Below are 70,255 nucleotides of genomic sequence, written 5' to 3' on the forward strand. Positions count from 1 at the left end.
AAGGCCAGCGTCTTGGCCAGAACATCCAAGGCCTCCCGGCAGGTGCGATGGGGCGTACACAGCTGGACAGGCCGGTGCTGCCTGCACAGGCAGCGGCTGCGGGCTGGGGCCACAGAGGGCCGGTCCCTGACGCTGGGGCTCAGAAGTGTATACAGAATGGTCGGGCGGCCTGCAGCACCCTGGCACGGGCAGGGCCCTGGCTGGCTGGAGCTCATGGTCGAGGATCTGGTCCACCTTCCTGCTGGCTCTCCCACCCTCGGCTTGGTGCCGTGGGTGCTATTTATATCCCCAAATGGGGGAGGGAGGGGGGAACCGCCCAACAACCTTGACTCCAGAAGTCATGTTCATTGAAAAAAAAAAGAAACTCACGCTGACCCTGGCAGAACCCAGGGGGAAGTGGTGGGGGAGGGAGCCTTGGGAGCTCCACGTGGCCCCGATATCACTTCAGTCAATGAAGCAGCGGGTGCAGGGCACAGGGCCGCCTGCCCGCTGGCCCCGCTGCCCTTTATCAGATGATTCAAGTGGATAAACAGGGTCATTAACCCAGGCTGTACCAGGGCACCAAGGCCTCAGGTGCACAATCAGCAGGTGGCCATGGCAGGTGTCCCTATTGGTGCTTGCAGGGCTCGCGCTCAGCAGGGGAGCCAGCCCCAGAGCCGGACGAGCCTTGAACGCAAGGCCCAACCTGGAAGCGCCTTATCACTTGCTTGTTTGCCTAACCTTGAGGCCCTGCTCCTGTTGTCAGTAAGGAACAGGCTGCAGGGAAGAGAGCCAGGATCCTGGGGGGCTGGGAGGACTTTGCCTGGCTGTGCAGTCTAGAAGGAGGCCCCCTTCCTCTGACCCCAAGTTCTGGGTGGCAGAGAGGCCTGCAAAAATAAGGTCCTTAAGAACTCTTTCTCCCCAGCCTGGATTCTTGAAGGGCCCCTGTCTGCTGAGAAGCCTGGCAGAATAATGATGAAATACTGCTGTTTATTGAGCACCTACTGTGTGCCAGGCACTTTCCACTCTAACATTCAGAGCTTCCTTCTGAGGCAAGATTCTTACTTTTTGAGACTCAAAGAGGTAATGTGACTTGCCCAAGTTCTCATCACTAAAAAGAGACAGAGCCTAGATCAGTCTGACTCCAAAATCCTTGCTTGTTCCCCTGGACCCACTGGCCCAGTTGTGGAGCCAGAGCTGGTGATGACCTGGGCCCCCACCTCACTGTTGCAGATGTTGCCCACTTATGATCTGGGCAGAAATGTTGCTCTGCCTCCAGCTGCATGGCTCCTCTGTCCCCAGGCAGCTGTCTCGGATGCTGGGGCCTGGGTGGTGAATGCTGGTGGCAAGGTCCTTGGCTGTGTCAGGTCTATGGACCTTGGCAAGCCCAGCCTGCAAGCCTTCTGCTGATACACGCTGGGCAACCATCACCACCCCCGGCATCCTCTCTCTCTTCCCAGTTCTGTGACTGTGGGCTGAACCCCAAATCTCTGTGGGCCTCAGAAGCTTCACTCAGGGCAGTGCCTACTTGCAGGGCTGCTGTGAGGACAAAGTGAGGCCCTAGGTGTCAAATTCCAAGCAGTTTCTGGCATCCTGGAGGAGGACTTTGCTCCCCCCTTCCCCTGACTAAGGAACTAAGGCAAACAGGCCCCACAGACAGGCATGCGTCTCTCATGCAATTAAAATCACATAAGAATCTTTTTTAAAAGAGCACAAGTAGATTTTGATAAATTATAATTAGGTTGATCACCTAGGTTTAATGTGAAACTAAGGACATCAATTTTATGGCCACATATACATATTAAAAAAGCCACTCTAAGATGCTGGGCGAAGCCCTAGCAATGTGTTCACATGGTCATACAATTACATAAAATTTGTGACCGTGGACCTTTTCGGAAATCACATAATAATCTTAATTCTTGCACTTATAAAGTTCATTTAATGACCTTATATCTTCCTATGTCTTCACAGCATCCCCTGGAAGGAGAGTCTAGAGTTAGACGGGCTAGTTCTAAACCTTGCTCCAGCACTTGGCTGAGTGACCTGGGCACGTCACTTCATGCTTCTGTGCCTCGGCTTCCTTACCTTTAAAAGGGCAGTAAGAAAAGCCACTCGTGAATATCGGTTTTATGGGGACTGAAACTCATACAATTTTGTAGGGCCTTCTTTAAGAGTAGAAAAATCAGTTGTGCAAGTGAACATTGAATAAATGAAAAAACAAGTTAGTACAATTTATAAACTAAAATAAGCTGACCAAAAATACAAACATCACAAACCCAGGAGAACAACAAAGTACATTTACTGATGAAGTGCCTGGCAATAATTGCCAACATATTTTACGTGCACACTCTTTACTCATCTCTTCACATATTAGTGATATTTATTTTGAAGCCAATGCAAACAGAAAAGTTGTTGGGACTTGCCTGGTGGTCCAATGGTTAAGACTCTGCTTCCGCTGCACGGGGCATGAGTTTGATCCCTGCCAAGGAACTAAGATCCTTCCTGACACAAAAAGATCACAAGTACAGTACAGGGAACTTTTCTTACCTTGAATAATTTGAAAGTAAGTTGCCAACCTGAGCCCCAGCACCCCCAAATACTTTAGTGTGCAATTCCTACAAACAAGGACATTTTCCTATAGTACATAACAATCAACATAAGGAAAGAGACATTGAATAAAGCCAGGAAATTAACATCTAATTCCATTGAATAACATCAGGAAATTAATACCTAATCTCTAGTTTTTACCTTTTAAGTTTCATCAAATACTCCAGTGAAATCATTGTAGTAAAAGGGCTCAGTCTAGAATTGCACATTGCAATTCTTCACCATGACACTTCAGCCTCTTGTTGTTCAGTTGCTCAGTTGTGTCTGATTCTTTGCAACTCCATGGACTGTAGCCTGCCAGGCTCCTCTGTCCATTAGATTTCCAGGCAAGAATACTGGAATGGGTTGCCATGACCTTCTGCAGGGGATCTTCCCAACGCAGGGATCGAAACTGCATCTCCTGCATTGCAGGTGGATTCTTTACCGCTGAGCCACCGAGGAAGCCCCACTTCAGCCTCTATTGGTCAGGAAAACTTCTCCTCAGTCTGTCCTCCCCTTTCACAATCTTGACACTTTTGAAGAGTTGTTATTTTGTCGCATGGTTTTCAATTGGGTTTTGTCTGTGGCTTTTTTGTGATTAGACTCAGGTTAGTATCCTACGAGGACTGTCCCTGGAAGTGATGCTGTGTTCTCGATACACCCTGATATAGCAGGGAGGACCCATTTCCATTTGTCCCAGGGTTCACTGATTACTTGATTAAGGGGATTTCTGCTAAACTTTGCCATATATCAGTTACTCTTTTCCTCTTTGTAATGAATCAGTATTTCTTGGGGAAGTACTTTGAAACTAGGTTGATCAGAACTTTCCTTCCAAGGAGTAAGTGTCTTTTAATTTCATGGCTGCAATCAGCATCTGCAGTGATTTTGGAGCCCAGAAAAATAAAGTCAGCTACTCTTTCTACTGTTTCCCCATCTATTTTCCAAGAAGTGATGGGACCAGATGCCATGATCTTAGTTTTCTGAATGTTGAGCTTTAAGCCAACTTTTTCACTCTCCTCTTTCACTTTCATCAAGAGGCTCTTTAGTTCTTCTTCACTTTCTGCCTTAAGGGTGGTGTCATCTGCGTATCTGAGGTTATTGATCTTTCTCCTGGCAATCTTGATTCCAGCTTGTGCTTCCTCCAGCCCAGTGTTTCTCATGATATACTCTGCATACATGTTAAATAAGTAGGGTGACAATATACAGTCTTGATGTACTCCTTTTTCTATTTGGGACCAGTCTGTTGTTCCATGTCCAGTTCTAACTTTTGCTTCCTGACCTGCATACAGATTTCTCAAGAGGCGTGTCAGGTGGTCTGGTATTCCCATCTGTTTAAGAATTTTCCACAATTTATTGTGATTTGGCGTGCTGTGATTCATGGGGTCGCAAAGAGTCAGACACGACTGAGTGACTGAACTGAACTGAACTGAACACAGTCAAAGGCTTTGGCATAGTCAATAAAGCAGAAATAGATGTTTTTTTTTCTGGAATTCTCTTGCTTTTTTGATGATCCAGCCGATGTTGGCAATTTGATCTCCGGTTCCTCTGCCTTTTCTAAAATCAGCTTGAACATCTGGAAGTTTACGGTTCACATATTGCTGAAGCTTGGCTTGGAGAATTTTAAGCATTACTTTATTAGCATGTGAGATGAGTGCAATTGTGCAGGAGTTTGAGCATTCTTTGGCATTGCCTTTCTTTGGGATTGGAATGAAAACTGACATTTTCCAGTCCCGTGGCCACTGCTGAGTTTTCCAAATTTGCTGGCATATTGACTGCAGCACTTTCACAGCATCATCTTTCAGGATATAGCTCAACTGGAATTCCATCACCTCCATTAGCTTTGTTTGTAGTGATGCTTTCTAAGGCCCAATTGACTTCACGTTCCAAGATGTTTGGCTCTAGGTGACTGATCACACCACCGTGATTATCTGGGTCATGAAGATCTTTTTTTTAAAAAAAAAGCATATTAAAAAGCAGAGACATTACTTTGCTAACAAAGGTCCATCTAGTCAAGGCTATGTTTTTTCCAGTGGTCATGTATGGATGTGAGAGTTGGACTATAAAGAAAGCTGAACACAGAAGAATTGATGCTTTTGAACTATGGTGTTGGAGAAGACTCTTTAGAGTCCCTTGGACTGCAAGGAGATCCAACCAGTCCATCCTAAAGGAGATCTGTCCTGGGTGTTCATTGGAAAGACTGATGTTGAAGCTGAAACTCCAATACTTTGGCCGCCTCATGTGAAGAGTTGACTCATTGGAAAAGACCCTGATGCTGGGGAAGATTGAGGGCAGGAGGAGAAGGGGACGACAGAGGATGAGATGGTTGGATGGTATCACCGACTCAATGGACATGGGTTTGGGTGGACTCCGGGAGTTGGTGATGGACAGGGAGGCCTGGCATGCTGCGGTTCATGGGGTCACAAAGAGTTGGACATGACTGAGCAACTGAACTGAACTGAACTTTGAAACTATGTAAACATTTCTCCTCATACATTGAATATGTATGTTTGTGTATATTTAAGTATGAATTCATGGTCTCCTATTTTATTCAATGGCTTGTAATCTGTTACATTCATTATTTATTATGATGCTCAGATTGTCACAGACTTGTCAATGGCATCCCGTCCAGCTGGGATCTATGTCCTTTTGACATGCCTGGGACTTCCCTTGTAGCTCAGTTGGTAAAGAATTTGCTGCAATGCAGGAGACCTGGGTTCTATCCCTGGGTCAGGAAGATCCCCTGGAGAAGGAAATGGCAACCCACGCTAGTACTCTTGCCTGAAGAATCCCATGGACAGCAGAGCCTGGCAGGCTACAGTCCATGGGGTCACAAGAGTCAGACATGACTTAGCAACTAAACCACTACCAACCACCATTACTCTATAAACATCTTTTGTTTTCTGGTATATGAAGATATCATTTTTCCAGTCCCTGGAGTCAACCAGTACTAAAGAAGCTCTGATTTACTGTTTTAGTGGGGAATAGAATGCAATGCCACCCCACTCCAGTACTCTTGCCTGGAAAATCCCATGGATGGAGGAGCCTGGTGGGCTGCAGTCCATGGGGTCGCTAAGAGTTGGACACGACTAAGCGACTTCACTTTCACTTTTCGCTTTCATGCATTGGAGAAAGAAATGGCAACCCATTCCAGTGTTCTTGCCTGGAGAATCCCAGGGATGGGGGAGCCTGGTGGGCTGCCGTCTATGGGGTTGCACAGAGTCGGACACGACCGAAATGACTTAGCAGCAGCAGGAGCAGTATTTAAAAACCATGATCTGGGTGCCAGAATCATATTTGGAAACCAAGATCTGGAGACTTTCCTGTTGGTCCAGTGGCTAGGATGCTGCACTCTCTATGCAGGGGGCCTGTGTTTGGTCCCTGGTCAGGGAACTGGATCCCACATGCCATAGCCCTAGGATCCCACACCTGCAATAAAGATAAAGATCCTGAGTGCCACAACTAAGACCCAGCACAGCCAAAAAAATTAATTAAATAAAACAATTAATAATTTAGAAACCAAGATCTGCTAATTGCTATTAGATTTCCTCTGCTCTCAGGCCCTCCTAGAGCTAGGGAATACTTGAGTGTGCATGCATCCACACACAGAGTTATATTTATATTTACTTATACACACTGAACAACATGTGAAAGTGAAAGGCGCTCAGTTGTGTCTGACTCTTTGTGACCCCATGGACTATACAGTCCATGAAATTCTCCAGGCCAGAATACTGGAGTGGGTAGCCTTTCCCTTCTCCAGGGGATCTTCCCAACCTAAGGATTGAACCCAGGTCTCCCACATTGCAGACGGATTCTTTACCAGCTGAGCCACAAGGGAAGCCCAAGAATACTGGAGTGGGTAGCCTATCCCTTCTCCAGAGGATCTTCCCAACCCAGGAATTGAACTGAGGTCTCCTGCATTGCAGGCGGATTCTTTACCAACTGAGCTCATGAGTGCATACTATTACCTGTAATTTTAATCCACTGTAATGGGATTCAATCTACTTTTCGCCCTTTCTATTAAATATATTATACCTCCCTTCTTGACACAGGTGCTTCCCTGGTGGCTCAGATGGTAAAGAATTCACCTGCAATGCGGGAGACCCAGGTTTGATCCCTGGGACAGGAAGACTCCCTGGAGAAGGGAATGGCTACCCACTCCAGTATTCTTGCCTGAAAGAATTCCATGGACAGAGGAACCTGGCGGGCTATAGTCCATGGGGTCACGAAGACTCAGACACGACTGAGCGAATCACACTTTCTCTGACATTGAGAAATCTGGTTTCCATTATTCTTAATTTATTTACTCATTGAATCAAGCCTCTATTTGTAACTGATCTCCCTTCTCCGCCAGCACCATCTCTGCTGTGAGATGCCTTCCTTTTCCCACCTGGGTGCTGATACCCTGGGTCAGGTTGCCTCCACCCATTCAGGGTCACCTTCACCCTGCTGGACTGTCCCTCTGTGCCAGGTTGACTGTCCCTCTGTGCCAGGTTGCTGCTCTGTGCGGACACCCTCCTGTCCCTGTTGAGGCCAACGTGGTGCCCTTCCTCCTCTGGTGGCTGCTTTTACCTTGTTCCCCTCTATCCAGTAGTTTTAGGATGGACATTTTCAGGAAGGGAAAGGAAGGGAAGGAGGTAGAGCTGTCAGTGATGTTTGGAAATACATTTTCTACAGTGAGAATAGGGGGATGGGTCTGTCTTTCTTCTTGCAAGGTTAATTAAAAAAAAAATTCTATTGATTTTATTTTTGGATGTGCTGGGTCTTCGCTGCTGTGTGTGGGCTTTCCCTGGCTGTGGCGAGCGGGGGCTGCTCTTCCTTGTGATAAGAGGGCTCCTCGTTGCAGTGGCTTCTCTTGCTGTGGAGCACCCGCTCTAGGCGCGGAGTTCGGTAGTTGTCTTGCACGGGCTTAGTTGTTTCGGGGTATGTGGAATCTTCCTGGAACAAGGATCGAAGCCATTTCCCCCTGCATTGCCAGGTGGACTCAATCACTGGACCACTGGGGAAGTCTGCAAGGTTAATTTTTTTTAATTAATTTATTTTTTATTGAAGGGTAATAGCTTTACAGAATTTTGCTGTTTTCTGTCAAACCTCAACATGAATCAGCCATAGGTATACACATATCCCCTCCCTTTTGAACCTCCCTCCCATCTCCCTCCCCATCCCACCCCTCTAGGTTGATACAGAGCCCTGTTTGAGTTTTCTGAGCCATACAGCAAATTCCCGTTCGTTATCTATTTTACATGTGGTAATGTAAGTTTCAGGTTAATTTTCAGTTTTATTCTTGACAGTAAGGAGATATAAAACATGCCCCTTCACACATAGATGTATTCACGACCTGTAGTACTGCCTGTAGGTTTGTAGTCAGAATTATGATAAATTCTACTTTGTGTAATTCCTATTGAAAAAGAAAAGCATTTATAATTGCATATGTTGCCTATTCCTTATAGGAGGAAGCTTCCTTTTTGAGTTAGTGTCAAAGATGAAATGACAATTTAGTGATGAGTAAGAGAATCATGCATAGATTTGCTTCTTGCTCCACACAAATCCTTGTTTCTCCTCCATGCACATACTTCCAGATGTCTTGGGAATAATCCATATTAGGAAAAGATTTAGAGTGAGAAGAAACAGTGTTGTTTAAATTTTTTAGTTTTCAAAAGCTAAAAAGGATTAAAAAAAAATCTATGTATTTGGCCGTAAGAAGACACTGGGGCCTCTCCTGGTGCTGCCTTGGAAGGGCCCATGCAAATGCAAGGCCCTGGAATTCGAGCCTCATTAGTTTCACAGCAAATCTGCTTCTAAGAATGCCTTTTCTAGGTGTTATGAGGACATGAAGTGCCTGGCACAATAAGTGCTCTGTAAAGGAGGGCGGTTGTCACTGTCATTGGTGGTGGTCTCATCTTCACTGCCTGGAGGAGGAGGTTCCGGAGGGGGAGACCCAGAGGAGGGAGGAGACCCCTCACTGGGGGTCATGGTAAAACTGAGCTGGAGGCTGGCTCCCTGAGTTTTAAGTCTTGCACTTTTTTGCACTGTGAGGAGCTGTGTTTTCTGAGCCCTGTGTATGACCTGAAGGCCAGAGTGTCAGCCCTGGAGGCTCTGGAGGTGAGGTGAGACCTCAACGGGGATCTCCAGAGCCTGGAGCCTGACTGGAATCATTTACTCGGAGGGATGGGAGGTCTCTTGGGCCAAGATGTCCCCTCAGCAGCTCTCTATCTGAAGGGAGAGACACAAGTCAACCCTCAGGAGTCCCTAGTCCCAAGAGGGAGACACAGCTGCACCATTAGGAACCCCAGATATAATTGGGAGGTGACACAGTCCAGGTCTCAGAGATGTAGTCTGATAGAGGGGATCAGCCTGGGTTCGGGGAGCCTTCAGTGTAACAGGGAAACACAGGCCAGCCTGGAGGAGCCCCTATTCTATTTTGGATTGTGCTGCGTGGCATTTGGAATATTAGTTCCCTGATCAGGGATCAAACCCAGGCCCCCTACAGTGGAGGCATGGAGTCTTAACCACTGGACCACCAGGGAAGTCCCAGGAGCCCCTATGGTGAGGAGAGAGAGACAGCCCCACTCCCAGTAGCTCTAAGCGGGGAGCCAGGATGCCTGCATAGGTGGGGGGGTGGGGGTGGGAGCGCTACCGTGGAGCAGTGGGGCCGAAGAGCTTGAAACTGGAAGGCTTTCGGGAGGAAAAGTTCATGACAGCACTCTCCCATCTCTACAGCACTGTCTGGTTTACAGGGTGCCTTCACAGCAGTTATCTCAGTTAATCCTCACGTGACAACGGGACGAAGATGTTACTATCCAAGCAGGGACAAAACTCATCATCATCCTTACCAGTGACACTGAGCACCCAGTGCCCAGTTCAGGCACTGGGCTGGGCATCATTTGGAAATTAAGGAGTACCCTGTGAGACCACGTACTTTGCAGTCCTATGACCAGGGTGCATATGTTTGCTCTCGTTCTGTACAGAAGCCTCAGACTCCTTGACGGCACAGCTGGGAGACCCGGGGCAGCAGAGGGCCTGGGTTAAGGGCTGGAACTGTGAAGCAGAGAGTGAGGACTAGGTGCCTTTGCATGCTCTGAATGTGTCATGCAAGTTTGTGCCTCCAAGCTGTTCCCCGTGCCTGGGGTGTGTTTCCATTATCCTGTCTCCTTGGTAAGCTCCTGGGTCACCCTTTACAGTCTAGCACAGGCTTCATGGGTTTTCCCTCTCTGCCTCTTTGGAAGAATAAATTGCTTCCTCCCTTAGTTCCCCGGGGTCATTTAGTCCTAACGGAGAGCTTAGTGGGAGAGGTAATCACCCACTTACCTGCAGCTGGTGGTATTCAAATGTAGATGGGGTCAGAGACCAATAGGGGAGGTTGACTTATCACCAAGAGACTTTCCTGGGCAACATTTATTATTTCAGTGAATCACCAGGATCCAAGATCAGGCCTTGGTCTCCCAGGACATAGTTTCATCAAATAAGTAACTGGGTCTGAATTCTAAAATCAGAACGCCAATCCAGGGAGGCAGAACTCTAAGATAAAGGATGGGTGAGTGCTCTGGAGTCAGGCTCCGTGGGCATGAAGCTTGGCTCTTCGCTTTCAGCTGGGTGGCCCTGGGCCCACAGCTTCACATCTCTGTCCCTGTTTTCTCTCCGCTAAATGGAGCACTGAAGTGAAGTGAAGCGGATGTCGCTCGGTCATGTCCAACTCTTCGCGGCCCCATGGACTATACAGTTCATGGAATTCTCCAGGCCAGAATACTGGAGTGGGTATAGCCTTTCTCTTCTCCAGGGGATCTTCCCAATCCAGGGATTGAACCCAGGTCTCCTGCATTGTAGGCGGATTCTTTACCAACTGAGCTATCAGGGAAGCCCTATAGAGAGCATTATGTTAAATCAAATAATGTTGATAAAGCATTTGGCATAGTACTGGGTGCTCAATAAATTTTAACAATAAATTTTACCAATTTGTAAAATAAACTTTACCAATATTTATTGATAAGTTTTATAATGAAAGTCAACAGTATCAGGCAAAGACCATTTATTCATTCCTCAAATATTTATTGAGGTTCTACCATGTTTGAGGCTCTGTGCTGAATGCTCAGATAAATCAGACAGGTTCTATCTTTCATGAAGTTTATATTCATGAACTTCACGAGAGGGAATGGATATAGAACCAAAAGTTCTTAATTGTGTATTTCAACAGTGGCAAGTAATTACAGAGGATCAGTGAAAATCATGGAGATGGAGACAATCTGTCTATCAGGGTCACTTTCCTGGTAGCTCAGATGGTAAAGAATCTGCCTGCAATGCAGGAGACCTGGGTTCGATCCCTGGGTTGGGAAGATCCCTGGAGAAGGGCATGGCAACCCACTCTAGTATTCTTGCCTGGAGTATCCCCAGTGGACAGAGGAGCCTGGCAGACTACAGTCCATGGGGTCTCAAAGAGTCAGACATGATTGAGCAACTAAGCACAAATTTTCACAGAGGAAGTGGCATTTGGGTTGAGACCTGATAGGTAAAAAGGAGTTGCTGGCAAAGGCCTTGGAATTAGGACAGGGCATTTGAGGAAGTGAAAGCAGCCAGTGAACAGAGATTCTGGTGTGTGAAGGGGAGTGTGAGACAAGATGAGGCTGGAGAGGTAGGCAGGGCCCTGCTGCTGCTGCTTCTCAGAGGCCATGGTTGGGAGCTTGGAATTAATCCTGAATACAGTGGCGATCCATGAAGGGCTACTTTTAAGCAAGGGAGTAACAAGACCTGGCTTATCCTTAAGAGCAATTGCTCTGGCTGCTCAGTGGAGGATGGATTACGTTTCAGTTCAGTTGCTCAGTCATGTCCGACTGCAGCATGCCAGGCTTCCCTGTCCATCACCAACTCCCGGAGCTTGCTCAAACTCACATCCATCAAGTCGGTGATGCCATCCAACCATCTTATCCTCTGTCGTCCCCTTCTCCTCCTGTCTTCAATCTTTCCCAGCATCTGGGTCTTTTCAAATGAGTCAACCCTTCGCATCAGGTGGCCAAAATATTGGAGTTCCAGGTTCAGCATCAGTCCTTCCAATGAATATTCAGGACTGATTTCCTTTGGGATGGACTGGTTGGATCTCCTTGCAGTCCAAGGGACTCTCAAGAGCCTCTAACACCACAGTTCAAAAGCATCAGTTCTTCAGCACTCAGTTTTCTCAGCTTTCTTTATGGTCCAACTCTCACATCCATACATGACTACTGGAAAAACCATAGCTTTGACTAGATGGACCTTTGTCGGCAAAGTAATGTCTCTGTTTTTTAATATGCTGTCTAGGTTGGTCATAGCTTTCCTTCCAAGGAGCAAGCGTCTTTTAATTTCATGGCTGCAATCACCATCTGCAGTGATTTTGGAGCCCCCCAAAATAAAGTTTCTCACTGTTTCCATCATTTCCCCATCTATTTGCCATGAATTGATGAGACTGGATGCCATGATGTTAGTTTTCTGAATGTTGAGCTTTAAGCCAACTCTTGAGGGAGGATAAGGGGAGGAGGGAGGTGGGGGGGGTTCAGGAAGGGGAACTCATGTACACCCAGGGCGGATTCATGTCAATGTATGGCAAAACCAACCAATATAATATTGTAAAATAATTAGCCTCCAATAAAAAAAAAGAAAGAAAAAGCCAACTCTTTCACTCTCCTTTATCACTTTCATCAAGAGGCTCTTTAGTTCTTCTCTTTCTGCCATAAGGGTGGTGTCATCTGTGTATCAAGTTATTCACATTTCTCATGCAATCTTGATTCCAGCTTGTGCTTCCTCCAGCCTGGCATTTCGCATGATGTACTCTGAATATAAGTTAAATAAGCAGGTGGCAATATACAGCCTTGATGTACTCCTTTCCTGATTTGGAACCAGTCTGTTGTTCCATGTCTGGTTCTAACTGTTGCTTCTTGATTGCTTCTTGACCTGCCTACAGATTTCTCAGGAGACAGGTAAGGTGGTCTGTTATTCCCATCTCTTTAAGAATTTTCCAGTTTGTTGTGATCCACACAGTCAAAGGCTTTGGTGTAGTTAATGCAGCAGAAGTAGATGTTTTTCTGGATCTCTCTTGCTTTTTCAATGATCCAGCAGATGTTGGTGATTTGATTTCTGGTTCCTCTGGCTTTTCTAAATCCAGCTTGAACATCTGGAAGTTCTTGGTTCATGTTCTGTTGAAGTCTGGGTTGGAGAATTTGGAGCATTACCTTGCTAGTGTGTGAGATGAGTGCAATTGTGCAGTAGTTTGAACATTCTTTGGCATTTCACTTCTTTGGGATTGGAATGAAAACTCACCTTTTCCAGTCCTGTGGCCACTGCTGAGGTTTCCAAATTTGTTGGCATATTGAGTGTAGCACTTTCACAGCATCATCTTTTAGGATTTGAAATAGTTCCAAACTGGTTCCGAACCGGGATGGACTACAAAGCGACAAAAAAGGAAGTAAGGAGAGAGGAAGTTGGATATAGTAGATGTCAAGCAAGAGAGGGTGCTGGTTTAGACTCGTAATAGCATTTTGCTTCACACAGCAGGGTGAGAAAGAGAATTAGGATGTATTTTGGAGGGAGAGCTAACAGGACTTACTAATGGATTAGATGAGGCCAGATTTTGACTGGTCCAAATCAGTGGATGAGTAAGTTTGGACTTTTGCAAATCGGTGCTTGAAGGAGCCATTTAGCTTAATGGGGAAGACTTTGGCAAGAATTAATTTGTGTGTGTTTGGGAGCATCAATACTGGCCATGTTGGTTTTTAAAAATAATAATTCTTGAAAAGAATAATAGAGTATCTATTAAGAGTTCAGATTTCAAATTGCCTCATAAAGTTATAAAATTTCTTACTTGTTAAAATACACATAAGATTACATTTGCCATTTTAGCCATTTTTAAGTGTACAGTTCAGTGGCATTAAGTACATTTACAGTGTTATGCAACCATCACCAGCATCTATCACCAGCCATGTGAGTTTTGAGATATCTGCTAATCAACCCACGGAGAAGGCAATGGCACCCCACTCCAGTACTCTTGCCTAGAAAATCCCATGGATGGAGGAGCCTGGTAGGCTGCAATCCATGGGGTCGCTAAGGGTCAGACATGCTGAACGACTTTACTTTCCCTTTTCACTTTCATGCATTGGAGAAGGAAATGGCAACCCACTCCAGGGTTCTTGCCTGGAGAATCCCAGGGATGGGGGAGCCTGGTGGGCTTCTGTCTATGGGGTCACACAGAGTCGGACACGACTGAAGTGACTTAGCAGCAGCAGCAGCAGCTAATCAACCCAAGTGCAATGCAGGAGACTTGGGTTCAGTCCCTGGGTCAGGAAGATCCCCTGGAGAAGGAAATTGCAACCCACTCCAGTATTCTTGCCTGGGAAATCCCATGGAGGGAGGAGCCTGGCGGTCTACAGCCCATGGGGCTGCAAGAGTCCCGATTTAGCAACTGAACAACAACAATAAGAGAAAAAAACTGTAAAACCCAAGTGGGGTTGTCCAGGAGCTCAGGATTGATATGGGCCAGAGGCATCATGAGATCACTTACAGAGAAAGTGTAGAGAGAGAAGAAAAGAAGGTAAGTACAGAGCCCCCAACATTTATAAATGTGGGTAGGTCAGGACACTGAGAACGAGTGTTAGTAAGGTGGGAAGAAAAAGCAGATATGTGTGGTATATGGAAGCCCTATTAGTTTTCTACGTCTGCTATAATAAGCTATTACAGATTGAGTGATTTAAACAACAGAAATTTATTTTCTTATAATTCTGAAGGGTAGAAGTCCAAGATCAAGGTGTTGGCAGGTTTGCTTTCTCCTGAAGTTTCTCTCTTTGGCTTGCTGATAGCTGCCTCATACAGCTTTTCCTCGGCTTGCTTAGGAGTCTCTGTGGTGTCTTCCTCTTCCAGTAAGGACACTAGTCGTATTGGATTAGGGCCCCACCCTTATGAATTCCCTTAACCTTAATTACCTCTTTAAATAGCCCTATCTCTAAAAATAGTCACATTGTGAGTTAGAATGTCAACATAAAAACTGAGGGGGGGATAAAATTCTGTCCATAAGAGAAGCCTATGGAAAAAAATTGCTTCCAGAAGGTGGAAGGGGTCAACTGTGTCAAATGCAGCTGAGAAGTTGAGTAAGATAATAGTGGCCTACTGGCTTCAGCATTAAGTAGGTCATTGTAACCTTGGTCAGAGTATTAAGAAAAGACTAATTAGGGCTTCCCTGGTGGCTCAATGGTAAAGAATCCTCTTGCCAACGCAGAAGACAGGGATTCCATCCTTGGTCCCAGAAGCAACTAAGTTGCCATGGAGCAACTAAGTCTGGGTACCTTGACTATTGAGCCTGTGTGCTAGAACCTGGCAACTGCAACTCTAGAGTGGGGAAACTGCAACTACTGAGCCCACAGGCTACAACTACTGAAGCCCACACACCCTAGAGTCTGTGCTCTGCAAGGAGAAGCCCATGCACTACCACTAGAGAGTAGCCCCTGCTCTCCACAACTAGAGAAAAGCCCACTCAGCAGAGATCTGGCACAGCCAAAATTAAATAAAATTATACATAAAAAAGAAAAGACTAGAGTAAATCAAGAAGACATGGAAAGTGATCAAGTGGAGAAACACGTATAGCAATCTTTTCAAGTTTTGGTGAGAAAGAGAACTGAAAATTGGGGTAGTAGGAAGAGAAAGTCATACAATAGTACAAAAAGAAGTCGAGTTAAATGTAAATTGAAGTGGATAATCCAGAAGAAAGAAAATTGTGGTGCAGGAGATTTAGAAAAGAATGATAACAAGAGTAAAATCCCTAAACAGACTAAGAAGATGAAATTCAATGAAAAAGTAAAGTTGTTGGCCTTCGATGACTGGGACCTGTCCCGCATATTAACAGAAGTGAGGTTAAATACATCACTCATTACATAATTTGCGGGGACCAGTGCAAAACGACAGTGTAGGCTCTCTTGTTAAAAAATTTCAGACTGCAGCAGAAGAGCATTAATCCAAGCACAGAGTCCTCTAACTCCGGGGCCCCTGCGACTGCACAATTTACGTAGAGCATGTGATGATGACGGAGGTAGACTTCTCTCTGGGCGGGTCCGTTCTCCTTTTCGGGCCTCAATTGACCCGTGGGAAGGTTAGAGAAGATAACCAAGAACATTTCCCACTTCACCCCTCTACAAGCTGGGAGGTCACACCCAAGGCGTAGGAACAAAGTTTGTGCCTTTTTTTTCAATTCTAACCATGCCGGATTAGGGCTCAGGCCTTTCTGGAAGGCTCCAAAAAGCGTCTGGTGACCATAGCAACTTACACCGAACTCTGCGGCCTTCCGCTCCGCCCACCGCTTCACGAACGCGCTCTTTGATTGGCTCAGCAGGTTGACCAATGGCCGGCAAAGCGGGCTATCTGCCGCGCGGTCAATGGCCGTAGGTTCGAAGCGGGGCGGGACGTGAGAGTGAGCGGGAGGGCCTGGGCGGTGCAGCGCCTGCGTGTTTCCGGCGCCGCAGCGGAAGACGGGGGACTGGAGCCGTTGGACCGGACGCGATCCGAAGGGTTGGGAAGCTCGGGACGCGAGTGCGGAGCTCGGATTTCGGAGCGTGGCTCGCAGCTGGCACGATGGGCGGAGAGCAGGAGGAGGATCGGTTCGACGGCATGTTGCTGGCCATGGCGCAGCAGCACGAGGGCGGCGTGCAGGAGGTAACTGCCCGCGCGGCGTTGGCTGGGCCCGCCTACACGGGGGAAGGCCCCAGCCACGCTCTCTCCGTCCTTCTCTGCCTTCGAGAAGCCGAGATACACCCCTGGGCCTCGCGGGCTCTGGGATTCCCCTCCACATTCTTAGTGCACTCGAGCTTCCGGTCTGGCCTACTCGTACCAGGCCTCTCACTCGTACCAGGCCTGGTCCCCGCCACCTCCCGAGACCTCTCAGTAGTTTCTGCCTTTGCAGCTCCGGCGTCGCTGCACCCGCCCCCCCGGAAAAGCCCCAGAGTTTTGGGATTTACCCCCCCCCTCCCCACACTCTTTCGGCTCCGTTTCTCCGTTGGTGGCCGCCCCCGAAGAGCATCCCTTGGGATGAACCTTTCTAAACATTGCGACTTGCCTGTACGGAGACTTGGAGCGAACGAAAGAATGTGAGAGTGGGAGGCGATATTAACACGTGGTCTTGAATGGGGGAACAGGAGGCCGATGTTCACGATTGCTCTACACCGCACCTACCAACTTGGGACCCTTCTATGTCTCCCAGCCTCAGTTTCTTTATTTGAGATACAGCTACGAATCCTTATATTTCCTGAATTTGTAGGAGAGTAGTGTCTTGAAGAGAGGGACAGTGAGGAATTCTCAGTAACCAGGCTTGGACAGTCAGCACGTATTTGTTCGAGTGATTGACGTGTGCAGGAACATAATTCCTGCGTAGTGACCAGACCCAGTAACACAGAGTGGATGAAGGATAAGGAGCAACTTAGAAGAGGTTCTGGAATTGGTGTTTTGAACCATGAAAAAGTTCCAAAGGTAGAAAAGCCTGTCAAGATTAGTCTCCTTATTAAAGACACCGAAGGAACTTACCCAAGATCATCCAACAGGCTCCTGACCTGGAGGGGACCAGCATCTTTAGGCCAGTGTGTGCATTCCACAGACCATTTCAGGTTCTGTGTCTCTCTGGGGAAAAAAGTTTCGAGCTTTCCATTCCCGTTCTCTCATTCAGGTAGGTACCTGTGGTGACCAAGGACTCTTAAGCCCTTTGAGGTCGGAAGAGTGTTATTAATTTGAGGATGTGAAAGGCTCCCTCTCCCCACCCCACCCCCCCAAATTGTTGACACAACTGAATTTGGAGTGTATTCATTTTTGAGTGAACTGAAAAAAGTGTGTAGAAGCAGGAATTTAAACCATTGAGATTAAAATCTAGTATCGGATTTAGAACCACTCTCTTGGGCAAATAAAAGGGCTTAGTTATAGATGCTAACCTTAGGTCACCACTAGATCATTTCGTTCATCAGAATGTTTGTTGAGCGTGTACTCTGAGTCAGGTCTGGTGCTGGGCACTGAGGATGCTGACAGTCACGGTTCATGGTGCATGCTTATGTGGACTTCACTCTCCTGCAGAGGGTCTCTTGCTCTGGACCAGACACTGCTAGGGACCTCACCTCCTTTACTTCCTTTGGTTCTCACAAAGGATCCTCACGTATATCCCTGGAAATAGGTCCTGCTGATGTTTCTCTTTTTGGAGTTAAGAAACTTTCCTAAGGTCACAGAGCCCATGTATATCAGTCTTGATACCCAAACTGATGTTCTTAAACCACTTGGCTACCAAGCCAGAATTAGTTGGTCTGAACTTTCTTTCAAATGGCTTCGTTTGTTCCCTTCCTTCTAGCTCTGCCCTAGTAACTTATCCAGTGCCACTCTGGATGGGTTTTTTACTATGTGAAGAGGAAAGGTGGGCCCCAGATGTTTCAAGCCCTAGATGCCCGTATCCTCAGGCTGCCTCTGGCACCACAAAAAATGTGAAATATATATACACGTGCTCACAAGAAAATGAGAAATCTGGGACTTCCTGGTGGTCCAGTGGGTAAGAATCGGCCTGCCAGTGCAGAGGACACGGGTTTGATCCCTTGTCTGAGAAGGCACCACATGTCGTGGAGCAGCTATCGTGTCTAGGACTCAACTACTGAGTCCATGCCTAGAGTCCATGCTGTCCAAGAGAAGCCACTGCGGTGAGAAGCCTGTGTGCCACAGTGAAGAGCAGCGCGTGCTCACCACAACTAGGAGAAAGCCTGTGTGTCACAGTGAAGACCCTGTGCAGCCAAAAATAAATGAAAAAGAATTGAGACGTCTGCCTTTTGAGTGATCTGGGTAAAGTTAGTTTAGGCTTCCTGGCAGAAGTGACAAAGCCCGGGCCTGTGGGGAGGACGTGTCTCGGTTGAGAGGCTGGGGGTGAAACAGTCTAGTCCCAGGTTCCCTCCTAGGCTGAGAGAGTTCGCTTCTGTGCAGTTGAAGGGCTCCTGAGGTGGCATCTCTCCAGCTTCTGTCTTTGTATTCTTTCAGCTGGTGAACACTTTCTTCAGCTTCCTTCGACGCAAAACAGACTTCTTTGTTGGAGGAGAAGAAGGCATGGCAGAAAAGGTGAGTGTTGAGGGCCTGTGTCCTTTGAGCAGCTCTGTTTCTCCAGAAGAGCTGACCTGACCTTCTTGGTCATACTAATAACTGTTAGCAGAAGTAAAACGCCAAGGGCAAAGAGGCAGGGAAGGGAAACAAGCTGTTGTTTATTAAAGCCTCTCACCTCACCAACTGCATTACCTACCCTATTCCCCGTGGTCCTTTAACTGTTTGAGGGGCAGGCGTTACTGTCCCCATTTACAAAGGAGGAAATCAGTGTGAGTTATAGGAAAGCCAGGATTGTCCGGATTCTTGAGCTGAGTTATGGGAGAGCCAGGGTTGGAACCAGAGTCTCTTGTAAAACTGCTTTCTGCCCCTTACACAACGCTTCTTGGTTCCTTTTCTCCATTGAGGAAAGTGAAAGTGTTAGTCTGTCAGTTGTGTTCGATTCTTTGTGACCCCATGGACTGTAGCCCTCCAGGCTCTTCTGTCCATGAAATTATTCAGGCGAGCATACTGGAGTGGGTAGCCATTCCCTTCTCCAGGGGATCTTCCCAACCCAGGGATCGAACCCGGGTCTCCTGCATTGCAGGAGATTCTTCACTGTGTGAGCCACCAGGGAAGCCCAGGTTTTATCTAATTACCTCACTGGGAGATGAGAGTAGTCAAATGTTAGAAATTGAGCTTAGAAGACAGGTATAGGAAAACTCAAAACCAACCAATCCTAGTCTTCTTGGATTCTGTGACCCAAAGTTCAGGGATTTGAGAATAGTGGTGGTGGTTTTGTTTTTAATTGTCTATCTCATATATATATATATGTATGTATGTATGTATCTTTTCTAGGTTCTTTTCCATTATAGGTCATTATAAGAAATTGAATATGGTTCCCTGTGTTATACAGTAGGTCCTTTTGTGTGTGTGTGTATGTGTTTTGTATATAGTAGTGTGTATCTGTTAGTCCCAGATTACAAATTTACCCCCCCACCTTGGTAACCATAAGTTTATTTTCTATGTTTGTGAATCTAGTTCTGTTTTGTAAATAAGTTCACTTGTACCATTTTTTTTAAGATTCCACATATAAGTGATATCATACAATATCTGTCTTTCTCTGACTTAATTTACTTAGTGTGATCATCTCCAGGTCCATCCATGTTGTTGCAAATGGTGTTATTTCATTTTTTAAATGGCTGAGTAATATTCCTCTGTGTGTGTGTGTGTACACCACATCTTTATGCATTCATCTGTCATTGGACATTTAGATTGCTTTCATGTCTTAGCTATTGTAAGTAGTGCTGTTGTGAACATTGGAGTGCGTGTATCTTTTCAAATTAGAATTTTTGTCTTTTCTGGATATATGCCTAGGAGTGGGATGGCTGGATCATATGGTAGCTCTATTTTTAGTGTTTTAAGGAACCTCCATACTGTTCTCCACGGTGGCTGCACCAATTTACATTTGCACCAACAGTGTACAAGGGTTCCCTTTTCTCCTCATCCTCTCAAGCATTTATTATTTGTAGACTTTTTGATGATAGCCATTCTGACTGCTGTTAGGTGATTCCTGAGGATTGTGCTTTATGGTACAGGTTCTGAGAGTTTGAATGTCTTCTGTTTCCCCTAGGTTGTAATTATATTTTTGAAGATTTGTAAATAATGAAGAAGATGTCATTTCACTGAACTGTGAAAACTGACAGTTGTTTTCAGTTAAACAGGAGACATAATAACCAAAAGGAGACATTTTACAAACTGCTTTCTGAGACCTGAGTTCTAAGAAGCTGAAATGCTTGATAATATGCCCTCTGAGGCTACTCTGTAGTAAGGACATGGTCCTGGAGTAGGAGTCCTGGGTTCTTGGTCTAGCTGTGTGGCCTGGTTGATTTCCCACCAATTCTCTGGTCCTTTTAATCTTCAACCTGTCAAGCAGAAGAAGGTGGACTCACTGACCTTTAGGACCCTTTCTGGCTCAAATATGCTTTCTGTATTAGCACTGCTGCTGCTGCTAAGTCACTTCAGAGGTGTCCGACTCTGTGCGACCCCATAGATGGCAGCCCACAGGCTCCCCTGTCCCTGGGATTCTCCAGGCAAGAACACTGGAGTGGGTTGCCATTTCCTTCTCCAATGTGTGAAAGTGAAAAGTGAAATTGAAGTCGCTCAGTTGAGTCTGACTCTTAGCGACTCCATGGACTGCAGCCTACCAGGCTCCTCCATCCATGGTATTTTCCAGGCAAGAGTACTGGAGTGGGCTGCCATTGCCTTCTCCGGTATTAGCACTGGCACCTCCTATTTTTCTGTGAGCCAGACTTTGCCATAAAATATCAGCATTCATTCATTGATATGGGGAGAGGTGGGAGGGGGATTCAAGATGAGGAACACATGTACCCCCAGGGCAGATTCATGTCAATGAATTGCAAAACCAATACAATAATGTAAAGTAATTAGCCTCCAGTTAAATAAATAAAAAAGAAAAAAAATGCGCTGAACACTTAACACTTTGCCGGTGTTAGCTACTGTGACAGAACCATTGGGATAGCGGAGGTGAATACAGACACGGTCTTCGTTTTCATGGATCTCACAGTGTAGACTCCTTAGTAAAGCCTACGCCCCCCCCACCAAAAAAGACAGTGAGGAAGTGGTGGGTGTTTGGATAGAAGTCCTAGGAGCATAAAATGACGACTAACCTAGGTTGGGGGCTCAAGGACGATCTGAGGAAGAGGGCCTGAGGTATGAAGCTTGAGCGAAGTAGCAGGCAGAAGGGAGAGAGATGAACAGTATTGAGAAGTGGTGTCTCGGGCGTATCACAAGGATGACGGTAGCTGTTCTGTATTGGACGTCTGCTGGTTCCTCTGTTACGCTCCTTGCCTCTTTGTTCCCTTAGAGTCTCCTGGGAGGTTGGTTGGACTCTCAGGCAGAAACCTGTCCAGCCTTCCCAACTGGTCTCCAGTTGTAACACCAGTAAATCCTTTGTGCTGAGGACCTGCTGTGCGCCGGGCTACCAGATAAATCCTTTCCAAGTGTATTGGTTGAGAGCATGTTCTCCGGAGCTAGGCAGATGTGGCTGAATCCTGGTGGGCCCCTTTCCCTGCTTGACAACTGCTTTGGATGAATCACACTATGAGCCTCATTCCCCCCTCCTGCCCCCGGAAGAGGGGATAATCTTTCTCTCACGAGGCTGTTGTGAGGATAAAGAGTGTTGCTGGCACATGAGAGTACAAGATCACAGTCCCTTTTTTGAACCTCTTGGGGCCAGATGTATTTTGGGATTTAGAGTTCTTGGATTTTAGGGTTAAATATGCAATGTATTGCCTCCTAAAATCCAAAAGAATTCTAATCCCCAAACACATCTGGCCCCAATAGGTTCAAAAAAGGGAGTGTGAACTTGAATTCTTGGGCTTTGCTGGTGGCTCAGACGGTAAAGAATCTGCCTGCAATGCAGGAGACCCTGGGTTGGATCCCTGGTCTGGAAGATCCTGCAGAGAAGGGAATCGCTACCCACTACCTCCAGTATTCTTGCCTGGAGAATTCCATGGACAGAGGAACCTGGCGGGTTACAGTCCGTGAGGTTGCAAAGAGTCAGACACCACTGGGCGACTAACACTTTCACAGTGCATATACTGTATACAGTCCAGGGGTCAGGAGCAGCGTAATGTAATGAAACATTGATATTTATGCAGAGAAGGGTATATCCATATTTATGCCAAGATATGAAGACTAAGTACTTTCATGCTTCAAACTTAGAGAAACAGAAAAACACTAGTTTTTATAGCTTTTGAAGCTAGGCATTATGGATTTGCGTAAAGGCCATAACGATCAAATCAATGTTATTGACATAGGAATAACTAGCATGCTTGCTAAGTCACTTCAGTTGTGTCTGACTCTTTGCAACCCTGTGGACTGTAGCCTGCCAGGCTCCTCTGTCCATGGGATTCTCCAGGCACGAATACTGGAGTGTGTTGCCATGCCCTCCTCCAAGGGATCTTCCGGGCTCAGGGATAGAACCTGTGTGTCTTAGGTCTCCTGTATTGCCAACTAGGGCCACCTGGGAAGCCTGTTGTACTCGTATCTAGAAATAAATTGCAGATGAAAAAGAGCTTAGTAAGGAAAGCTAGGAGACTATGTATAACCTTGTGTGGAAGAGATCTTGCAAGGATAGAAACCTGGAAGCTGTAGAATAAAAGATAGCTGTGTGTTTCTTCAGATATAGAAACTGTGGCAGAAGAGACACAATGACATATATTCATTTGGAAAACAATAGATCTGGGGAAAATGTGCATTGCAGAGGACAGATAAAATTTAGGAGCCAATTTAATATGCAGGAGCTCTTATAAGTTGACAGGAAAAGGATAAATGGAAAAATGGGCCATTCCATGAGGAGCATATGAAAAGATGCTTACATTCAGAAGTAATCAAGGAAATGTAGGTGAAGTAAACCGTGAGATGCCCTTTTTTTCTTGTCAAACTGACAAAACTATATTTTTTTAATTGCTTACAGGGATGTGGGAAAAAAGGGCACTCTTCAGACATTGCTGGTAAAAGTGAATTATAGTTCTTTTTTTGTTATAAAAGATGCTCAATATCACTAGTCATTAGAGAAAGGCAGATAAAAACCAGTGAGATGTTGTCACCTCACACTCACTAGGATGGATTCTGTCAGAAACCCTCAGAAATACTGCTGGATAAGGTTGTGGAGAAATTGGGACTCTTGTGCACTGTCAGTGGGAATTTAAAATAGTGCAGCTGCTGTGGAGAACAGTATGGCAGTGCCTCAGAAAATTTAAAAATAGAGCTACCGTATGACCCAGCAATCCCATTTACCACCTGAAATTGGAAGCAGGGTCTTTTTTTTTTTTTTTAATTTTTGGCTGTGCTGGGTCTTAATTACTGTGTGGACTTTTCTCCAGTTTCGGCGAGTGGGGACTACTGTCTAGTTGTGCACAGGCTTCTTATGGCGATGGCTTTTCTTGTTGCAGAGCGTGGTCTCTAGGACAAGTGGGCTTCAGTATTTGCAGCACGTGGGTTCAGTAATTGCGGTTCCTGGGCTCTAGTGCCCAGCTCAGTGGTTGTGGTGCATGGGCTTAGTTGCTCTGCGGCATGTGGGATCTTGGATCAGGGATCGAACCTGTGTCTCCTGCATTGGCAGGTAGGTTCTTTACCACTGAGCCAGCAGGGAAGCCCTGGAAGCAGGATCTTGAAGAGAGATTTGCACACCCATAGCAGTACTGTTCATAAGAGCCCCAAACTGGAAGCAATCCAAGCATTCATTGATAGATAAGTCAACAAAATGTCATATATCCATGTAATATAATATCATTCGGGCTTCCCCGATGGCTCAGCAGGTAAAGAATCTGCCTGCAATGCAGGAGACACAGGAGATGCAGGTTCAGTCCCTGGGTCAGGAAGATCCTGGAGGAGGAAGTGGCAACCCACTCCAGTGTTCTTGCCTGGAAAATTCCATGGACAGAGGAGCCTGGCAGGCTACAGTCCATGGAGTTGAGGGTCGGGCTAGACTGAGCACACACATAGGTACATGTTATTCAGCCTTCTAAAGTAAGGCAGACAAGAGCACATACTGTTAGTCCATTTATATGAAGTTCTAGAACAGGAGTGTGTCTTCTCCCTCAGACGTGTCCCCGCACTCCACGGTCAGGTCCATGACCTCATGCCTTTGGGTTTAGCTTAGGCATCTCTCAGGAGGCTTCCTTGGCCAGTCCGGGGGGACCCTCTCTACTCTCCCGTCGCCCCAGCTGGGTCAGGGGAAGCTGTGCAGGTACGCCCAGCGGACCTCCGGGGGCCTAGAACTGGCCCCGCCCTCCTCACCGCTTCCTCACTCTGCTGGGCTCTGGTTCCCAAAGACACGTCCAGTGATAGAAGCTCGACTCTGACAGCCTGCCACTTGGCACCCTGAGTAGGCTATAGTCTCGCAGGGGTCTCTGCCTGGGCCTGGGCCCAGGTAAAGCTGGTGGGAGGAGACTGGGAGGAGGGATCAAGGCTACTGGCCTTGACTCTGCCTGGTGGTTCAGCTCTGCCCTCATCTGCCCTCCAGGAGCTGGGAAGGAACAGGACGAATGGGATGTGATTCACTGGAGCTGGGAGAGGGGACGGCCCCGTTCCTGCCTCCCCTTGGCCACTGGTTAGCAGATGGCCTGAGTTCAAGGTCTCCCCGATTAGGGTGGAACCGCCTCTGCTGGCGTAATTGGGCCATGACCATCCCCTTCTGTTGACAGCACAGTGGCCTTCAGGTGGCTCATTTCTTTCTTGCACCTCATTTTGTTAACCCATTTGGTTTCGGGGTGCTTTTGGTACCCTTAACCTCGGAGAGTGTGGAGGTAGTGTAATGTGGCGTGAAGTTGGAGGTTTGAGGGTAACAGGAAGAGTTGGCACCCAATGAATGATAAGCCACAGGGCATTTGGCAGAACCCTAGGCCTAGAAGCCCATGGCTGACTTCAGTGATCCTGAGCCTCACGTGGTTCCCCTCAACTCTTGCAGATCCATTTCCCTCTAGCTCTGGCTCAGAGATTCTTGAAAGATGGTTTGTTGACCACTGATCATGTGGTGGGGGTCCTGTGAAGCCTCCTCCAGGTGTGTGGGTTGACACAGAGTTGGGTTTCCTAAGTTGGGTAAATTCCTGAGTCTGCCAAAGGAGAAGAGGTGAAATTGAACAGACACTTGAGCTGGTCCTGGAGGATAAGAAGCTGTTTGCAAGGTGACCTGGGAGTAGAGGCAAGGATATTCTAGGCAAAGAACAGCTATGTAAGACTGCTTTTAGAAATAATATGGTAGAAGCACAGAGAGATGACCTCAGGGTCACACAGGTAGAAGGAGTAGGCCAGGATCTCAGATGTAGGTGTGACTCAAGTATGCATGAATTGGCCAGGAGGGCTTGTTAAAAGTACAAATTGCTGGGCCATACCCCTGGGATTTCTGATTCAGTAGGCCTGGAGTAGAGCCTGAGATTCAGCATTTCTAACAAATTCTGGGTGATGCTAACATATTCTATGGATCAGGGGAACTGCATTTCAGGAGCTTCTGATGTAAAACATGAGGTGTAACCATTCCTCCTATTGTTACCTTCATGGCAGAGAAGGTGCTTCTCCCAGTTGACCCTGGGTTAGCCTCAGCCAGGCAGGGGGTGTTGGGAAGCCAGCAGTTCATGTGTAGTTGGTTTGTGGCTAGGACTGTGCCAGTCTCTTGACAAGTGTCATATGCAGTCTTCACGACAGCTGATGAAACTGAGGCTTAGAAAGGTCAAAGTTGTTTCCTTGTCCAAGGCCACAGAGCCAGACCCTGTGGTAACAGTATTGGGGTCACTTTTGGGCCACAGGGGGAGGCAGCTAGCACGAAGCAGGTTAGAAGCATCCTAGGAAGGCGTCGTGGGAGAGGAGGGATTTGAAATGGTTAGCTTACAGGCCGAGGGGAGGAAGACGCTGGCCTTTTCCCTCCAGAAAGCTCTTTCTGTCCTGAGAGCTGAGGAAAAGCTTCTCAGAGGGGCTGAGGCTGGAGTTCTCCTGACAGCTTCACTCTGCTGTGAAGGACTTTCAAAGCACTTATCACTTCGTCTGCCCGACATTCCTGTGAGGTAGGGACTCATCTTCGATGATGAGGACTCTGAAGCTCCCCTGGGATCTTCCCGACCCAGGGATCGAACCTGTATCTCCTACAGTGGCAGGTGGATTGTTTAACCACTGAGCCACCAGGGAAGCCCATTAACACCATTAATAGGTTAAGTAATTAGCCTATTACAATAATACAAAAATACAATAGCTAGTGTGTGACATGGGGAAGGCGATGGCATCCCACTCCAGTACTCTTGCCTGGAAAATCCCATGGGAGGAGCCTGGTAGGCTGCAATCCATGGGGTCGTTTAGAGTCGGACACGACTGAGCGGCTTCACTTTCACTTTTCACTTTCATGCATTGGAGAAGGAAATGGCAACCCACTCCAGTGTTGCCTGGAGAATCCCAGGGATGGGGGAGCCTGGTGTGCTGCCATCTATGGGGTCACACAGAGTCGGACACAACTGAAGCGACTTAGCAGCAGCAGCAGCAGTATGTGACAAAGCTGTATGTGACAACTGCAGGTTGTCCAGTTTCAGTGTTGGGTCTTACCCCGTGGACTGCCTTTTTTTTTAAGTGGTTGCTATTTATTGAAGCAGATACTTTGCAGATATTCTCATTACAACTCAGTGAGATAGATGTGTATTAAATCCCATTTTAAAGATGTGGAAACTGAGGTTCTAAGTACAGTGCCTTGCCCAGGCATTCAGAGATGGGACTGGCTTCATGTCTTGGAACGTGTCTTCTCCCCTGATGCCTCTTAGCCTTCTCTTCCTTCCTCAGCTTATCATGCAGACCTTCAACCACCACAACCAGCTGGCACAGAAGGCCCGGCGGGAAAAGCGAGCTCGGCAGGAGACTGAGCGGCGGGAGAAGGCGGAGCGGGCAGCCAGGTTGGCCAAGGAGGCCAAGTCAGAGATCTCCGGGCCCCAGATCAAGGAACTGACTGATGAGGAGGCTGAGAGGCTACAGCTGGAAATTGACCAGGTAGGGGTGGGCTTCCCTCCCCTGCCCACTGACCCCTATGGACCCTAGAAGTGGGGCCCCTCTTGCCAGCTGTTTTCCCCTTTGCCACAGAAAAAGGATGCCGAGAATCAGGAGGCTCAGCTCAAGAACGGTAGTCTTGGCTCACCAGGGAAGCAGGTGAGATGGACTGCAGGGGTTTGGTAACTTCTGGGGCTCTTCACCCACTCCCTTTCTCTGGAAGGCCCACCACACCGTTCCCTTAGCTTTGGGAATCCTCCTTATACTCCAGGATCCCACATTGGACCAAAGTGGGTTAAAAAAAAACTCCAGAGCTCACTGGCTTAATTTAAGCCTTGGCAGAAAAGCCAGAGAGACAGAGCTGGGCAGTGCTGTATGGACACCATGCAGGGGGCTCGGGTCTGGGATGGGTTTCTCTGACACGCCTGGGGCATGTTCTCCTCAGGGCTGCTCCCGCTCCCACATAATCCTTGGGGCACTCCTTCAGCTCTTCAGAGGTTCTGGTCTGAGGCTGGGTCCCCACCCTCCAGACAGAGAAGAAGGAAACTGACCATTTGGCAGGCTGGTTTTCCTTTAGAACAACTCCACTGGCGGCCACCTCCTGACCTGCTCTGGGCTGGGCTTCCTTCCCAAGTCCCTTGGCTGGGTCCCTGGGGTCTGTCTCTGACTGCCACCACCCTAGCTGTCCCACGGTCTCCCCATCAGAGCCAACAGAGAGCCAAACAGGTTTTACCTCTGACTCATGATGGGCCATGGGCTGGGCAGGGACCAGGTCTTCTGTGTTTTCTGTGGCTGTATGTGCCATGCCAGCCAGTGGGGTTCAGTCTGGGTCTGTCAGGGAAGTAGCCGAGCACCCCAATTGTGAGCAGGAGGCGGAGGAGGAGGAGGAGGACGAGGACGAGAAGGACAAAGGGAAACTGAAGCCCAACCTCGGCAACGGGGCGGACCTGCCCAGTTACCGCTGGACCCAGACCCTGTCAGAGCTGGACGTGAGTACAGGGGTTGGGGCAGCAGGGAGGGGGCCGGCCTGGGGCGCCCCCTGACTGCTTCTGGCCCGTGCAGCTGGCCGTGCCCTTCCACGTGAACTTCCGGCTGAAGGGGAAGGACGTGGTGGTGGACATCCAGCGGAGGCATCTCCGTGTGGGGCTTAAGGGACAGCCAGCGATCGTGGATGGGGAGCTCTACAACGAGGTGAAGGTGGAGGAGAGCTCGTGGCTCATCGAGGACGGCAAGGTGGTGACGGTGCATCTGGAGAAGGTGCGAAAGGCTCCGCCTCCTGCCCTGTGTCCTGATTGGCTGTTCCTGAACTTGGGGGTCCTGCTGGAGGCCTGATGGGCTATCTTATTTCATCCCCACAGTAAGACTTTTATAGTAGGTCTGTCACATTTTAGAATCAGAAAAAGGGCAGCTCAGGAGATCCGCCCAGCTTTTGCCTCTAGGAGAGGGTGGAGTTAAGGGTCTGGATTGACTTGAGCACCAAGGCCTTTTCCTTTCTGTTAGGTTTTTGTTGTTGTTCTACCAGTTTATTGCTACTAACCCATCTCCCCCCACCCTCATGCATGCGTGCTCAGTCATGCAACCCCATGGACTGCAGCCCACCAGGCTCCTCTGTCCATGGACTTCTCCAGGCAAGAATACGGGAGTGGGTTGCCATTTCTTTCTCCAGGTCCATTAGGTTTTTTCCTAGTTTTTATTTTGGGTATGAATTTTTATTTTGGGTCTTAGTTGCCATGTGCGGGATCTTCCTTGTGGCATATGGGATCTTTAGTTGCAGCACATGGGATCTAGTTCCCTGACCAGGGATGGAACCTGGGCCCCGTGCCTTGGGAGCTCAGAGTCTTAACCACTGGACCTACCAGGGAGTCCCTCCATTAGGTTTGTATCGATACAAGCATTCAATTCAGCAAATACTTGAACACCTACTATGTGCCAGAGACTGTTCTAAGTGCTGGAGGGAGAACTGAACAAGACAAAACTATGCCCCCCGGGAAGCCCACCTTCTCCCCTTCTCAGAGAACTGGGATACAGACCCAGTAAATGAACGTGGTCTCTGGGAAGTGCCAGGGTCCAAGGAAAGTGTCCCATGGCACATCCTGCCTGGCCCAGCTCACCTGACCCGCTGTGGCTGCCTCTCACTCACTCACTCTGTGCCCTTGCGTTTCCTCCCACCTGGAATGTCCTTCCCTGCTTTTTTAATGTGGTTCATGCGTGTCACTTAAGGCCCAGCCCATGTGTGTCGTCCTAACCTCTCCCTCTACCCTGGACGAGTATCTCCCTCTGTACTTTATTCTTTCCCTTATCATGCTGACTGTCTCCGTGTCTGTCTCCCCCAGCCACCGGGGAGGGCAGAGGTCTTGCCCATCTGCCCCTAGGTCCCAGTTCAGGCCTCACAAGTCCCTGACGCAGGATGTGGCTGGGAGAGAGTTTGGTTCTGGAAGAGCTGGGGGTGGTCACCAGGGTCCAGAGTGAGCCACCACCCATCCCCGGGTGGCCCTCCTCTTCCTCTCAGATCAACAAGATGGAGTGGTGGAGCCGCTTGGTATCCAGTGACCCCGAGATCAATACTAAGAAGATCAACCCTGAGAACTCCAAGGTGAGCCCGGGCTGGTTGGAGGAGCTGCGACTGGGAGGTCTGGGGCCTCGGTGGCCCCAGGGCTCCACCCACCCTGTCACTGTCACCCCCAGCTGTCAGACCTGGACAGCGAGACCCGGAGCATGGTGGAGAAGATGATGTACGACCAGAGGCAGAAGTCCATGGGGCTGCCCACCTCGGATGAGCAGAAGAAACAGGAGATCCTGAAGAAGTGAGCGGCGCAGAGACGGGAGTTTGGGGGAGGTGTCTACGGGTGACAGTGGCGAGTGTTTACTGAGCAGAACACAGGAGCTGCCCCGCCCCTTCCAGGATAAGCCAGCCAAGTTTATGGCTTTGTAGCCTTGGCTTGCCTCCCCTAATCACTTACTGAGGTCATCTTGAGGGCAAGGCCACCGCGGGGTAGGAAAGGGTAACAGGCGGTCACCGTCACCAGCAGAAAGAGCAGTGCCAGTGTTGGCACCTCGGCATCCAGCCTTGGGGAGACCTTGGGGGCCCCACTCCTGCCTGGTGTGGCTCCAGGTTGCTGAGAGTTGTAAACAGATGAGACCTCATGTTGGAGGCTGAGAGAAAGGGACACATTTGGGGGAGACAGATGGCCTATCTCACCTTCCTGCTTTGTCTCTGCAGGTTCATGGATCAGCATCCAGAGATGGACTTTTCCAAGGCCAGATTCAACTAGCCCCTGTGTTTGCTCCCCTGAACTCTCCAGGCTGAACTCCCGGCTTCCCACTTTCCTCTCCCACCCTTCCTGGGACTGGTGGGCAGGGCCAGGGCAGGCACAGGGCTGGCTGGCACACACAGGTCCCAGGCCATCATGGGAGAAGGGCTTGGGCCTTGGGGGGTCTTGTCCTCCCCAGCTGGCCTGCTGTTACACATTAAAACCATTTACCCAATTCCACTTGTGTCCTCTCTTCCCTCTGGCCTTTATCTGGGGTTCAGGCCTCTTAGGACTGCTGCTGGGACCTGGGGGCTTGACTGCTCACCCAGGCTCTGTCGTGTGATCTAGGGCAAGTCCTTGCCCTTCCCTGGGCTCAGTACTCAAATACTTAAATAGAGGATTCAGACAAGGCTTTTAGTCTGTGTATGATTTTGAACAAAAGGGGTTGGTTACAGGCATTAAACATATGTCAGATTCTCCAAGGGGCCCATGACTCAGCAGCATTTAAGACTAGCCTGACTTGATTGCATTTTCATCTCTTGAGACAATTTCCCACTGCACTGGGTCTGTCCTCTAGTCCTGGAGCAAGTGTTTTTAAAACTACACACTACTTCCCAGAGGCAGAGAGCAAGCAGCAAAGGCTAGGGACACTGCCTAGGCCTCAGATAGGCTTTGTGTGTGGTGGGGATCTGGCTTGGAAGATACGGGGAAGCCCAGTGGAACCTGTTGTGTGTCTTTGACCTGGACCCTTTCAGATTTTAGGGCTTCTCTGAGTGAGCCGCTGAGGCCATGCTAGGGTTGGAGAGGTGTTCTCTTTTGCCCCAATCCAGCCACCAGAGCTGACCCTTGCCCTGCTTTGGCAGGAAGTACAGGTCACAGTGCAGAGTGCCATAGAGGTTATGGTAACAAGAGGAATGGGTTCACTTGCCCAGGGTGCTATGCCCTGTGAGCCACGGGTGACCCCTGAGTTTCTAGGACACAGCATATGTGTCCTTTTGGCATCTCAGAATAGCTTGTTAAAGACTTAAGGTATGCAGTATTTGGCTTTGTTTATCAAACGTACAAACCCCTTTTTCTGGGAATGCCAGTAGTGGTTCCCAAGGCTGAGCTTGGATAATGGGGCTGAAAAATAGCTTTGGCCCTAGAGGCCCATTTTCTAAGCTCTCAGATTGCTTCTTGGCAGGAAAGCTGTGACAAACCTACACTGTATTAAGTAGCAAAGACATCACTTTGCTGACAAAGGTCTGTATAGCCAAGGCCGTGTTCTTTCCAGTAGTCACGTATGGATGTGCGAGTGGAACCATAAAAAAAGCAGAGAACTAAAGGATTGATGCGTTCAGACTTTGGTGCTGGAAACGACCCTTGAGAGGTCTCTTGGAAAGCAAGGAGATCAAAACAGCCAATCTTAAGGGAAATCAACCCTGAATATTCTCTGGAAGGACTGATACTGAAGCTGAAGCTCCAATACTTTGGCCACATGATGCAAACAGCTGACTCACTGGAAAAGACCCTGATGCTGGAAAAGATTGAAGGCAGGAGGAGAAGGGGACGACATGGATGGTGTCACCGATTCAATGGACATGAACTTGGGCAAATTGGGAGACAGTGAGGGACAGGGAGGCCTGTTGTGCTGCAGTCTGTGGGGTTGCAAACAATTGGACACGATTTAGTGACTGAACAATAAGGGCCAATGCTAAGGTGTAGGGGCTGTAGCATGACTGCTCTGTTTAGTGATATCCCTGGGCTCCAGTGCCCCATGGTCATTTTCTTCACCATTTAAAAAAATTTTTTTGGTGGCCACACCATGTGGCATGGCATGTGGAATCTTAGCTCCCCAATCAGGGATCTAACCTCTGCCCCTTGTACTGAAATTGAAAGTTACTCCATCGTGTCTGACTCTGTGACCCCATGGACTGTAGCCCACCAGGCTCCTCTGTCCGTGGAATTCTCCAGGCAATACTGGAGTGGGTTGCCTTTCCCTTCTCCAGGGGATCTTCCTGACTCAGATTGAACCCGGGTCTCCCGCTTTGCAGATAAGTTCAGCCACCAGGGAAGCAGTGGAAGTGCAGAGTTCTAACCACTGGGATGCCAGGGAATTCCTGGCCTATGGTTATTTTCAATCACAGAGGGCCATGACCTGGATGGAACAGCAGAGCCTAAGGAGGGGGGCAGTTCTATCAATGGTACTGAGCCTGCGGTCATGGCCACAGGGACCATCCTGTGTGTCCAATAGGAAACTGAACAGACAGGTAGTTTGGTCAACTTTCCAAGGGTGCCCATGAGGACAGTGAAAAGGACGGTGGGGGCGGCTGCAGGTGAAGGGGGAGCAGAGAGGGGCCCCGGACACCTAGCTCCTATCAGTCAGGACTTGGCTGGTGGGCCTGCTCTGTCTCACAGGACAAACACCCCTGTGTGTGAGGAGTAGCAGGAGCCTTCTGAGCCCTCAGAGCTCAGCTGGTAAAGAATCCACCTGCAGTGCAGGAGACCCTGGTTCGATTCCTGGGCTGGGAAGATCCTCTGGAGAAGGGATAGGCTACCCACTCCAGTATTCTTGGGCTTCCCGTGTGGCTCAGCTGGTAAAGAATTCGCCTGCAGTGTGGGAGACCTGGGTTCGATCCCTGGGTTGGGAAGAACTGGAGAAGGGAAGGGCTACCCACTCCAGTATTCTGGCCTGGCAAGGGTCCCAAAGAGTTGGACACGACTGAGTGACTTTCACATTTCTGAACCTAGCTGGGCTCTGATGTCCAGGCAGGGGATCTGGCTTCTACCCCAAGCAGGTCAGTTTGCCAGCTTGGGGGCAAAAGTGCCAAGAGGCCAGATTCTGGGTACAGGGCCGCAGTTACTAGTATGTGTTCCACTCAATTACTTAACGACCCTGAGCCCAGCCCCTGTGAAAGAATGACCCCACCCCAGGACTGTTGGGAAAGCCAAGACCCCAGTGATTCTCAGTGCTGTCAGCTCCAGGGAGAGATGGAGGGAGCTGTAGGTCTGAGTGGGGGTGGGTGGGGGCTGACACACGCTTAAGGTTTGGGGAAACTGCAAGGATGGCCAGAAGCAGGCCCACGTGTGGGCAGTGAATTGGGGCAAAAGGCCTGCTTAGACGGACCTCTCAACCATGACAGAAGCCACTTGGTAAATCCTTCTAAGGTACAGACACTGCCCTTGTCTCGATCTCCTGGAACTCACTGTGATGAGTCTGAGAGATGGGCCTTGCCGCTCTCAGTTTAGCCTTCTGACCTCAACCCCACAGCACTAAGCCAGGCTGGATGCCCTGCGTGGTCTGCTCCAGGCAGCAGTCAGGCAAATGCGACAGAAAGGACAGCATGACAGCCAAGATGAGCAGACAGATGTCTATTAAGTTTGTACTATGGTCACCTTAGTATGTAGAACACCAGCCAAGAACCTAACTGCTCAACAGAACATAACATGGAGTGGGCACTGCCCACAGAGTTCCAGACAGAGGTCCTGCCTGCCCTCAAACCCAATACATTTAAGACAAGCTTCTTTGAGCTGTTACCCTCTCTGTCCTGGGGAGGGGGAGGACTGCATGATAGATTATGGGTTGTATGTTACAAGGGGAGGATGTTATGGGGGTGGAGTCTGGAGTCAATCCCAGAAGTCTCCTCAGCTTTTGCTTTCCATGACCCAGGCCTCCTGAAGACTGGGCAGGAAGGAACAGGCCCAGGCAGGGGCCAGGCCAGCGGGGGACCCCGGGAGAACGTGGGCACCACAGCCCAGTGAAATGCATGTGGCTCGGGAACCATTCAGCCAAGGCGGGAGGAGCCAAAGTGGGCACTGCTTCTGGGCTCACGGCTTTGCCTCCCACAAAGGGGGGCTCCAGTCCCTCTCTTCATGCTGTAGACTGTACTTCTCTCAGGTGGGGTGGGAGCACTGGCCCTGGCGAGGGTTAGCAGTACACCTGGAGCAGGGGTGCCCCTGAAGAGTCTGTGTCGGTGCCCTGGAAGGATGAGTCGTGGCTGGCAGGGTATCCTGGTGGGAAAAGAAGACGGAAACAGAGGCTCAGAAATGGGGAGGAGCTCATGCAAAGCCCTCAGGCAGGGAACAACCTGCTGAAAAGAAACAGACGGGGACTTGCGCCTGGGTCAGGCTCATCCTGGCTGGGTGAGCCACTCTCAACCCCAGTCTTGCTCCCTGTAAAGGGGAATGACCCTGCTTCCAGGGGCTTGTGAAAGCCAAGAACATAGCAGTAGAAACCACAGAGGATGCCTTTCCAGCACCAGTGGGTGCCCGCCTCCCCTGCCCTCCACTTTCCTCTCCAGCGACCGGGGTTTTGATTCAGACTCTGGGCACCTGCCCGCCTCCTGGCTCAGGGGCATCCCCTCGAATCTCTCCCAGCAGAATCTTTGAGCCAGCCTGCAGGACAGGGATAGGGTAAGAGGCTGCTCGGCCTCTCCTCCCTTTCTGAGGCTCAGGGGCATCCCCCCGAATCTCTCCCAGCAGAATCTTTGAGCCAGTCTGCAGGACAGGGATAGGGTAAGAGGCTGCTCATGCCTCTCCTCCCTTTCTGATCCCATCCTCACCCACCCCAGGAGGCAGCTGGGAGAGGGGCAGGTTGGGGGCCGCGAGGGCTGTCCCCTCTCCTCTCCGCACTCCTCATCACGTCAGGACCAAACCTGGGGCTCCATAGGGTCTCAGCTTCCTGGCAATGGCATCTGCGGTCGTCTCCTGGGAGATCTGCACTGTGAGTTCTAGGGAGGGAACACAAGGGGCAGTGGTCCTTATCACGTCCTTTCAGTCTCACTCCCCACTTAGCCCTGGGCTGGGTTAGAGAAACATCGTATGTGTGTGGGTGTGTGTAGAGAAACAAAGTTTAAAAAACGACACGGAGGGGGTGTGTGTGTGTGTTTGTGTACAGGCACTGGGTTAGAGAGACACCGTGCGTTGTGTGTAGAGAAATGATGTTTAAGAAGCCACACAGAGTGGGGGTGTGTGTGTGTGTCTGTACAATGGTGGATGGGGGTTTGGTTAAGCCAGCACAGGTCAGAGGTCCAGATTCATATGGGTACCTGGGTCCTGTTAACCAGACTAGCTGGCTAGGCCTGGAAGTCCCTCTGGCAGGTAGTGGCAGGGGACAGGAGCCTGCAGGGGACGTAGAGGCTGGGGAACCAGGTGGAGAGAGAGCTGGGACCAGCTGAGGGGTGGATCCACAGCGGCCAGAGAGCCCAGAGCAACCCTCCCTGGCCAAAGCCTCCACTCTGCCCCTCGGGCCGTGGCACCCCACCTACCATCCTGGCTGAGCCCCGAGCCCACCATGGTCTCGTGGCCGCTGTCTGGGGCGGCCGCGGCTGGGGCAGTCGCCCGGCTTGAGCGCCCCTCTGCCGGCTGCGGGCGGGCGCGGCTCTTGCGGGTACTGATGCGGATGATGCCGCGCACCAGGCGGCCCTCAGCGTCCTGCTCATCCAGGTGGTAGTCCTGGGTGATGCTGCTGATAAGGTCCGAGATCTTACTGGTCTTCTCCAGGAACACAGTGTCTGAGGTGCACTTGGCCAGCTCGTCGATCTGGTGTACGCTGAACAGCTCTGTCAGCTTCTTGAAGATGAGCACGTCGATCTCTCGGCTGGACATGGAGCCACTGCCTATCTCGGGCAGGTCCAGGTCCGACTCGTGGAAGGAGTAGTACTCCTCGGAGCCCCGGGGACTGCTGGCAAAGGTGCTGGGCAGGCTGTGCCGCATGGGCGGGGGGTCAGCCAGCGGCTCCTTGCAGCAGGAGTCCGCGTCGGGGGCGGGGGAGGTCGTGCTGCGGTAGGGGTACACCGGGATGCCTTTGAGCTTGACGTCGGGGTAGCTGAAGCTGCTCCCCATGGCCGACTTGAGCCGCTGGCCATCCCGCCGGCTGGGAGGCGCACGGTCAGGGCTGGGGGGCACGCCGTTGTGTTCCTTGACCCAGTTGGCTTCGGCGGCCCCTTCAGGGGAGTCCCCCGAGGACAAGCAGGGGCTGCAGCCCCGCGCACAGGCCCCGCAGCGCTGGAGGCAGTCCCGGCAGCGGCGGAAGCAGAAGACCGCCCGGCACCAGTCCCACGCCCAGGGTCGCCAGAGCAGGCAGCAGGCAGGCGGCTCGGGAGTCTGCTCGGCGGAGCCAGAGATAAAGGTAAGGCTCTCGGGCCCGTGGTGCCCGGGGTCCTTGGGGTCTGGCCTGCGGGTGCGGCGGCTCGCTGGGGCCCGGGATGGCTCATCGTAGGTCTCCAGGCATAGCTCTGCTGGCCGCTCCCAGGGTCCCAAGCGTGGGGGCCCGGATGATGGGCGGGGGTGTCCAGGGCGGGGCATGGCTCACTGCATGGTCAGCCAGACTGCCTGTTAGGGAGAGGCCGGGAGGGAGACAGGGTCAGAGGCTGGGGCGCGTGCCTGTGCTGAGACCTAAGGAGCTTCCGACTTCTGGCTTCTGAGGTCTGTGATGCGGACGGGCCCAAGTATGCCCATGAACCCTGTCCTCTTGCTTCACCAAAGAGGAAGTTCTCTCTGGGCTCTAACCTATATATCAAAACCTCCCGGGATTTCACACCCATTGGGATGGCTACTGTTAAAAACAGAAAATGACAAGCCCTGGAGAAGATATGGAGAGGGTGGAACCTTTGTGCATTGCTGGTGGGAATGCAGAGTGGTACAGCTGCTCTGGAAAACAGTGTGGTACTTCCTTGGAAAGTTAAATATAAAATTATCATATAATCCAGCTGGGTTACACCCAAAAGCATAGAAAAACAGGCACTCAAGCAGATATTTGTATACCAATGTTCTAGCAGCATTATTCACAATAGGCAGAGATGGAAACAACCCAAGTGTCCATTGATGGATGAATGAATAAAAAAAAAAAAAGCTGTATACACACAATGGAATATTATTCAGCTCTGAAAAGGAATGAAATTCTGATCCATGCTATAACAAGGAACAACTGCTTCAAAATTGAGAAAAGAGTACGACAGGCGTATATTGTCACCCTGCTTATTTAACTTATATGCAGAGTGTGTGTGCTCAATCATTCAGTCGTGTCTGACTCTTTACCATCCCTGTAGCCTGCCAGGCTCCTCTGTCCATGGAATTTTTCCAACAGGAGTACTGGAGTGGGCTGCCATTGCCTCCTCCAGGGTATATTCTCGACCCAGAGATTGAATTGTCTCCTGCATCTCCTGCATTAGTAGGTGGATTCTTTACCATTGCACCAGTAGAGAAGATCATGCAAAATGCTGGGCTGGATGAATAACAAGCTGAAATCAAGATTGCTGGGAGAAATATAAACAAGCTTAGATATGCAGATGATACCACTCTAATGGCAGAAAGTGAAAAAGGACTGAAGAGCCTCTTGTTAAGGTGAAAGAGGAGAATGAAAAAGCTGGCTTAAAACTCAACACTCAAAACACTGAGATCATAGCATCCAGTCCCATCACTTCATGGCAAATAGAAGGGGAAAAAGTGGAAACAGTGACAGATTTCATTTTCTTGGACTCCAAAAGCCCTGTGGACAGTGACTGCAGCCATGAAATTAAAAGTTGCTTGCTCCTTAGAAGGAAAGCTATGACAAACCTAGACAGCATATTAAAAAGCAGAGACATCACTTTGCAGACAAAGGTCTGTACAGTCAAAGTTATGGTTTTTGCAGTAGTCATGTATGGATGTGAGAGTTGGACCATAAAGAAAGCTGAGGGCCAAAGAACTGATGCCTTCGAATTGTGATGCTGGAGAAAACTCTTGAGAGTCCCTTGGACGGCAAGAAGATCAAACCAGTCAGTCCTAAAGAATATCAGTCCTGAATATTCATTGGAAGGACTGATGCTGAAGCTCCAATATTTTGGCCACCTGATGTGAAGAACCAACTCACTGGAAAAGACCCTAATGCTGAGAAAGACTGAAGGCAAAAGGAGAAAGGGGCTGCAGAAAGTTAGATGGTTAGACTGTATCACCAACTCAATGGACATGAATCTGAGCAAACTCTGGGAGATAGTGAAGGACAGGGGAGCCTGGAGTACTGCAGTCCCATAGGGTCACAAAGAGTCAGACATGACTTAGCAACTAAACAACAAATAACGTAGATGAGCCTTGAGATATCATGCTAGGTGAAATAAACGTGACACAAAAGGACAAACATTTTATGGTCCCACTTATATGAAATATCTAGAATAGTAAAAAAGTATATTGGTAGTTGCTGGAGGCAGGGGGAGAGTGGGAAGTTAGTGTATAATGGGCAGAGTTTCAGTGTGGGAAAATGAAAACGTTCTGGAGATGGACAGTAGTGATGGTGACACAACAATGTGAATGTATTTAATGTCACATACAGGCCTGTAACATCAAAACCACTTAAAAATTAAAATGGTATATTTTATGTTAGACATATTTTACCACATAAAAAGAAAAAGCTCCTGGGATGTCACTTTTGGGGTAACGGTCTCCCTGAGTTTCTTCCTACTGTTGGTAAGCCCACCAGCACAGAGCCTGAGGCTGCTCAACAAATGCCTTTCCATCTGACTTGCTACAGAACCTGATCCTCACCACTTTCCCTTTCTTCCCCTCCTCCTTCAGATCAGACTTGGGAATCAACAGGCCCCCTGTCCATGTTTCAGTATGACTCAGACTGGCTCTCCTATCAGCATTTAACATCAAGCACTGTTTTGCTGCCTTTGATTAGACCAGAAAGCAAGCCTCAAAATGCATCTTCTTTCCCGTTTTGACTTGGTTGTTAGCAAGCTCAGATTTCACTGAACCTGGCCCTGTGTTAGGCACAGTAGAACCAAAAATGAATGAACTACAGATGCTATTCCTGTGATCCACACATGTTTTGTAGGGAAAACAGATGCTTAAAAGCCGGAACACATAGGATATACAGAGCATTATGGGAGGAAATAGCTCTGTCTGTGGGAACATTATGTTGTGATGTATTTGGGCAGGTCCCTGATCACATGAAGGACTTCCCTGGTGGCTCAGATGGTAAAGCGTCTGCCTACAATGCTGGAGACCCAGGTTCAATCCCTGAGTCAGGAAGATCTCCTGGAGAAAGAAATGGCAACCTACTCCAGTACTCTTGCCTGGAACATCCTATGGATGGAGGAGCCTGGTAGGCTACAGTCCATGGGATCGCAAAGAGTCGGACACGACTGAGTGACTTCACGTTCTTTCTTTCTCTCTGATCACATGGAAGGGTTTGCTGGGCAGTAACTATCCTTGGCCTAGATTTTCCGAGACATTAATCTTTTATTAGTGTCCTAGAACTGGTGATGTGAAGGGAACCTGGGGCTGAACCTCAGGCTCTCTGTATTCCAGTCCCAATTCTGGCTTTAACAGGTGATGTGCTTTGGGCAGATCAGTGCTACTTCCCTACACACAGCCCCATCATCTCTCACCCAGATGCTATCGAGGCCCCCATTCTGGCCACCTGTGTTCCCTTCTACTTACTCTAGCCAGTGACAGTTGAAAAAGCAGCAACAATGACCACAATCATGAATCTGGAGGAACGAGACAGACACCACTTTAATCAAGTGATCAAAGTTAACGTTATTAATAATGGGACAAACCGACAGGATGTGTCTCCTGGTCCTACATGCGAAAAAGGAAACAGCATCGCTTATGGAGTATTCCTGCCAAAAATGTATAACCTGAACCTAATCATGAGACCTGGAGAATCCCATGGACGGGGAAACCTGCTAGGCTACAGTCCACGGGGTCGCATAGAGTCGGACACTACTGAGCGACGGAACGAACGAAACGAATCATGAAAAGACATCAGACAAGCCCAAATTAAGGGACATGATAAGTAAATGGAATGTGCAATCCTGGGTTGAATCTTGGATCAAGAGGAGAAACTGGATAATTGGTAAAATTTAAAACTAGACTGCATATTATTTAATACCATTATGTCAATGTTAAATTGCCGATGTTAAATTCACTATGAAATAAGACAATGTTCTTATTCTTAGGCAATGTACACTGAAGCATTTAGGGGTAAAGACGCACGGTGTCTGCAACCTAATCTCAAAGGGTTCCTCCCAAAAGGAAAGGTATGTGTAGACAGAGAAAGGGAGGGAATGTTAGCTGTGATGAATGCGGATGAGGAGGATACAGGAGTTCTTTATTCCTGCAACTCTTCAACCCATTCCCCCAGCTCCACTCAGCGCTCCTTCTCCAAGGACTCTCCAGAACCTCAAGTCAGATGGGAGCCCCTCCCCCCACAGCATTCTGCCAGGCTCTGAGTCAGCTGAGTTGGCCTTGAACCCATTGTTTGAAGATAAGCCTGTATGACCCAAGGGGACAGGGACTGTGTCTGACTCCTTTCTGCATCAGTGTCCAGAACAGGGTTGGTACAGTAAGTACTTCAGGAGACTGATACATTCTGTATGACCTCTGGGTAGAACCAGGACCATTAGGTAGAAAGAGAAAGGGCTTGGGCTCCAGGCTGACCGGAGTGGGGGAAACAGCAGTCTGGTGAGAGTAAAGTGAAGTCCCCCTCTAAAGGTTCCCAAACTGAAACTGTAATAGGGGGCTTGAAAGTCCCGCACAGTCCAGAGAGGCAAGTGGTTAAAAACCCTCTGCCTTGGTTTGAGCAATGCTAGGGTGGGTATGGATTTATTCATTCACTCAATTTATGAATATTTATTGAGAGCCTACTGTATGGCAGACACTTCTAAATTCTGTGGATGAAGTGGTAAAACAAAATTTCGTAACCTCAGGAGTTTGATTCTAGTGAAACAGTTAATTATTGATAGCTTACATTGTTCTCAATGCTTAAATGTACTCAACCAATTAATTCTCAGAACCCTATTTGTAGGTATTATTGTTGTCATTATACTGAGGCAAAGAGAGGTTAAATAAATTGTCAAAGCCACACATCTGTTTGAACACAAGTGCCCCGCTTCGACTCATATGCCACCCCATCTATTATTTGAGAGGAAGGGGGCAGTCAAAGTGGTCAGCTGCCAACTCCATGGATGAACCTGTGCCCAAGGAGTGCTTGCATAGGGAGAGCCTTGAGTCTTGGGCTTAGCCCTTGGATCAGGAGAATAGGCATATCTACCCTGTTTGAACTACACTGAGCTCTGGGGTACCCAGGATTTGTAAGAACAAGAGGTTATTATTCATGGTTTCAGTTATTGTCTTCTCCTCTACCTCCAAGGTTTGAGGAGTTGTCAAAGCTAGTGGAGGTGATGGAATTCCAGCTGAGCTATTTCAAATCCTAAAAGATGATGCTGTGAAAGTGCTGCACTCAGTATGCCAGCAAATTTGGAAAACTCGGCAGTGGCCACAGGACTGGAAAAGGTCAATTTTCATTCCAATCCCAAAGAAGGGCAATGCCAAAGAATGCTCAAACTACCACACAATCGCACTCATTTCACATGCTAGCAAGGTAAAGCTCAAAATCCTTAGGCTAGGCTTCAACAATATATGAACCGAGAACTTCCAGATGTACAAACTGCGCTTGGAAAAGGCAGAGGAACAAGAGATCAAATTGCCAACATCCACTGGATCATAGAAAAAGCAAGGGAATTCCAGAAAAACATCTACTTCTCCTTCATTGACTGTGCTAAAGCTTGTGACTGTGTGGATCACAACAAACTGGAAAATTCTTAAAGAGATGTGAATACCAGACCACCTTACCTGCCTCCTGAGAAATCTGTATGCAGGTCAAGAAGCAACAGTTAGAACTGGACATGAAACAACAGACTGGTTCCAAATTGGGAAAGGAAATCGTCAAGGCTGTATATTGTCACCCTGCTTATTGAACTTAGATGCAGAATACATCATACGGAATGCTAGGCTGGATAAAGCTCAAACTGGAATCAAGACTGCCAAGAGAAATGTCAATAATCTCAGATATGTAGATGATACCACTCTTATGGAAGAAAGCAGAGGGACTAAAGAGCCTCTTGATGAAGGTGAAAGAGGAGAGTAAAAATTTTGGCTTAAAAGTCAATATTCTGCAGACCCAGGAATTCCCTGGCAGTCAAGTAGTTAAGACTTCACTTTCCAATAGAGGAGGTGTGGGTCCAATCCCTGGTCAGGGAGCTAAGATCCCTCATGCCTCAAAAAACCAAATCATAAAACATAAACAATATTGTAACAAATTCAATAAAGACCAAAAGAAAAAAAAAACACCCTCGACATTCACAAAACTAAGATCATGGCATTTGGTCCTATCGCTTCATGGCAAATAGATGGGGGAAAAAATGGAAACAGTGACAGACTCTATTTTCTTGGCCTCCAAAATCACTGTGGACAGTGACTGCAGCCATGAAATTAAAAGACACTTGCTCCTTGGAAGGAAAGCTATGACAAACCTAGACTGAATTAAAAAGCAGAGACATCACTTTGCCAACAAAGGTCCGTATAGTCAAAGCTATGGTTTTTCCACTAGTCATGTATGGATGTGAGAGTTGGACCATAAAGAAGGCTGATCGCTGAAGAATTGATGCTTTTGAGTTATGGTGTTGGAGAAGACTCTTGAGAATCCCTTGGACAGCAAGATGAAACCAATCAATCCTAAAAGAAATCAACCTTGAATATTCACTGGAAGGACTGATGCTGAAACTGAGGCTCCAATACTTCGGCCATCTGATTTGAAGAGCTGACTCAGTGGAAAACACTGTGATGCTGGTAAAGATTGAGGGCAGGAAAAGAGGACGACAGAGGATGAGATGGTTGGATGGCATCACCGACTCAATGGACATGAGTTTGAGCAAACTCCGAGAGATCGTGAAGGACAGGAAAGCCTGGCGTGATGCAGTCCTTGGGGTTGCAAAGAGGTGGCCATGACTGAGCAACTGAACACCACCACCACCATGCATTAAATTCATTCAACAAATATTTACTGAGCACCTACCATGTGCCCAACACTGTGCTAAATGGGCCAGAAACAGGCTCCAGCTCAAGAGGATTTTTGGTTTATTTAAGCGCTCATAATTGTCCTGTAAGAATTATATCTCAACTTTACAGATCAGGACTCTGAAGCTCAGAGAGGTGAAGTGACTTGCCCAGAGACACCTAGGTGGGAGGGAATGGAGCTGGATCTGTCAGACTCTAGAGCCCCTGTACTTTGTTCGACCCCGCACATCTAGAAGGGAGGGTGGGATGCGGGAAAGGGGGGCAAGACCTGGGGTAAGGACAGTGCCTGGCTTCAGTTTCCCGCTTCTTTCTAGACCCTGAACCCTCCTGAAGTCAATCTCAGGCCATTTCATCCTGCCTATATCTCCCCCTTGCTGCTTTTGCCCCCACCTCCAAAATCCTAGGAACACCAGTCTCTTGCTTCAGCAGGGGCTCCTGCTGTGCCTGGGGTAATGCTCCTGGCCTCAGTTTTCTCATCTTTTACAAGGGGAGAGAGGAATACCTTCAGAGGCCACCTTCAGGTTTAAATGAGATATTGCGTTCAGGGGCCTTAGAGCTTGTTCCTGGCACCTGGGAGTGGCTGGGTCTCTGGGCACCCCAAGGCACTGCAGGGATCCTCCTCAGGGTCAGAAGCCCCCAGACCCTGGCACGCCCTCCCCAAACTTCTAATTGGGGCTCTCCCACTCCCCCTTAGTCCCTGAGAACACACACACATCGAGGTCTCTCTCCGTTCTATCCCCTTCCCCCGAAGGTGACCAGGAGAGGCCCGGCCGCACCAGCCTTGTGTTCCATCCGCTGTGCCCAGCTGCGTCTGGCACACCCGACCGGCCGAGAGGGGCTCCCCAGCCCTGCTCACCAAAACAGCCGTCGACTCGCGTGCCCGGGCATCCGTGCACCCTTGATCCGGCCCCAAATTCTCAGCCCCCCGACTCTCGCCCCCTCGGGCACCTAGTCCTGGGGGCAAGGGAGAACCAGATCCTGGCTCTGCCACTCAGGCTAGAACAGCCCCTACACCGGCGGTGCCCTCGGGGCAAGCACCACCCTCTCCAACTGCAGGGGCCCCCCGCCCGCGGGAGGATCCAGCCTGTAGACACGGCCCCTCGGGGTGTGCATCGGCACCTCGGGGTGTGCATGGCCCCCTCTCCCCGCCCGCCCCCGCCTCCTCAGCAAGCACGGCTCCCACCTCAAGCCAGCGCCACCCTAAGGGCGAACCCGGCCCCCTCACCCCCAGTCTGCCCGCCCAGCCTAGGCGCCCGCTCAGGCCGCTCCCTGGCCGGGCCCGGCCCGCGCACCCCGGAAGTGGGAGGGTGGCCCCGGAGGAACCGGTCCCGGGACCCTCGCCCGCCCGGCCGTAGCCTCGGGAGGGGGTCTTCCCACACTGGTGCCGCCCTGATTCGCGCCCCCCCGGGCCCGCGCGGGGCTTACCTGTCCCGCCAGGTGAGCCGCCTCCAGCTCGGCCCCTCCCCCTGCCCCCCCTCGCCGCTCACCTGGGGCGCAGGTGAGCGTCTCGCGGGAGCGCTGCACGGGCCGCCGCTGGGGACACACTTCCTGCCTCCGCGAAGCGCCTCCGCCGCGCACCTGGGCCGAGGCCCCGCCCCGGGCGCTGGGCGGGCAAGCCGGCCTGGCTCTGGCGCTCGACCTGCGGACTCGGAGCGCAGCGCTCGGCCTAGTCCGGTTAAATGAGGCCTGGAGGGCACGGTGGACAGACGCTGGGCTCAGTCTTCTTTTCTGTTAAATGGGCGAATGGTCCTAGCAGTCTCTAGCGCCTGCCAGGCCTTAAAGGCTCAGCCCAAAGGGCATGTCTCCAGAGACGCCTTCCTTTTGGCCTGCGTGCTACCTAGCTTCAGTCGTGTCCAACTCTGCAACCCAGTATACTGTAGCCCCGCCAGGCTCATCTGAAAATGGGATTCTTCAGGCAAGAATACTGGAGTGGATTGCCATGCCCTTTTCCAGGGGATCTTCCCAACCCAGGAATCGAACCCACATCTTTTATGTCTCCTGCATTGGCTCGCGTGTTCTTTACCACTCTGGCCACCTGGGAAGCCTCCTCTTTTACAACTATGCCTGTCTGGTTTTCTGTTATATAGAGCAGTTCTCTGCAGTCCTTATCAAAATATTCAGCACACTATTCTCTCCTGTCTCCTCCTTTAGCCTCTGACTAGGGTATAGTCCTGTTCCCCAATGTCCTGGGTGCCCAGAGCAGGACTGGGTACATAGTAGATGCTCAGCAGATATTCGGGGCTTCTCTTGTGGCTCAACAGGTAAAGAATCCGCCCTCAATGCGGGAGACCTGGGTTCGATCCCTGGGTTGGGAAGATCCCCTGAAGAAGGGAAAGGCTACCTACTCCAGTATTCTGGCCTGGAGAATTCCATGGACAGTCCACGGGGTTGCAAAGAGTCAGACACGACTGAGTGACTTACCCTTTCAGCACATATTCTCTGCTGAGTGAACCGCTGGGCTCTGATGTCTCCCTTTGTCCTGAGGGGGCCTGGTTCGCCTGTTCTGATCAGTTCACTTTCTGTTCCAGGAAATCTGCAGAGGAAGACAAGGGCCTCTGCTCTGGGGCCTAGGAGCAGGGTAGAAGAGGACACTTAGCTGTGCAGTCATGAAATACATCCCAGATGAGCAGAAATGGCCAAAATGGGCCATGGTCACTGCATCCCACGGGGTCTCTGTAAGAGGCAATGTCATTGGGTGGCAGATGGCAGGGGTTCGATTATTCTAGGTTCCTACTCCTCTTAATACCAACTTCATAGCAACAATAGCAGCAGTGAACAAGTGACTTTTAGGGAGCATCTCCAGGACCCATGCTTAACCCTTTACTTGCATAGTATTATTTAATCCTTCTACCTGAGAATAACACCTCAGGTGTTATCATTTTCATGTTACAGATGAAGAAACTGAAGCTTAGGAAGGGGAAACTATTTGCTCAGGCATTTGGCCCAAATGGTGTAACTTTGGGCAAGACTTCCTTCTCAAAACCTCATCTGTGGAAATAATATTACCTCTCTCCCACTGGGAGAATTTCAAAAGGGTACAGATGCAAAGTGAGATAAAGGATATGGGAAGAGATCACTGAGGTAGGATGGGTAAGTGGAATTCAGTACCACTGAGCCCCTTCCTCTCCAGGTATCCCAAAGATACGCAGCCTCCTCACCCCAGATGGAGATACTGCCAACGAGGAGAGAAACCTTTGTCTGCCCTCTTTGGTTTGCCAAGTCCTCCCCTTCCCCAGCCAGGGTGGGACACTCCTTGGAGTGTCGCATGGCGACTGGTGGGCTTTCCTTCCCTGTCTCACCGCTCAGGGCACCATGGTCTCAGTCTATGGGTGCCCTGTCACGTGCACAGAGTAGGTGCTCAAGCTCCACCACAGACCCTCCTTGACAGTCCTTCTTGGTACATCTTGCCCACATTCTCACCTGGGGCAAGTGGCCGTCGTAACTTCATTTGGACCTCAGAAAGTGAGTCACATCGTGTGCGGTGGAACATCTGGGTACCGTAAGACCCAGTAAGCGTATTTCTGGGATACAGCCACACAAGAATTTCACATATGTACCAGGAGACATGTACAAGAATGGTGGCAGAAACATTGTTCACAGTAACCTCAAACTGAAAACATCCAAATGCCGTTGACACGAGATAAAGAAATGTGAAATAATTATATAGCAGTAGAAAATGAATGAAAAATAGCTGTATGGCTAGATCACAGTGATAGAATACTGAGTGAAAAAAACTGCAAGTCAGAGAAGAGTGCACGTGGAATGGTATCCTTTTCATAAAGTTCAAATACAACTGGAAATACTATATTTAGGTATAATATTGGGTTGAACCATATATATAGCTATTTTTGACCGGTTTTTAAAAATTAATTGATTAATTAATTTTTGGCTGTGCTGGAGCTTTATTACTGCCCAGGCTTTCTCTAGTTGCAGAGAGCAGGGGCTGTTCTCTAGTTGTGGTGCTCAGGCTTCTCATTGTGGTGGCTTCTATTGTTGCAGAGCACAGGCTCTAGAACTCTGTTGTGGTTCATGGGCTTAGTTGCTCCCTGGCATGTGGGATCTTCCTGGACCAAGGACTGAACTCATGTCCCCTGCATTGTAAGGTGACTTCTTAACCACCGGACTGCCAGGGAAGCCCTTTTTGACCAAAAAAAAAAAAAAATATATATATATATATATATATATAAAATTCATAAGGTTAAACCCATGGACAGAGGAGCCTGGGGCTCCTTGGGGTGACAGAGTTGAACGCGACTGAGTAACTTTCACTTTCAGCCTAATTTATGTGTGGAAAAAAATATTTTTTTAAAAAGGCAAGATAATAAAGAACACAAAATTCAGACTAATGATTATCTGGGGGTGTGGTAGTGGAGGGATCAGAAATGACAGGGACCCTGGAGAAGGAAATGGCAATCCACTCTAGTATTCTTGCTTGGGAAATCCCATGGACAGAGGAGCCTGGTGGGCCACAGTCCATGGGGTCGCGATAGAGTTGGACACGATCTAGCGACTAAACAACACCAATACTGTATATTGCTAATATTTCTATGCACGGTGAAATAAATATTTACTTGATTAAATAAAGTCTTGGGGAAAAAAAAGAAATGATGGGAAAATCTGTAAGTAGCCTTCACTTTTAGTGGTGTTCTGATTCTTGGGTTCTTCTTCATCATAAGTGAATGAGTACATGAAAAAATAGCAATTTATGCTGTAACTAAATGATTAAGGGCACTGTTGTCAAATTTTCTGTCTTTTTAAAAAAAATTTTTGACCACACCCCAAGTAGCACATGGGACCTTAATTCTTCAACCAGGGATCAAACCCATGCCTCCTGAATTGGAAGGCAGTCTTAACCACTGGACTGCCAGGGAAGTCCCTTGCCAAGTTTTCAAGGTACCAAAAAATCTAAGAGTCTAGAATCTAGTTCAGTTTTCCCCCATTCGTTTATTCATTCAAAACTTAAGGTATAATTTACATACAGTGAAATTTACCCTTTTTAGTGTACAGCTCTGTGAATTTTGAAAAATACATATATCTGCATAACCATCAGCACAATCAAAATTTAGATCAGTTTCATCACCACATCCCCCAAAATTTCCCTAAACTTTTCTGCAAGCTGTTCCTCCCCCCATCTCAGCCCTTAGCAACCACCGATCTTTTTTCTGGTTCCAAATAGGAAAAGGAGTACGTCAAGGTTGTATATTGTCACCCTGCTTATTTAACTTATATGCAGAGTACATCATGAGGAACGCTGGGCTGGAAGAAGCACAAGCTGTAATCAAGATTGCTGGGAGAAATATCATTAACCTCAGATATGCAGATGACACCACCCTTATGGCAGAAAGTGAAGAGGAACTCAAAAGCCTCTTGATGAAAGTGAAAGAGGAGAGTGAAAAGGTTGGCTTGAAGCTCAACATTCAGAAAACAAAGATCATGGCATCTGGTCCAATCACTTCATGGTAAATAGATGGGGAAACAGTGGAAACAGTGTCAGACTTTATTTTGGGGGGCTCCAAAATCACTGCAGATGCTGATTGCAGCCAGGAAAATAAAAGATGCTTACTCCTTGGAAGGAAAGTTATGACCAACCTAGATAGCATATTAAAAAGCAGAGACATTACTTTGCCAACCAAGGTCCGTCTAGTCAAGGCTATGGTTTTTCCCATGGTCATGTATGGATGTGAGAGTTGGACTGTGAAGAAAGCTGAGCGCCGAAGAATTGATGCTTTTGAACTGTGGTGTTGGAGAGGACTCTTGAGAGTCCCTTGTACTGCAAGGAGATCCAACCAGTCCATTCTAAAGGAGATCAATGCTGGGTGTTCATTGGAAGGACTGATGCTAAAGCTGAAACTGCAATACTTTGGCCACCTCATGCGTCGAGTTGACTCACTGGAAAAGACTCTGATGCTAGGAAGGATTGGGGGCGGGAGGAGACAGGGACAACAGAGAATGAGATGGCTGGATGGCATCACTGACTTGATGGACATGAGTTTGAGTGAACTCTGGGAGTTGGTGATGATCAGGGAGGCCTGGCGTGCTGTGATTCATGGGGTTGCAAAGAGTCGGACACGACTGAGCGACTGAACTGAACTGATCTTTTTTCTGTCTCCATAGTTTTGCTTTTTCCAGAACATGTTTAGTAAATGTACATTGCAAAATTCTAATTCTGTAGTACCTAAAACACGGTAGATTAATAAATAAGAACATGATGATTGAAGCAGCTCAGAACTACTTTCTTTGAGTAGAAAGGGAAAATGTGGGGAGGGAAGGAAGGAAAATATAATCTCTGAACCTCTGGCCACATTCTCTGATGTGTGAGGGGACCTTTCTCTGGAGCCCCTGTCTCTCGCCAGCTGTGTGGCCCTGGAGAAGCCACTTCCCTTCTTCTCATCTGTAAAATAGAGGTGATAATATTTCCTCCTCTAGTGTGTTTTCTGGAATACTTTGCAAAAGGCACAGTTAGCTGGTATTCTAATCATGTGTGTGTATGTGCTCAGTTGTGTCCGACTCTTTGCAATCCTGTGGACTAAAGCCTGTCAGGCTCCTCTGTCCATGGAATTTTCCATTCCAGGAAAATTCTTACCTGGAATTTTCCAGGCAAGCAGGAATACTAGAGTGAGTTGCCATTTCCTCTTCCAGGGGATCTTCCTGACCCAGGGATCAAACTCGTGTCTCTTGCATCTCCTGCACTGGCTGGCAGATTCTTTACCACTGCGCCGCCTGGGAAGCATGGCCACAATGCAACATCTCTCCTCCTCTGCCCTTTTCCCTCCCACACTCAAACACACTCGGCCCTGTTCCCAAGGGCCCATTCCCCTGCCACAGTGCATACTGAAAAGCTCTGTCAAAAACTGATGACATTATAGGTATTAATATATACCCCACAAAATTGAAACCAGGGACTCAAATAGGTACTTATATACCAGTATTCATTGCAGCACTATTCACAAGAGCAGGAATGTGGAAAACTCAAGTGTCTATCAACAGGTGAATGGATAAACAAAATACGGTATATATGCACAACGGAGTGCTATTTAGCCGTGAAAAGAATGAAATTTTTGTGATACATGGGACAACATAGATGAATCTTGAAGACATCATGCTAAGTAAAACAAGCCAGACACAGAAGAACAAATATTATGATTCCACTTATATTCAGAACAAATAAATTCATAGAGACAGGGATTAGAGGTTTCCAGGGGCTGGAGAGAGGGAGGAGTTGGGAGTTACTGCTTAATGGGTACAGAGTTTCCATTTGGAATGACGAAAAATTTTGGAAATAGATAATGGTGATGGTTGCACAACAGTGTGAATGTAAATAATGCTGCTGAACTGTAACTTAAAAATAGATAAAATGGCAATTTTTCTGTGTATATATATATATATATATATATACCACAATTTTAAAATCATATATATTATATATAATATATATATAAACCACAATTTAAAAACCTTCAAGCTGATGACATTCTTTGGAAACAAAACAAATCACCGTACAGATCCAGCATTCAGCATAACAAAGGAGATAGAAGTCTGTTGGAATGAAATTTCCAGGTAATAACCCACTTCTGCTGTGCAGTTTACAAAGCAAACACTTAAATTTGATCCTTACAGAAGTCCTGGACATAACTGTGGTCATATTCATTTTGCAGATGGGGGAACCGACGCACATCAAGGTCCCAAGGCCATATTGTCACTAAGTAGTAGAGCTGGGTAGGAGTCCAGTCCTTTTGGCTCAAATGGCAACCCACTCCAGTACTCTTGCCTGAAAAATTCCACGGACAGAGGAGCCCCCTGGGCTAGAGTCCATGGACTCGCAGAGCCAGACACGACCGAGCGACTTCACTTTTTTCTTTTCTTTCACAGTTTCTTAGTGTGCCATTCTCTGGACCTTAAAGCTGTGCTTCTTTCTGTGCCTTTCTATCCACCCGAGCTCATTTTTCCCTCTTGGCCACAACAGGGGACCGTTGTTCTGATCTTCCGCTTCCGCACTATTGCTCTGTTCTGACTGGTGTTTCTTTCTCGGGTCGCTTCCTCGGCCGCCACTGTGTTCCTGGGATGGAGACAGAATGAGGGGAGAGGGAGGTGTCGAGGATGGCTGGGGTCTGGCTTGTGCCGCTGCGATGGATGGAGCTGACTAGGGAGGGCAGGTTTGGGGTAGGAAAGTGTAAACTTGGTATTCTCTCTCTCTTTAGTCGCTAAGTCATGTCCGACCCTTGCGACCCCTTGGACGGTAGCCTGCCAGGCTCCTCTGTCCACGGGATTCTCCAGGCAAGAATACTGGATCTGTTGAATTTAAGGATTTGTGAGACAACCAAGAAATATCACGATTGTGTATATGGATGACCTTCAGAATGATATTTAGAAGCTCTAAGACCTGCAGCTCTGGGGGTGGGGAGAAGCAGTGGGTCAGAGCGCGGGCAATGGACTGTGGGTCCGTGGTATCTGCGGCTTGCCTCTGGTGTGCTTCTCCCATGCAGGGCACTAGAGGGCAGCACTCAACAGCAGAAATTGCCAGAACTTCAGAGTCACAGAATCCATTCATTAATCAACTGGAGTCCTAAATGCACCCCTGTTGAGCAGCAGCAAGAACTTATTTCTCTGAACCTCAGCCTTTCTCATCCTGAAATGGGATTAACGTGAGGTAGGATAGAGCAGTGGTTCAGAGTTTGAACTCTGGAGCTAGAGAGCCTGAATTTATGCCCCAACTCTGCCACTTACTAGCTGTGTGACTTTGGCCAAGTTACGGAACTTCTTTGTGTTTCAGACGGGCCTTGTTCATAGAGTTAAATTAGTAATAGTTTCATATGGTGATCACTACAGGGGCCGACACATGGTAGTTCCGTTCCGTTCCGTTCAGTCGCTCAGTCGTGTCCGACTCTTTGCGACCCGTGGACTGTAGCCTACCAGGCTTCTCCGTCCATGGGATTCTCCAGGCAAGAATACTGGAGTGGGTTACCGTTTCCTTCTCCAACATGGTAGTTAGATGGCGGCTATTTTATTTTAACCTCTTCTTGCCCCTTCTCTACCTCCCCTGCCAGTTATGGGGCCAGGACTCTCAGAGGCCAGACCACTGCCTCTGAGGATAAGCAGAACAAATTGCTATGACTACTATGATCACCTACTATGTCTTAGGTGTATTATGAGCCTTATTCCCATATAATCCTCACAGTAACTCAGTGAATAGATCCCACATCCTGATTTTGTAGCTAAGAAAACAGTTCAGAGATTCAAGCCTCTTGCCCAAAGTCACACAACTAGTAAGGGGTAAAGCCCAGAACTGAGCCTTAGTTCTTCCTGTTCAGAACTTAAGCTCTTTGCAGTGGCTCCTCTTGGTACCACTGAAACCCGGCTCCAGAGGATGCCCGAGGCTGCAGCAGAATGGGAGATCCTCCTGCTGTAATCAACTCTAATCCTACTCACCATACTTCTCTTTCCCAGATGTAATTTCCTGGAATTCTGAATGTAATAAATGGGATGGAACCACCTGAAAGGGAACCCTGTGGGCACAGAATGGTGGAGGCTGAGCAGAACTGGAACATGGGAGTTGAGGCTATCTTGGATCCAACCAGTCCATCCTAAAGGAAATCAGTCCTGAATATTCACTGGAAGGACTGACGCTGAAGCTGAAACTCCAATACTTTGGCTACCTGATGCGAAGAACTGACTCACTTGAAAAGACCCTGATGCTGAGAAAGATTGAAGGCAGAAGGAGAAGGGGACAACAGAGAATGAGATGGTTGGATGGCATCACCGACTCAATGAACATGGGTTGGAGTAAACTCAGGGAGCTGGCGATGGACAGGGAGGCCTGGTGGGCTGCGGTCCATGGGGTCGCAAAGAGCTGGACACGACTGAGCTACCGAACTGAACTGGTTCTTCTGATTGGTCAGGTCTATCTTTATTGGTCAGACAATAGGCCAATGATCATTCAGAGCTGCCTCTCCCCTTTCCTTCATTGGCTAAAGGATGGTGTTTCCTGGAGGCTGGAGAGAACCAGGGGAGTCCCAGAGTTACCCTGGAGAATGGCAGACAGATAAGCTGGGATCCAGGCTGGGCTAATAATGAAGTAGAGGTGTACTAGGAGCTCCGGAATTCTAAGGAGCTGGGCTGTAAGGATTCTGGAACTGTAGGTTGGGCTGTTGAAAGAGAGACCCCAGGTCCACCTGACAGAGGGGGAATTACTGGGGCTCCCTGACTTTAGCTTGTATGACACCCAGTTTAGGCCTGGAGGGAGCTGCAGGCTGAGAAACCATCCTGTACCAGTTGAGGCAGGTTCTGAATTTGGTTCCAAGCTCTAGTAGTGATATTTTCTGCAGAGTCCTCATGCTGAAGGAAACTTGATCCAACTCCTTCAGTTTACTGATGAGGAAAGCCCCCCAGGGAGAATGGCTTTAGCTGAGGTCACAAAGTGAAGAAGCAGTGGGCCCTGGAGAAGGTGGTGTCAGGATAGGCTTGGTTCGAATTCTGCCTTTACGGTGAGCTGGACAAGTGACTCAGCCTTTCTGGGCTTTAGATTCCACATCAGAAAATTCTATTCATTCAGCTTTCTCCTGCCTAAAGTCCACCTTAGCCCACATACTTTCCCTTACTTGCTCATACACGCGCACACACACACACACACACTCACACACTCTCACAGCAGCTTGGACACATGGCTGATGCTAAGTCTCCTGGTCACCTGCAGAGGACAATAGGCAGCTCTGACCCCTGAACAAACACTCCCACTTTCTGCCCCCAACGCACTGCGCCCAGCCAGCCTCATACTCCATGTTATGCCTTCCCGAAAGGCTGTCTGAGCATCCTCTGATGGCCTTGACCTCCTCTGCTGCTTTCCCTGTCCCTAGACTGGAGCTCCCAGAGAGAAAAGTCTGGTCCAATTCATCTCTCAGAGTCCCCAGCACTCAGCCCAGGGCAGGGTCCAAAGGCTTTGGCTGGGAGTATTTGTGGAAGGAGTCAGTGAAGGAAGCCCCTCCAAGCCCTCTCCTTTTCAGGAGCCCATGACCTTCACCTTCCCAAACCACTGATGTGGCAGAAAGAGCCCTGGAGTGGGGACTCACACAAACCTAGGGTGAAAACTCAGCCCAGACTCTCCCTAATTGTGTGTACTTGGGAAATGACCTCACTTCTCCAAGCCTCAGTCCTCTCTTCTATAAATAGCCTTTTAGGGGAAGGGACATATAAGCTGAGAACTGGAAGACCTAGATGGAAAGACCTAGAGGAAGAGTCTTCTGGGCAGAGTAAAGAACTGATGCGAAGGCCCCAAGATGGAGATAAGCCTGGCATATCCAAGAAACAGAAAGGAAAGCAGCGTGGCTGGAGTGCATTGAGCAAGGGGTGACTGGAGGTGGGGTGGAGATCTGCAGGCCCTGGGCTGCACAGGGCTTCAAGGAGTCTGTGGTTTATTTTATTAATTATTTATGGCTGCGCCGGGTCTTTGTTGCTGTGTGTGGACTTTCTCTAGTTGCGGCAAGCGGTAGCTACTCTTTAGTTGTGGTGCATGGGCTTCTCATTGTGGTGGCTTCTCTTGTTGAAGAGCATGGGCTTTATGGTGTGTGAACTCAGTAGCTGTGGCACATGGGCTTAGTTGCCCCCCTGCCCTGCATGTGGGATCTTCCTGGACCAAGAATAGAACCCGGGTCCCCTGCAGGTGGACTTCTAACCACTAGACCACCAGAGAATTCCTGGGTCTTTCTTTTGATCGAAGTGATGTAGGAGGTAACTGGAAGGTCTCAAGCAGGTGGGTGACTTGATCTGATTAATATCCTCAAAGTTTCATTCTGGTCCCTGTATGATGACCGCAGGAGAGTAAGAGTAGAGGCAGGGAATCCAGTGAGGAGGCTTTGGGAGTAATCCAGGTGAAGGGGACAGTGGCCTGGACTAGAGTGGTGCCTGGGAATGAGAGGAGAAGTGCTCAGATACACGATATATTCTAGACCCCACAGGACTGGATATGCAAGACGTGGGCAGAGAGGACTTGGGGTCAGCCCCTGATTTCAGTTATTGTTTGCTGAGAAATGATCATTGTTTAGTTGCTAAGTTGTGTCTGACTCTTGCGACCCCGTGGACTGTAGCCCACCAGGCTCCTCTGTCTGTGGGATTTCCCAGACAATAATACTGGAGTAGGTTGTCATTTCCTTCTCTAGGGGATCTTCTTGACCCAGGGATCAAACCTGAGTCTCCTGCATTGGCAGATTCTTTACCTCTGAGCCACCTGGGAAGCCCTTGCTGAGAAATAAACCACCCCAAAGCTTAGTGGCTTAAAATGATATATTATTTCTAGAAAATCTGTGGTTCAGCTGGGGTCAGTTGGCCAGTTCTGCTGGTTTTGCCTGGTGTCACTCATGGGGCTGCATTCAACTGGGAGCAGCGGGGACTGGTTTATCTAGACGGTGTCCCCTCTCCCTGGGCCTCTCTTCACCTGGCCTCTCATCTCGTTCAGAAGTCTAGATGCAGAGCCTTGTGAGTACACGCCTCAGGATGGCCCATAGTATGGATCCACTGGCAAAGAACATCTTTAAAGAAGTTTTAGTAGGTGAACATGTGGCCATTTTCTGGAGCATATTTTTTGTTTAAAATGATGAACACAAGTCAAAATTTCAAGCAAAAAATGAGCAAGAAATCCCCCTTCATCTTGGAAGTTTGTTATAAATCCATTGAATACTGTGGAATATATGGAATCAGAAAGCAAGATCAAAAAAGTGGCTAAACAGAGAAAATTAGGAATTTGACTATCAATCAAGGTTTGCCCTATTTCATAGTATTAGGCAAGATTAAAATTCCAAAGCTGACGTGGATGGATTTTAGAATATTTAAGGTTGAATGTCAATTCTGATTAAGTCAGAGGTTTTGTTCTTTGGACTAATTGAAGAAGTTGGTGGAAATTTTGTTTACTGTGTCATAAATGGAGTTTTGTTTACTACTCAATATAAAGCAGTTCTCCTTAAGGAAAAAAATTCTCCCCTATAATTCTGAATATATAAACCTTTCAAAATACATAAAATAGTAAAACATCTATTCTTAATATTCTTTGCATTTTTTTCTTTTCCATTATAATTTACTCCAAAATATTGAATATAGTACCCTGTGCTATATATATGGTAGGACTTTGTTTATCTAATTTTTTCCTCTCTAGGGGAATCTCTCTGGTAATCATGGGTTTGTTTTTTATGTCTGTGAGTCTGTTTCTGTTTCATTAATAAGTTCATTAATGTTTATTATAACTGACACATTTAAAATCCTATCATCTAAAAATATATTAACTAGAAATATTACTTTTATTCATTTTCACTTTACCTGAAACAGTATTCAAACTCTACATCAATGTCTCCAGTACTACTAGAGCCACTTTGGAATAAAATTCTTTCATAAAATTAGAGGGGAAAAAAAAAGACTGAAAAAAAAGAAGTCTAGCTGACCTTCACAGCAAAGCAGCGGACTTCCGGGAGGACAGGGCCCCCTGTGCAGGTGCTTATTGAACCTTTGCTTGCTTCACACTTCTTGACATCCCATTGGAGAGAGCAAGTCATATAGCCAAGGCCAGAGTCAGCATGGAAGAGGACGCACAAGGGCATGGATGTCTGGAGGCCTGCTTCATTGGAGGCTGCCAGCGTAACAGTTTAGCACAAAACCCTGGGTCTCTGGTCTAAGGATATGGCTGAAATTCAAGGGTAGAAGGCAGAGAGCAGGGTTTGCCGGAAGTAGTGGGGTGGTGGTACAGTGTCCTGCCCCAGGATTTTCCAAGTGAGCCACTGAGGAGGGTGGTGGGCTTGGGAGAACCAGCAGCAGTGAACACTCAAAGTCCCTGGCACGTATGGTGAGGGAGGGTAGGAGGCAGTAATCAAGGCAGTGGTCCTGGAAAGTCTCCAGGCCGTTCCCTCATCTGACAGCATCACTGAGGCCCTGGTCCTGGTCTGACTGCTGCAGAACACAGAGAGGAGTAAGACTGGGTATGTGACCTTGGAGAACCCAAAGTGTTTGAGGAAGACAGACCGCACCCACAGGTTCCAGCCCAGTGCGAGAGATGGAGCTTAGTGTTGCAGTGGAAAGTTGTCCAGGGCCTTTGGGGGGTCCCAGGGGAGGAGTTCAGTTCAGTTCAGTTCAGTCGCTCAGTCGTGTCCGACTCTCTGCGACCCCATGAATCACAGCACGCCAGGCCTCCCTGTCTATCACCAACTCCTGGAGTTCACTCAAACTCATGTCCACAGAGTCGGTGATGCCATCCAGCCATCTCATTCTCCGTCGTCCCCTTCTCCTCCCGCCCCCAACCTTTCCCAGCATCAGAGTCTTTTCCAGTGAGTCAACTCGTTGCATGAAGTGGCCAAAGTATTGCAGCTTCAGCTTTAGCATCAGTCCCTCCAATGAACATCCAGGATTGATCTCCTCTAGAATGGACTGGTTGGATCTCCTTGCACTACAAGGGACTCTCAAGAGTCTTCTCCAACACCACAGTTCAAAAGCATCGATTCTTCGGCAATCAGCTTTCTTCACAGTCCAACTCTCACATCCATACATGACCACAGGAAAAACCATTGCCTTGACTAGACGGACCTTGGTTGGCAAAGTAATGTCTCTGCTTTTTAATATACTATCAAGGGTGGTCATAACTTTCCTTCCAAGGAGCAAGCGTCTTTTAATTTCATGGCTGCAATCAGCATCTGCAGTGATTTTGGAGCCCCAAAAAATAAAGTCTGACACTGTTTCCACTGTTTTTCCATCTATTTCCCATGAAGTGATGGGACCAGATGCCATGATCTTTGTTTTCTGAATGTTGAGCTTCAAGCCAACCTTTTCACTCTCCTCTTTCACTTTCATCAAGAGGCTTTTGAGTTCCTCTTCACTTTCTGCCATAAGGGTGGTGTCATCTGCATATCTGAGGTTATTGATATTTTTCCCAGCAATCTTGATTCCAGCTTGTGCTTCTTCCAGCCCAGCGTTCCTCATGATGTACTCTGCATATAAGTTAAATAAGCAAGGTGACAATATACAACCTTGACGTACACCTTTTCCTATTTGGAACCAGTCTGTTGTTCCATGTCCAGTTCTAACTGTTGCTTCCTGACCTGCATACAGGTTTCTCAAGAGGCAGGTGAGGTGGTCTGGGATTCCCATCTCTTTCAGAATGTTCCACAGTTTATTGTGATCGACACAGTCAAAGGCTTTGGCATAGTCAATGAAGCAGAAATAGATGTTTTTCTGAAATTCTCTTGCTTTCTCCATGATCCAGAGGATGTTGGCAATTTGATCTCTGGTGCCTCTGCCTTTTCTAAAACCTGCTTGAACATCTGGGAGTTCACGGTTTACATACTGCTGAAGCCTGGCTTGGAGAATTTTGAGCATGACTTTACTAGCGTGAGAGATAAGTGCAATTGTGCAGTAGTTTGAGCATTCTTTGGCATTGCCTTTCTTTGGGATTGGAATGAAGACTGACCTCTTCCAGTCCTGTGGCCACTGCTGAGTTCTCCAAATCTGCTGGCATATTGAGTGCAGCACTTTCACAGCATCATCTTTCAAGACTTGAAATAGCTCAACTGGAATTCCATCACCTCCACTAGCTTTGTTAGTAGTGATGCTTTCCAAGGCCCACTTGACTTCACATTCCAAGATGTCTGGCTCTAGGTCAGTGGTCACGTTATCGTGACTATCTTGGTTGTGAAGATCTTTTTTGTACAGTTCTTCTACTTGGGAGTAAGTAGACCAGAGAGTGGAGCTGTAGCAGGTAGAGGTCAGACAGGGCCCCTGCCCAGGCCTTGTAGCTGCCTTCCAGCCCTGACAGTGCAGAAATGAAAGCAGCCCCACCAGGAGGCGCTGGGAAGACCAGCTGCAGAAATTATTCTTCCCATTTTATGGATGAGCAAACTGAAAGTCAGGGTGGGTAGGTTGTTCAAGCCAGAGCCAGCTCATCACATCCTGGACTTCTTTCCACCCTCTTCAGTTCTTGCTGAAATCATAGGGACAGTGGGGGAGGGGAGGGCTCTCTCTCCCTTGCAGGGATGTGTCTGGGAGCTGGCCTGAGAGCGTCTGTGGCTAGAGTGCCCCTCCCTGGATCCTGGATCCTGGATCTGTATCTCCTCCCCTAAGGAAGGCAGAGCCCAGTGAGGAGACATTAAGGGAGGTGGTGACATGGACGGGGGGTCGGCCATACCCAGACTTGGAGCCCGCAGTCCGAGCTGTCTGGCGCTCAGGCCCTTCCAGTGGAGTCCCACTCTCAGGGACCCCCTGTCTAAGGGATGAAAGATGGAAGGGAATTGCGGGGACGACAGAGGATGAGATGGTTGGATGGCATCACCGACTCAATGGACATGAGTTTGAGCAAGCTCCAGGAGTTGGTGATGGACAGGGAAACCCGGAGTGCTGTAGTCCATGGGGTTGCAAAGAGTCAGACACAACTGAGCTGAACTGATTGAATTGTGTGGAGGTCAGAGGTCAGGGCCAGTCGAGAGCATGAGGTACTTCTGTCTAGGGCTGGGTTGTTGTCGTTTAATCACTAACTTGTGTCTGACTCTTGGTGACCCCATAGACTTGTCACCCAACTAGGCTCCACGATCCATGGGACTTCCTGGGCAAGAATATTGGAGTGGGTTTCTATTTCTTTCTCTAGGGTATCTTCTCAACCCAGGGATCGAACTCAAGTCTGCTGCATTGCAGGCAGACTCTTTACAGTCTGAGCCACCAGGCTAATCCTAGGGCTGGGGTGGGTTCCCTATAAAGTGAGTAAGGGTGGGGAGAGTTGCCAGGTTTAGCCCTGGGGGCTCAGGTGAGGGGATAGGAAGGAGGCTGGGAGCTTAGAGTCTCGCCCAGCTCAGCCTGAATGACCTTGAGTTTGTCCTACTCTTCTAGACTGGTGGCGAGAGTCCCAGCGCTCTGCCAAGTGGAGCCGCCAGCACAGGAGCTCAATAATTCATGAGCCATCTGAGCTCTGGCCTCCCCTCCAAAGGGAAAGGCAGCCCCACATCCAAGCCGATCCAGTCCAGCAGGAACCCGATTCTTCCTCCCGCCTGGCTTGTCTGGGGGTGGCGGCGGTGGTGGTGGTGGGGTGGCTGCTGAGTCCAGGTCTCAGATAGAGGAGGAAGGGGGCATGGAAGTGATGGAGGGAGTGGGAAGGGGAGGTCCTGGCATCTGATACAATCACAGTAAAAGCTTCTTTTCTTGGAACCAGAGCGCTCTCTAGTAGGTGGGAGGCTGGGGAAGGGGAAGGCAGAATCAGAGAAAGACCTGGAAAGGGAGATAGAGACAGAGCCAGGGAGAATCAGAAAGAGACAGAAGTGAGAAAAAAAGGCAGAAGCAGGTGTCGTGGGTATGAATACGGGTACACACAGACAGGTAGGGAAGACACGTTCCGTTCCGTTGCTCAGTCGTGTCCGACTCTTTGCGACCTCATGGACTGTAGCCTACCAGACTTCTCCGTCCATGGGATTCTCCAGGCAAGAATACCGGAGTGGGTTACCGTTTTCTTCTCCAGGGGATCTTCCCGACCCAGGGATCGAACCCGGGTCTCCCACATTGGAGGCAGACGCTTTAACCTCTGAGCCACCAGGGAAGCCCCAGGGAAGACACAGGCTGCTTTAAAAAAAACCCACTCAGAGCCCTCCTGCCATCTAGCTGGTGGGAAATCTGGTTTCCATTATTGCTGGACTCTCTCAACCCAAAACAGCATTTAGGGTTGGGCCAAGGCTCAGGGGTATTACAGAACCAGACGTGAACAAGGGCCTTCAGTCTGGTCACCAGGCCTCTCTGGTCACCTGACCAGCATGACCCTATCAGGTCAGGGACTGTGCCATTCAGTGCCAGCCATGCTGGGCACATAGAATCTCTGGTCCTCTAGGGCACATTCAGTGTGGGGTCCAGTTTTGTGAATGCCACTTGTCCCCTTGAACCCAGGGCCTAGATCCATCTAGTCCCTGGGATCAGGAAGCCTGAACTGAAACCCTCACCCCTTATCTAAGAGGTTGGGAAAGAGCCTCCCACTGTGGTCCCTAGAAGATCTGGCTGGTTTTCTGTCCCAGAGCCAGACCCTTGTATCCCTCTGGATCTGGGAATCCATCCCTTAGCAAAGTCCTTGTTCCTTAGTATCCTATAGCTGAGCAGCTGGGCCTAACCCTGCATCCTTCTGGAGCCTGGAGGAGGATCCCCAGAACCTCCACCAGTCATGCCTGTGATGGTGGGGGGTGGTGGCAGACAGGCAGGCAGAGCTGGAGCTTCAGTGTGAGTGAGCAGGAGGGACCTGATCCAGAACCAGATGGTCATTAAATGATTCAGAACAAATCTCTGTGTACTGTGGTGGGCCAGGTCCTACCCTGCTCTCTAAGGCTGACTCCTCCTCCCTCCCCGCATGACCTGGTCCGTACATTGTTTTAAATTATTTATTTATTTATTTGGGTGTGCTGGGTCTTAGTTGTGATACTTGGGATCTTTAGCTGTGGCATGTGGGATCTAGTTCACTGACCAAGGATTGAACCCAGGCCCCTGCATTGGGAGCATGGAGTCTTAGCCACTGGACCACCAGGGAAGTCCTTGTCCTTACGTTTTTTGTTGTTAAATTTTTACTGTGAAATATCTTATATGTATAGAAGAATATATTGTGTATATCCATGTACATATACATATATATAAAAATATATGTATTGTTTACAGAGAAAAAATGAAGATACTCACTGCTAGTTTAACAGGACATTTTAGTACTTTTGAAGCCCTCTGTATCCCTCTGTATGATCCTCCTCCGTGGCCTTCCTTTTCCTCAACCTTCCAGAGAAAAATGTCCTGAAAATAGTGTTAATCGTTCGTTTCAGTTCAGTCTTTCAGTTGTGTCTGACTATTTGCGACCCCATGGACTGCAGCACGCCAGGCTTCCCTGTCCATTACTGTCTCCTGGAGTTTGCTCAAACTCATGTCCATCGAGTTGGTGATGCCATCCAACTATCTCATCCTCTGTTGTCCCCATCTCCTCCTGCCTTCAACCTTGCCCAGAATCAGAGTCTTTTCCAGTGAGTCAGTTCTTTGCATCAGGTGGCCAAAGTATTGGAGTTTCAGCTTCAGCATCAGTTCTTCCAATGAATAATCAGGACTGATTTCCTTTAGGTTGGACTGGTTGGATCACCTTGCTGTCCAAGGGACTCTCAAGAGTCTTCTCCAACACCACAGTTCAAAAGCATCAATTCTGCACTCAGCTTTCTTTATAGTCCAACTCTCACAAGCATACATGACTACTGGAAAAACCATAGTTTTGACTAGTTGGCAAAGTAATGTCTCTGTTTTTTAATATACTATCAAGGTTGGTCATAGCTTTTTTTCCAAGGAGTAGGTGTCTTTTAATTTCATGGCTGAAGTCACCATCTGCAGTGATTTTGGAACCCAAGAAAATAAAGTCTCTAACTGTTTTTCCATCTATTTCCCATGAAGTGATGGGACCAGATGCCATGATCTTTGTTTTCTGAATGTTGAGCTTCAAGCCAACCTTTTCACTCTCCTCTTTCACTTTCATCAAGAGGCTTTTGAGTTCCTCTTCACTTTCTGCCATAAGGGTGGTGTCATCTGCATATCTGAGGTTATTGATATTTCTCCCAGCAATCTTGATTCCAGCTTGTGCTTCCTCCAGCCCAGCGTTCCTCATGATGTACTCTGCATATAAGTTAAATAAGCAAGGTGACAATATACAACCTTGACGTACACCTTTTCCTATTTGGAACCAGTCTGTTGTTCCATGTCCAGTTCTAACTGTTGCTTCCTGACCTGCATACAGGTTTCTCAAGAGGCAAGTCAGGTGGTCTGGGATTCCCATCTCTTTCAGAATATTCCACAGTTTATTGTGATCGACACAGTCAAAGGCTTTGGCATAGTCAATGAAGCAGAAATAGATGTTTTTCTGGAACTCTCTTGCTTTCTCCATGATCCAGCGGATGTTGGCAATTTGATCTCTGGTGCCTCTGCCTTTTCTAAAACCTGCTTGAACATCTGGGAGTTCACGGTTTACATACTGCTGAAGCCTGGCTTGGAGAATTTTGAGCATGACTTTACTATTGCCGAAGAATCGATGCTTTTGAACTGTGGTGTTGGAGAAGACTCTTGAGAGTCCCTTATACTGCAAGGAGATCCAACCAGTCCATTCTAAAGGAGATCAATCCTGGATGTTCATTGGAGGGACTGATGCTAAAGCTGAAACTGCAATACTTTGGCCACCTCATGCGACGAGTTGACTCACTGGAAAAGACTCTGATGCTAGGAAAGGTTGGGGGCGGGAGGAGAAGGGGACGACCGAGAATGAGATGGCTGGATGACATCACCGACTCTGTGGACATGAGTTTGAGTGTACTCCAGGAGTTGGTGATGGACAGGGGGGCCTGGTGTGCTGTGATTCATGGGGTCGCGGAGAGTCGGACACGACTGAGCGACTGAACTGAACTGAACTGGTTTCCATTTTGTTTCCCCATCTATTTGCTATGAAGTGATGGGACCAGATGCCATGATTTTAGTATTCTGAATGTTGAGTTGTAAGCCAACTTTTTCACACTCCTTTTTCATTTTCATCAAGAGGCTCTTCAGTTCCTCTTCACTTTCTGCCATAAGGTTGATGTCATCTGAGTATCTGAGGTTACTGATATTTCTCCCAGCAATCTTGATTCCAGCTTGTGCTTCATCCAGCCTGGCACATTGCATGAGGTTCTCTGCATATAAGTTAAATAAGCAGGGTGACAGTATACAGCCTTCATGTACTCCTTTTCCTATTTGGAACCAGTCTGTTGTTCCATGTCTGCTTCAACTGTTGCTTCTTGACCTACATACAGATTTCTCAGGAGGGAGGTAAGGTGGTCTGGTATTCCCATCTCTTGAAGAATTTTCCACAGTCATTCCTTTAATGGTGTTAATCATTTGGGCTGATTTATCCACTGGGGACAAGAAGCACAGTACCTAGGGGTCTCAATACTTTTAGGGGTCCACAAAAATGTTTTAACTTATTTTATACAGAGGGCTGATTTATTCTGTACTCTTTAAACTTACACATGCATGTTAGTTATATCTCAATGAAGCAAAAAAAAAAAAAATCAAAGATGACTGAATAAATAGGGAGAGCAGACATTTTCCTTACAAAATTCCAAATATATGTAGATACTCTCTCCTCCAGGAGGGGGCACTTTATTAGGTTAATAGTGCTTTTTAGCTCTGGTGGCTCAGATGGTGAAGAATCTGCCTGCAACGCGGGAGACCCGGGTTCAATCCCTGGGTCCAGAAGACCCCCTGGAGAAGGAACTGGCAACCCACTCCAGCATTCTTGCCTGGAGAATCCCCATGGACAGAGGAACCTGGCAGGCTACAGTCCATGGTGCCTCGAAGTGTCAGACACAACTGAGCGACTAAGCACAGCACAGCACAGCACTTCTAAGCCTAGCTCCTTTGCTTCTTTGCTTTCTTCATCAATCAGGCTTTGTTCAATTATAAGTTCAAAATAGCCCAGAATAGCTTAAGAAACACAGGAAAATCTGTTTGCTCACTTAACAGAAAAGTCCAAGGGTAGCTTTAGGTGCAACTAGAATCAGCTGATTCAAGTGACTTCCACACTCACTAGGTCCCTGTTTCTGGGCTCTCCTGCCAGGCAGTAGGCACGCACTTCCTTAGTGCAAGATGACTGTCTACAGCTCCAGGTTTATAATCTGCTTAGTCAACAATTCCTGGGCAAAGAAAGTTTCTCTTTCTCAGTAGTTCCGGGAAACTTCCTAGTATTGAGTTTCCTTAGCCAGCCCAGGATCATAAGCCTATTCCTGAAGATGGGCTGGGCTCAGGCCCACAAGAAACATGCACTGAGCTTGTAGCAGCAGTGATTTCCCCCGAGATATAAAGGCATTGTTATTAAAAGTAGGACAAATGAATGGTGGGAAGACAAAACCCACAACTACCCACCCGTCATCCTAGAGTTATCTATCTAAGGTACAGGCCTGGGTTGCTGCTGCTGCTAATGCTAAGTCACTTCAGTCGTGTCCGACTCTGTGTGACCCCATAGACAGAAGCCCACCAGGCTTCTCCGTCCCTGGGATTCTCCAGGCAAGAACACTGGAGTGGGTTGCCATTTCCTTCTCCAATGTGTGAAAGTGAAAAGTGAAAGTGAAGTCGCTCAGTCGTGTCCGATCCTTAGCGACCCCACGGACTGCAGCCCACCAGGCTCCTCCATCCATGGGATTTTCCAGGCAAGAGTACTGGAGTGGCTTGCCATTGCCTTCTCCGAAATTTCCACAGTAACATAAAATAAAAATTTATTTAAAAAGTAAATAACCCAGGCCTAGATTACTCCCTATCATATCACCCTGTTTTCTTTCTTCAAGACATGTAACACAATCTGAAATGATATTAATTGTTTTGATTCTTTAAGACCTTCCTCTCTTCCTTTGGATTGAAAGTACTCAGAGGGCAGGGTTCTTGCTTGTCTTGATCACTGCTATATTCCCAGCACTTGGAAGTGTCTGCTACACAGTAAGTACTTAATAAAGGTGTGGTAGGAATGAACTTGCTGGAGAGCTCATCTTCTCTTGTTGTTTCAAGAATCTCCTACAAAAAGAAAAAAGAATTCCTACACGGGAACCTCCCTGGTGGTCCAGTGGTTAAGACCCCACACTTTCACTGCAAAGGACCTGGGTTTGATCCTGGTCGGGGAACAAAGATTCCACAAGCTGCACAGGGTGGCCAAAAAAAAAAAAAAAAAGAATCTCCCACATGCAGTTGATAATGCCAGGCAGCCTTATTTTCCCTTCTACTAGATCAACCCCATCAGCATAAAAAGGTGCTCCTAGCAGCTCCCATCTTACAGAATCCCTATTCCACCTCACTTGGAGGAGGAAATAGCAACCTACTCCAGTATTCTTGCCTGGAGAATCCCAAGGACAGGGTAGCCTGGCAGGCTGAAGTCCATGGAGTCACAAAGAATCAGATGTGACTTAGCAACTACACACATTCGACCCCACTTTCTTGCCAGCTACCACTCCATATTTCTATGCTTTTCAAAACAAAGCTTACACAGAAGAACGGTCTGCATTTGCCATAATTGCTTCCTTAATTTCAACTCACTGTTCAGCTCACTTTTCTGTTTCCCTCCTTTACTGACAACCATCCCTGCTCAGGCTCCCTGGCTGGTCCCTCTCCATCATCACCACTTCTAAGCATGGTGTCTCTGACTTATGTCCACTTCTCCATCAACACCTTCCCCCGAGCCCATTCATCCTGTCCCATGGTTTTAAGTACCATCTATGGATGACTCCCCAGATTTAAGTCTCCAGCTGTGACTCTCCAGTGCTGACTTCCAGAAGCCTCTGTACACTTGCCTACTTATTATGGATATCCAACATGGGTGTTGTGAAATAATGGGTTATATAGATGCCCCCAGTTCCTGACACAGAGTTCCTAAAACCCTTGGAAATTTCTGGATCATAGGAGCATCTTTTGTTCTAATGAGGTGACTCTTGGTGGGCACCTGAATAGCTTCAGAATGAGAATTGGTCACCAGAAAGACCAAGCCATGATCAGAAGCTTGGTACTTTCAGCCTCCGCCTCTACCCCATCCTCGGGGAAGGCAAGAAGGGTTGGAGATTGAGTTGATCATGAAGACTCCATAAAAATTACCCAAAGAACAGAGTTTGGAGTGCTTCTAGGTTGGTGAACATACCCAACGCTGGCAGGGTGGTGTACCCCAACTCAGTGGGACAGAAACTCCTATGCTCAGGACCTGACCAGATCACACTCCTTGCATCTCTTTAGGTGGTTGTTCAACTGTATCATTTATTATATAATAAACTGGTAAGTGTGTTGCCCTGAATTTTCTAGCTGTTCTAGCAAATTATTGAATCCTAGGGGGGACTGTGGGAACCTCTGATTTGTAGGTGAGTTGAGAAACCTGTATGCAGGTCAGGAAGCAACAGAGAACTGGACATGGAACAACAGACTGGTTCCAAATAGGAAAAGGAGTACAGCAAGGCTGTATATTGTCACCCTGCTTATTTAACTTATATGCAGAGTCCATCATGAGAAACGCTGGGCTGGATGAAGCACAAGCTGGAATCAAGATTTCAGGGAGAAATATCAATAACCTCAGATATGAAGATGATACCACCCTTATGGCAGAAAGTGAAGAAAAACTAAAGAGCTTCTTGATGAAAGTGAAAGAAGAGAATGAAAAAGTTGGCTTAAAGCTCAACATTCAGAAAACTAAGATCATGGCATCGGGTCCCATCACTTCATGGTAAATAGATGGGGAAACAGTGGAATGAGTTTCAGACTTTATTTTGGGGGGCTCCAAAATCACTGCAGATGGTGACTACAGCTATGAAATTAAAAGACGCTTACTCCTTGGAAGGAAAGTTATGACCAACCTAGACAGCATATTAAAAGGCAGAGACATTACTTTGCCAACAAAGGTCCGTCTAGTCAAGGCTATGGTTTTTCCAGTTGTCATGTATGGATGTGAGAGTTAGACTGTGAAGAAAGCTGATCGCCGAAGAATTGATGCTTTTGAACTGTGGTGTTGGAGAAGACTCTTGAGAGTCCCTTGGACTGCAAGGAGATCCAACCAGTCCATCCTAAAGGTGATCAGTCCTGGGTGTTCATTGGAAGGACTGATGCTAAAGCTGAAACTCCAATACTTTGACCACCTGATGCAAAGAGCTGGCTCATTTAAAATGACCCTGATGCTGGGAAAGATTGAGGGCAGGAGGAGAAGGGGACAACAAGGGATGAGATGATTGGATGGCATCACCAACTCGATGGACATGGGTTTGGGTGGACTCCAGGAGTTGGTGATGGACAGGGAGGCCTGGCGTGCTGTGGTTCATGGGGTCGCAAAGAGTCAGACACGACTGAGCGACTGAACTGGACAGACAAAGTTGTGGTAACTTGGGGATCTACTACTTGTGACTGGTGTCTGAAGTGAAGGGCAGTCTTGTGGGAATAGGCCCTTTACCTGTGGGGTCTGCGCTAAAGTCAGAATCAAATTACAGTGAATCACAGGACACCCAGCTAGTGTGGAAGAATTGGTTGGCGTGGGAAAACGCAAGCACACATTTGGTGACCAGAAGTGTCAGAAGTATTCTGTGAGTGTTGAGAGGAAAGAATAAAACAGAAGAGAGTTTCCAAAATAGGTGTCCACAGCAAGATTGTTTGCAAAGGTTTACTTATTCCTTATGTGTGTGGACCCTTACTAACTAGTAAAATATGCTTTTTCCATTCTGTGTCACTTCTATTTTAAACTGAGTTTTGCCTTTCTGTGTTAGATGGATGCAGAGAGCATGATTTTACAACTCAGACTTTCATTTTCCAGCACACAGTAACTCAAACCATAACATCTGAATGCTGCTGTGCTAATGGCAGTTATTTTAAAAAATCATTTCACCTTTGAACTGAATGTATACCCCTTACAAGGTATATTGTTTCTTGTGCATGCGTGCCCACTTACTCAGTCCTGTCCGACCCTATGGACTCTAGCCTGTTGGGCTCCTCTGTCCATGGAATTTTCCAGGCAAGAATACTGGAGTGGGTTGCCATTTTCTTCTCGAGAAGATCTTCCCGACCCAGGAATCGAACCTTCATCTCTGTGTTTCCTGCATTGGCAGGGGGATTCTTTACCACTGAGCCCCCTGGGAAACCTTAGTTAGACTAAAAAAATGGGAAGATACATAGACCATTACTATAGACATTTCAATCCTTACTTTTGTAGTGAAGCAATTATCATGTAGGGGGTAAAAAAATCAAAATAACAAAAAACCTCTTAACCTTGATTTCTTTATTAAACCTGTTCTGCCCCTGGTCTTTCCCATCTCAGTCAAGGGGCACCACAATTCATTCTGCAGCTCTGTCCACAACACCAGAGAGCATTCCCTAACCCCCACACTAATCCATCTACAAGTCCTCACAGTTCATCTCCAAATAAAATCCAAATCCGTCCCTCCTCCCACCTCTTGCCATTACTCGGGGGCTGGCCTCCATCCTCGCTCATCTGGATTACTGCAGTAATCTCCTAACCCGTCTCCCCCATCCTCCTCCTCCTGCCTCTCAGTTCATCCCCTACACAGCTAACAGCAAAATCAGATCCCCACTTAAACCTTTCAAAAGCTTCCCCTACACTTAAGGTAAAACCCCAAATCCTCACCCTGACCCCCAGACCCAGCTCCTCTGACCTTAGTTCTCCCCATTTTCCTGCTGGCTTAGTAGGCACTGAACACCCTGATCTTTCTGTCTCAGGACCTTAGCACATACTATTTTTTCTACTGGGAAATTTCTCTCCCCAATTCCACGTAACTGACTCCCGCTCCTCTTTCAGGTCTCAGCTTAAATGTCACCTCTTAAAAGAGAAGCCCTCCCTGACTCCCCTTTCTATCATGTCACCAGATTAGTCCTCGTTCATGATTTCTAGGGAAGCACTGTGACCTCATGGTTGAAAACAGGCTCTGGAGGCAGATTGCCTGGGTGTTGAATCCTAGCTTTGCCACTCCTGTACCATGCGACCTTGACCACATTTACTTAACCAATCTGTCCTTCAGATTCCTTATCTGTAAAATGGGAGTATGTTAATAATAGTACCTCAAAAGATAGGCAGTCTGTGCAATGTACAGAGTAAGCATTCAGTAAATATTGACAGGTATTTTATTGTTCCTTCATGGCACATTTCTTGGGATTTAATTATTTTGGTTTCTGAAATGTAAGCTTTTGCGGGAACAGGAATTGTGCTTTTCTTATTCACTGCTGTACCCCCAGCACTTTGCACAGTGGCTGGTACATGGCATATGCTTAATTACATTGTTGAATGAAAGCAGGAAGGCAGATTCCAACTCATCCCTTTTGGAACTTACAATCTAGAAAGCATAGGCTCTAACCTTGTCCTTCTTATCCTTCAACACTTTGCCATCTTTTTAAAAAATTTTTTGATGTGGACCATTTTTAAAGTCTTTACTGAATTTGCTGCAATATTGCTTCTGTTTTATGTTGTAGGTTTACGGCTATAAGGCATGTGGAATCTTAGCTCCCCATGAGGATTTGAAGCCACACCCTGCACTGAAAGGCAAAGTCTTAAC

General features: G+C 48.1%; 3 protein-coding genes and 1 pseudogene across 4 annotated transcripts in view; 2 read left to right on the top strand and 2 right to left on the bottom strand.

Annotated features, from left to right (window-relative positions):
* The window catches only part of NR0B2 (nuclear receptor subfamily 0 group B member 2), a 2,090-nt gene extending 1,875 nt beyond the window's left edge, over positions 1-215 (bottom strand). The window contains exon 1 of the mRNA XM_055398915.2: positions 1-215. This exon is cut by the window's left edge and continues 323 nt beyond it. Coding sequence (XP_055254890.1) covers positions 1-215 — 215 coding nt within the window.
* A 15,806-nt stretch (positions 216-16,021) lies between these two features.
* NUDC (nuclear distribution C, dynein complex regulator) lies at positions 16,022-30,643 on the top strand. Its single transcript, XM_055397978.2, has 9 exons — positions 16,022-16,218; positions 18,559-18,636; positions 26,941-27,144; positions 27,235-27,300; positions 28,011-28,130; positions 28,204-28,398; positions 29,651-29,734; positions 29,827-29,945; positions 30,362-30,643. The coding sequence occupies exons 1-9, from the start codon at positions 16,138-16,140 to the stop codon at positions 30,411-30,413; spliced, it is 999 nt and encodes a 332-aa protein (XP_055253953.1). The 5' UTR covers positions 16,022-16,137; the 3' UTR covers positions 30,414-30,643.
* Positions 30,644-33,728: 3,085 nt separating this feature from the next.
* KDF1 (keratinocyte differentiation factor 1) lies at positions 33,729-44,762 on the bottom strand. Of its 2 annotated transcripts, none has more exons than XR_008682150.2 (4): positions 44,637-44,762; positions 35,639-36,704; positions 34,938-35,101; positions 33,729-34,382 (listed from the first exon to the last, which is right to left on the bottom strand). XR_008682150.2 is itself a non-coding variant. In XM_055397977.2 (4 exons), exons 2-4 carry the CDS (start codon positions 36,675-36,677, stop codon positions 34,300-34,302), a joined length of 1,197 nt encoding a protein of 398 aa, XP_055253952.1. In that variant the 5' UTR covers positions 36,678-36,704; positions 44,637-44,762; the 3' UTR covers positions 33,729-34,299. The 2 variants fall into 2 exon arrangements, 1 of the variants encoding a protein (XP_055253952.1); XM_055397977.2 differs by having other exon boundaries at positions 35,027-35,101.
* Positions 44,763-55,664: 10,902 nt separating this feature from the next.
* On the top strand, positions 55,665-55,937 carry LOC148778477 (protein CEBPZOS pseudogene; annotated as a pseudogene).
* Positions 55,938-70,255: the final 14,318 nt, after the last annotated feature.

Source organism: Moschus berezovskii, chromosome 2 (genome assembly GCF_049115385.1).
Source record: "Moschus berezovskii isolate FMDL1 chromosome 2, NW_MosBer_1.0, whole genome shotgun sequence".
NCBI lineage: Eukaryota > Metazoa > Chordata > Mammalia > Artiodactyla > Moschidae > Moschus > Moschus berezovskii.

Coding starts and splice junctions, on each gene's coding strand:
- NUDC (XM_055397978.2), top strand. CDS start 16,138: ATGGGCGGAGAGCAGGAGGAGGATCGGTTCGACGGCATGTTGCTGGCC. Junction 18,637..26,940: donor AAGAAGGCATGGCAGAAAAG/GTGAGTGTTGAG, acceptor TTCCTTCCTCAG/CTTATCATGCAGACCTTCAA. Junction 28,131..28,203: donor AGACCCTGTCAGAGCTGGAC/GTGAGTACAGGG, acceptor TGGCCCGTGCAG/CTGGCCGTGCCCTTCCACGT.
- KDF1 (XM_055397977.2), bottom strand. CDS start 36,677: ATGCCCCGCCCTGGACACCCCCGCCCATCATCCGGGCCCCCACGCTTG. Junction 35,102..35,638: donor CTCGGGGCTCAGCCAGGATG/GTAGGTGGGGTG, acceptor TTCCCTCCCTAG/AACTCACAGTGCAGATCTCC. Junction 34,383..35,026: donor GAGACCCTATGGAGCCCCAG/GTTTGGTCCTGA, acceptor TTTTCCCACCAG/GATACCCTGCCAGCCACGAC.